The sequence below is a fragment of the Pteronotus mesoamericanus genome, unplaced genomic scaffold (genome assembly GCF_021234165.1).
Source record: "Pteronotus mesoamericanus isolate MK-2021 breed Mesoamerican mustached bat unplaced genomic scaffold, CSHL_Meso_final contig_169, whole genome shotgun sequence".
NCBI lineage: Eukaryota > Metazoa > Chordata > Mammalia > Chiroptera > Mormoopidae > Pteronotus > Pteronotus mesoamericanus.
This window is the reverse complement of record NW_026555068.1, coordinates 20871839-20929149: the sequence shown is the minus strand read 5'-3', so window position 1 is coordinate 20929149 and position 57311 is coordinate 20871839. Positions and strand designations below refer to the sequence as shown.

At 40.6% G+C, this 57311-nt stretch overlaps 4 protein-coding genes across 10 annotated transcripts; 2 read left to right on the top strand and 2 right to left on the bottom strand.

Annotated features, from left to right (window-relative positions):
- Positions 1 to 1889: 1889 nt before the first annotated feature.
- Positions 1890 to 15141, bottom strand: LRP2BP (LRP2 binding protein). Of its 3 annotated transcripts, none has more exons than XM_054565810.1 (8): positions 15021 to 15141; positions 13965 to 14077; positions 11435 to 11548; positions 7242 to 7384; positions 7056 to 7161; positions 5819 to 6042; positions 4418 to 4592; positions 1890 to 1955 (listed from the first exon to the last, which is right to left on the bottom strand). In XM_054565810.1, exons 1-8 carry the CDS (start codon positions 15124 to 15126, stop codon positions 1890 to 1892), a joined length of 1047 nt encoding a protein of 348 aa, XP_054421785.1. In that variant the 5' UTR covers positions 15127 to 15141. The 3 variants fall into 3 exon arrangements, with proteins under 3 accessions (XP_054421785.1, XP_054421784.1, XP_054421783.1); XM_054565809.1 differs by having other exon boundaries at positions 13965 to 14080; positions 15018 to 15126; XM_054565808.1 differs by having other exon boundaries at positions 11438 to 11548; positions 15021 to 15126.
- Positions 15142 to 20423: 5282 nt separating this feature from the next.
- On the top strand, positions 20424 to 24981 carry ANKRD37 (ankyrin repeat domain 37). Of its 4 annotated transcripts, XM_054566161.1 has the most exons (6): positions 20424 to 20597; positions 20798 to 20950; positions 21989 to 22080; positions 22735 to 22795; positions 23027 to 23113; positions 24963 to 24981. In XM_054566161.1, the coding sequence occupies exons 1-6, from the start codon at positions 20571 to 20573 to the stop codon at positions 24963 to 24965; spliced, it is 423 nt and encodes a 140-aa protein (XP_054422136.1). In that variant the 5' UTR covers positions 20424 to 20570; the 3' UTR covers positions 24966 to 24981. The 4 variants fall into 4 exon arrangements, with proteins under 4 accessions (XP_054422136.1, XP_054422135.1, XP_054422134.1 ...); XM_054566160.1 differs by lacking the exon at positions 24963 to 24981 and having other exon boundaries at positions 23027 to 23257; XM_054566159.1 differs by lacking the exon at positions 24963 to 24981 and having other exon boundaries at positions 22592 to 22795; positions 23027 to 23257.
- Positions 23326 to 40958, bottom strand: UFSP2 (UFM1 specific peptidase 2). Its single transcript, XM_054566157.1, has 12 exons — positions 40881 to 40958; positions 38168 to 38246; positions 37505 to 37688; positions 37357 to 37423; positions 35915 to 36072; positions 35313 to 35505; positions 33111 to 33257; positions 28166 to 28330; positions 27818 to 27942; positions 26397 to 26473; positions 25659 to 25783; positions 23326 to 23490 (listed from the first exon to the last, which is right to left on the bottom strand). Exons 1-12 carry the CDS (start codon positions 40956 to 40958, stop codon positions 23404 to 23406), a joined length of 1485 nt encoding a protein of 494 aa, XP_054422132.1. The 3' UTR covers positions 23326 to 23403.
- A 2377-nt stretch (positions 40959 to 43335) lies between these two features.
- CFAP96 (cilia and flagella associated protein 96) lies at positions 43336 to 56085 on the top strand. Of its 2 annotated transcripts, XM_054566155.1 has the most exons (7): positions 43336 to 43509; positions 45561 to 45780; positions 48651 to 48788; positions 48893 to 48968; positions 50833 to 51012; positions 54452 to 54621; positions 55913 to 56085. In XM_054566155.1, exons 1-7 carry the CDS (start codon positions 43410 to 43412, stop codon positions 55959 to 55961), a joined length of 933 nt encoding a protein of 310 aa, XP_054422130.1. In that variant the 5' UTR covers positions 43336 to 43409; the 3' UTR covers positions 55962 to 56085. The 2 variants fall into 2 exon arrangements, with proteins under 2 accessions (XP_054422130.1, XP_054422131.1); XM_054566156.1 differs by lacking the exon at positions 54452 to 54621.
- Positions 56086 to 57311: the final 1226 nt, after the last annotated feature.

The window sequence follows — 57311 nt, the reverse complement described above, 5'->3', positions numbered from 1 at the left end:
ACCTATGTTACGGATTTCTCACACCTGCAATTGATCGATTGATGATTGATTGATTGCCCATGAATGACAGTTTTGGTTTTTTTTGTCACTGACTAGAAAGCAAGCAGACAGGCAGGGTAAAAAGATCAGTTGAAAAGTACGTGGAGCAGTGTGGGGTACAGCCCCTCTGACCTGTGTTTTGATGGCAGGTAAAAAAAAAAAAAGCGTTCTTTATCTTGGGATGAAGAAAGATAGCAAATCTATTAAATGGGCTCTTAAAGCCGAAATACATTGCTTCACTGCATTCCTATTTGGACATTCATAAAGAAAGGCATAAGGAGTTGGATTGAGTGTAGAGAAGAGAACACTGGCTGTGAACGTGCACCTTCCAATGGCTGAAGGAGCATTATATGAACAGTAGTTAGAGGACAAGAGCAAAGCAAGTGGGCTTGCATTGTAGGAAGAGATGAAGAGTTGTATATTATGAAATCTAGTAATGGCTTGAGATACTGAAACGTGTTCCTGAAGGAGAAGAGAGTCTTCAGTAGAGATTTTCAAAGAAAAGAACTGATTTTCAAGGATGGTTTAAGTTGATAATTTTTAAGAGATTTAAGGGCGAAGCATAGGACCCATTGAGGGAATGCCACAGAAAATCCATTTGAAATTTCTGCCTTTTATATAAAAACAAAATGACGTTCAAATAATACAGACAAACCAGAACATAAAGTAGGCAACATCATTTTCTGCCCTGCGATACTTGGTGACTGTCCCTTACAGAGCAACGCACTTCCCCTGCTAAGACGAGATCTCGTTTAAACCCACCTTCCGAAAGGACGGTGGTGGTTTTTTAAAAAAAGCAACAGTGGCTTAGTAAGTTTACAAAGACGATATTAAGGTATCTTTAAGACATATCATTTCCCTAGTTTTGCTTCACAGATGGCTATTATTGTAATCTTCTGCCTATGAATTCTAATGTTCTGCCAACTTTTGCCTTCCTTGGAGTCATTAGGATAAAGAAAGACTTTTGCTAATTTAATTTTTAACCATATTTAGTCATATTTAGTTACAGTTCTATATCGATGATTTCACTGAGATTTTTTTTTCCCACATTTTATCTTGCTTTGAAGTACATCTAGGTTTTTTAAAATGTAGAAAATGAAGCACAAAGAAAACATCTTGCTTTAATTAATGGTCTTCTCAGGAATATAACAGTTCTTTTATTAAATTAAGATTTTTAAGGGAAGAGATGGAGGGCCAAGATTGTAAGCAATTTCTTAAACCCACTGTTTTTAAAGTTTATCATAAATCAGCCAGTTTAATTATTTGTAAGAAGCTCTTATGTGAATACAAGAGGTCCCAGGAGACCTAGTGCTCTCTTAGCTTTAACAACTTCAGAAGCATAAATGCTATACAAATTTAAAAAATTATTTGAAAGTTCCTTTAAATTTCTTTTTCTTATTTTTTTTGTGAATTTTAAATTAAAAATTTAAATAACAAGTTAAAATGAAAAACTTACTTCATTTAGAAAATATTTTATAAGTGGTAGCATTTATACTTTTGAAGTTATTAAGCCGAAGGCTGCACTAGGTCTTTTGGGACACTGTATTTAAAGGAAGGGAAAAGAGAGTTCCTTCATGGAATGGTTTGCAATATTTGTTGTGGTCTAGGCTGGTCCATAGGCTGAGAGCTGGATTTTTGGGGACTTCTCCGGCAATTTGATCCTGTAGCTGTATTTGAAGTTGCAAAATTACAGAATACAAATTCAAGAGTGAAGGTAATATGTCATCAGTAAAAAAAACCCCAAGAAAATGTAACTTGAGATGTAGAAAATAACCAAACATAGCTATTATAAAAATACACACATTTTAAAGGTGTTAGGATAGATGATCTGTGCTGAAACACACGCTGGTCTAAATTCTTTGACGAATAAGTAAAGAGTGAAGTTCGTCTGCCAATGCAGGATTCAGACGACAAGCCTTAAAAATCAAAGACAAAGAGTCAATTATTTAAATATATTTTGAATCGTTGGATCTTTCTTCCTTTTTAGTAATTTTTGGTTTGTGTTTAAGAATAGTAAATACAGTGAATATCAAGGAAGTTTCTTAATTAAGATACACATCTATATTCTGATTTTTTAATTAGGGAAGTTCAAATTAGCCTCTGCAAAAAAGACCATAGGAAAAATATCCATGCTGTTTTCATTTGAAAGAAAGTTTTATCAGTGGCAAAAATAAAGGAAATTTATGCATTGATGATAGCATATCTAGGATATGAATTATCAAAATATGTAATATGGGAAGCATTAACTTTTGGCCTCAAACTTGTCATCTCATGTGAATAGCAGCATCTAATAATCTTGTTTTGAAGTGTATCATTTTATTATGACTAAAGAAAATAGTTACACATAATAGTTCATAACTCCATAGAATGTCAAGCATCACACCCAAACCTCTCTCCACACAGAAATCGTCCCTTCACTACCCATGACAGATGGTCACTAGATACTTGCTTGGTTGCTTCCAGTGGCAAGAAGTCACCATGTTATAGGAAAAACTTGTATTCCTGAAAAGTTGTATTAGCAGATTCTTCTTTATATTAAGCAAAAAGTCCCCTCCAGGCCCTCCAGCGCCGTTGAAGGGTCCTAGGAAAGTGTGTGATGCTGCTTTCCTAGAGACCCTGGGAGGCCCGGCCGGAGGGCGGTCCCCCGGCCGGAGGGCGGGTGGCGGGCTGAGACCAGCCCCAGGCACGGTCTCCGACTGCAGGCCCCTGTCTCCGCTCCGTCCACGGCCCGCCCTCTTCCCATAATGCGCTCCCAGTGGCTATAATTCTACCCCCAGCCCCGCAGTCCCTTTGCTATAGCGCAGCCCTTCAGTCCAGTGAAGACCGCTGTCGGGACCCCCTCGAGCTCGGTTTCTCTTACCGTGCCGATGTGACAGGATTCCCGACCCGTCCCTGGCTTACGGCATGTGAGTTTTCTCCATTTTAAAAGTCTCTCCCATACAGTGCCATGGCCAAAGCCGCGTAAGGGGGCCGTTATCTCCCACCATATGGAAGATTGTTCAAAGACTGCAAATTGTTTGTTTTGTTGTTTTACTGAGGATAAACATATACATCAATCCAGGATGTTTTTGACCCAGAGTTTTCTCTGCTTCTATTTATTTAGAAAAGATACTAAAGATAGCATACAATCTGAAATTGACTTGGTTTGGAAATTGGTATAATACGTAGAACATTTGGGTTTTGAAAAAGTTGAAGACAACTATTATTCATATTAATAGAATGGTGCAGTGGTAAGAGGCTGCATTTGTGCACTGTATTGCTATGTAGTGTAGGTGCCTCCCAAGATTCCCAAAGCCCTGGGGCCCCCAGGAGCTTCAGTAAGTGCGCTCCTGTCTCACTGCCTGAGATTGACACTGAATCGTCCAGGAATGAGGCCTGGGCTTTGGAAATTTTGGAAGATATCTGGTGATTTTCAGATAGGCAACTTTGGAGACCACTGCGGTCCTATCAGATGCAGGCAAGGGAGTTCAGGAATTTTTCCTTGACTTGTTCTCCTGCTCGAGCTGAACAGTCTGTGTTCGCCACGAGCTGCTGTATAAATTTTATGGCGCTGTCATTCTAATTGGGACTTCTTGGATGTCATGGACTTAAGGTGCGCACAGTTTTGAAGTGTTTTTCTTTTCTAAAAAATACTCACTTGCAGTTACTCTTCATAATGACGCTCTTTCCCACCCCTCCCCACTTTTAACAGTTGATTTTTATTTTATTCTTATTATTTACTAATGAGAGGAAGGGAGGGAGGGAGAGAGAGTGAGAAACATCGATTTTGTTGTTCCACTTACCTGTGCATTCATGGGTTCATTCTTGTACGTGCCCTGACCGGGGATCGAGCCTGCAACCTTGGTGCGGCAGGACGATGTTCTTACTATCCAAGCTACCCAGCCAGGGCCAACCGTTGTTTAATTTTTAGATGTGAAATTTGTTTGGGATTTTAATAAATTAATCACGTGGATTAAAACATGAAAAGGTTCATTTTAACTGGATACCTCAAACTCAGGAATAGTCTTCCTCCGTGTGGTAGACGTCACGCATACGAAACCTTTTAAACACTATATTTCATGAAGGTACTACAATGAGGATGCAGGTTCACACCTCCTCTGGGTGAAAGAAGGTGTGAACATCTGGCTTTAAGGTCTGGGCCCAGGCCTTAAGCTGCAGGTAGTAGCAGCGCGAGAGAGGATAACACAGGGCCTTTAATCATTCCAGTAAGACTGACCGAACTGTCTGGGAACAGTGCCTGTCTGACCACCTCTCCATAGACAATGGTTATCTGACATTATCGAGGAGGAAGAAGCACGAATCCGTAAAGACGGTCGCGTCTCAATGGAAAGCCCAGAGATGTCTGAGTCGGTGGCTGTCTGCTGTCGGGCCCACTTACCTTAGAATAATAGTGCTTCGCGGCCGCCTCGTCCTTCGTGATGCCCAGGCCCAGCTGGAGGCAGCGCGCGTGGTAGAAGGACGCCATGGCCATGCCCCTGCTGATGAACTCGGGGAGGCAGTCTGTGACCTTGGCTATCAAGGGGATGTCGTGCGCCTCGTCGTAGTCGGCGATCCTGGTGTGGTGGGGGATTGTGAGACGAAAAGGACGCTGGTTATGGTTTACTTTTCGCAAGTCACATGTGCAGAAGTTGTCCTGCGCCCTGGGCAAGGCCCTCATTTCTGCCTGTGGGAGGGCGAGCGGCGCGGCGCGGCGCGGAGGGGCGGGGATGGCAGAGCTATTGCCCAGGCAGAGCAGCCGCTTCACAGCGCCTGTGAGTGCACTCGCTGGGCTTCAGCCCGCTGAAGGGAAAAGGAGGTGGCCTTCTCGTAATATTATTTTAAACTTAGTATCACTGCAGGTTGTAACAATGGGGAAAAATGTATTTTCTGTTTCTTTGGACCGTTTACTGAAACATCGGCCTTAGATTTGGACTTTGGTCACATAAGACCAGAAAACACATTTAGAAACTTGCACATCTGTCTTTGTTTAAAAATGGGCGGTAAAAAGAACTCAGTCTGTAGAACCCATGAACAAATATGGAGAATGGCATGAAGATGAGATATAATCACACCCATCTTAACCCTCATGTTACGGGAAGTAGGAATGTGGACAACAATGGAACGTGTCAAATGTTATAAGAACTTTTTAAAGACTTAGTTTCAATCACATGGTCATTTGGGGGTTTGGGACATGGAGGCCACAGCTTTATGTGGCCTGCTGCCTAGTGGCTGTGACGTCGGGAGGAGGGGGCAGAGGAAGCTGCTCTGTCCTCTTATAAGATATACGTGTTGGAGTCTTTTAACCATTATTCTCGTTTTACAGCCCGTATCAAGCTACACTGCAATTATGTAAAAGAACCTGTGGCTAAGGATGTAGGAAGAAATAAATTTAATATTAATATACATCTCTGAAGTGCCAGGCTATGTTAAGTACTCTATATACACTATTTTTATAATCCTGCAGTGGTAGTTCTTAAAAATAAAGCAACTCACTAATGTCTCCAAAAGTTAAAAAACGTGCTTAAGCTTACTCAGCTCATATACAGACAAAACTAATAGCCCTGCAATCCTTAAGACTAATGTCAGAATTGTGCCGTCTGATATGGTAGCCCCTGCTACATGTGGCTACTTAAATGAATTAAAATCCAATGAAATGTGAAAGTTCTGTCCATAGTGGTACTGGCCATGCTTCAAGCACCCCAAAGCCCTCAGGTACCATATTGTAGCAGCTTCTATGAACACATCTGGCACAGAACGTCCAGCAAGAGCCTCTGGAAGTACTTTCCTTCAGCCTGTTTACCTTTTGGAAAATGCAGCACACTTTGTAAAGAACTTCATGTTGTAGTAATACTCCACCAGGTTCCCCTGAGCATAGACGTTGCCACGCTCTGCCGCTTCCTGCAAGCAGTGCAGGGCGGCGTCAGTATCCTGGCGGATGCCCTGTCCGTAGAAGTACATGAGCCCCAGTGCACCCTGGGACTCCAGACTGCCATTGCCGCATGCTTCCGAATGCCAATAAAATGCCTTAAAAAAAAGAGAGAAAAAGAAGCACAGTTTCATTTTGTTTCAAGGTGAGATTACAAAGGAGTGCCCGAAAGAAAAAAGTCTAATGGTAAGGTAGGCTCTAGGAAATAGTTGGGGTCCCTTGAAGGTATTTCAGGCCAGCATCAATTTCTGTGCCTTAAAGGGAGAGTGAAAGGTGAGCCCACCTGTTTTCTACCCGACGTGGCCCCTTAGACTTCAGCGGCCTTGGGTTTCAGGGTTTTCAGACTTTCCACAGGAAGGATCAGCCAGGTGCGAAATAGGGACAAGGCGGCTGCACGGCTTTGAGCCACACCTGCTACCAGGCACAGCGGGGAGGAGAGAGCTGTGAAGCTCAGAGAAGTCAACTCCAGGCAGATCTCAGAGAGGGAGCTCTCAAGGTCAAAGGCAAGGATAAAAGCCTCGTGGAGGCCCAGGCGTATTTGCTTCATGCTCAGCTACCCGAATGGGAGCCAGCTCAGAAAATTATTTCCAAGCGGCTGCGCAGTTGCCCAAGGAGGCAGCCGCTTGGAAATTAGCAAACTTGTTAGGTGCCTCTTACAAGTTTGCCCGTACGCCGCTGACAAGTAGGACTCAACCCTCCACTTCCCTTCCCCTGTACGGTTCCTTTCAACTAGCTCTTGGCATATTTTACTCATTAGTGTCACTGTGACTTCCTCCGTCAAACGTAGTACTGTACTCACACAGGATTTGGGCTTTACTCAGGACTGTCCCTCTTCGAGCTTTTATGGAATAATATTTTGTGTGTGTGGCTTTTTTTTGCATATGAAATGCTCTCACGTTTGTGGTCTCTTTTGGTAGAAGCAGGGAAGGTAGCATTCATAGATGATTAAAGGATGAAATGAGCTTTGAGGTCTTAAAATTTAAACTTTCTTTCCATTTTAAAGAAATAAAGTGAGTCAAACTCCTTATTCCTCGCCACCCTCCTTCAAAAGAAACAGTGAAACAAAAAATCTAAATATAATGCTAACATTAAAAAAATAGATGACTGTTACCTTTTCTAACTCTTTGGGCTCTTTTGTTGAATAATACAATCCCAGCATGCTTTGAGCCTTCACACTAGCTTTTGGATTTCCATTGTCCGCAGCGAAAAGCCACAGTCTAGAAGAGAAAAGACTAGGCAAGTTGTTGCTTATTTCAGCATTTGATTAAAACGAGAACTTGTTCTCAGGTAAGATTACCTTTCGGCTTCCTCATTTGATCTTTTAACACCTTTTCCTTCGTAATAAGCTCTTCCAAGGTTGTAAGCAGCTGCAAATTTTAAGTGTCTTGCTTTGGGACATGGAGAATCAACTATTTTCTTCATATGTTCCACTCCTTTTTCCTTCCACAAGGAAAAGAACAAACAAAAAAGCCCTAGTTTTAGTTTTACCCAAATAGATTTCTTTCTCCCCCTGATGGCGTAAAGCATTCACCCTGCGACCTGATCCACTCCCCGCCTTGTGCCCACGCGGTGTGCTGTCCAGGGCGGGCAGTCCCCGGGTGCTGGCATGCGAGGCCCTTCCCTCGGGTTCCGCTTCCAGAGGTGCACCCCAACATCCCAGTCGGGCTTCCTTTTTCCTCTCCTCCCTCCCAGCTCCTGGGCCTTGTTCTGAATCAGCACAGTTCTTGGAATTGATCAAAGTGCCAAAATAGCTGTGACTTCTTTCACATTTATAATTCTCACGGTGTATCCGTGAGCCCCAAACATGCTATCTTCTCTCTTCAAGCATGCTTTTCACTAAATGTGCTCAGTAACAATGGACATGCAACGTGCTAATCTTCGCGTGACATCTGCACGGCCACACAGAGTACCCAGGAGGCATTCCAACCAGCCCCACCGAAAAGCCCTCAGACACAGGCCTGGGAACACTTAGCAATCGAATACATGCTGCAGTCCCCCCTTGCTGCTTTCTCGGACCGCTGTTGCTGGCTCACGTTAACAGATGAGAAAATAAAGGTGTTTGACTTTTCGTGAGCCCCAGGCTCTATGGGTTTATTTTTGGGAATGCATGTGGTAGGTATCTACCAGTTTTCCGCCCACCTGGCTGTGAGAACTTAATGGTAGCCAAGTGGAGTGGCGTGGGAACCCACCCACGGACAGCCTGACGTGGTTGCTCTGTTTTGCTGCTCAGCTGTTCAAGTGTCAGACAAAAGGACGGAGTCCCAGAGCGAGTCTTCAGGCTAATGTGAGGGGAATGGCCAGTGACCAGGAGACAGATAGAACAAGAAATGCAATGAGTTGGCATGACCTTAAAAGCAGGAGTTTGCACCTCGGGCAGGAAGCGATGGGGGAGGGGGTGGAAATGACGCCCGCTTCACCTGAGCGCGGCGGCACGTGGGGGTGTTGGCGGGAGAGCTCCCCACTAACGAGGGCTGCTTGTGGCATGGCCATGTTTCTGAAAAGGCAAGGAGATGAGGGCAGTGGTCTGAGGAGGGGCGGAGGACATGGGGGACTCTTTGCCAGCTGAAAGGCAGGGGTGGGAGAGGGGGAGGAAACGCAAAGCAATAGGGAGACAAGGCTGCGTGAGAAGACATGCGGCCAGAGAGGTGCACGTCGTGTGCGGTGGCCAACACGCAGCTGTGAAGCTTGGTGGGACCAAGAGAAGTCAAGGTTCGACACAGAATTCGGCGTCAAGTTCAGATGAGCACAGTGGTTTGGCCTCAGGACGCCCAGTGCTGCCCCACTGAGGGCAGCAACCAGGTAGAGAGCAAGCTTGGGGCTTGCGTGCGGCTTTGGAATGGCAGTTACCGGTTTGGGAACTAAAGATTCGACCATGCAAATGGCCAACTAGCTGGCTGTCCACAGGAACGGTCCCAATGACACCCCTTTCCTTTGATCTTTGACATGGAAGGTTTTTGTAGAAGTTTTTACAGATGGACAGGACATGACCCTATGTGAATTTGGAAGAGATGGCTTTGGTGGCTGTATGAGTAAATCGGGGACAAGAGCAGAAGTTAGAGGACTTGTTTTTGTTACAGCCCAGCCAAGGGTACGGTGTGTCTGAAGTGAAACAGGGAATGAGCAGAAAGGCTGGAGACAGACGTGAGTAACATCCGAGGGACAGTGAGCGTCGGTCAGTGCGAGCACCGAGCCCCGGGAAGCATTTTGTCTCTGCCCACGAGGGCGCAGCTTGAACCGGCTACTCCTTGGTTTTAAGGAAACACGTCCTAGTTCTGTTCTTTAGTTTTTAAGGCTTTTATCATGAATAAATATTGGGTTTTATGAAACCTTCAAAACATACTGAAACCATCGTCTCGTTTCTTTTATTCAGGCTATTAAAGTGGTATATTTTATTCATAGATTTCCTTAGGTTGGATTATTACACTTCAGGGCTAAATCTTACTTGGCCACTGGATTTTATTCTTTTACTGGGTTATTGGTTTTGTTTGTAACGAGGCCAAATATTTTATTATCCTAACAGCTGCCACCGTAGCCTTTCTTAGAGAGATGTGATCTTTCTCTAGGAAAGACCTTTGAAAAGCCCCTTGAGGTGATGCCAATAATGGTGTTGCCAGCGACCGGCCACATGTAAGCGCTGTCGTGGGTCGACCATGGGTCGGACGCTGCTCTAAACTCCTGGGGGATGTGGCAGTGAAGAAGCGAGACAAACCCGCTAATTTTAGGGAGTGTATATTGCATTAGGGAGCAGTAACAAGTAACCGAGATAATCGTTCATCTGGGAAGAAAATAAAGGGGGCTACTTGGATAACATGGTTGCGGGAAACCTGTCAGAGGACAATTTAACAGGGACCTGACTGAAAGGAGGGCAAATGAAGAGGCGACTAAACTACGCTGTAGGGGGAAATGGGATAAATTTCTTTTTCTTCAGTGAAGGAGAGGGGAAAGGGGAAAGAGGAAAAGGGGAAGGGTCGGGGCGGGGAGAGGACCGAGCAGGCGGTGGTGAATCCCACGAGGCAGTGCGGCGGGTGAGAAGTCCTCAACGGAGGGCGCCCGCACGGGCGGGCGAGCAAGTTCAAGCTGTTCACCGCCTGCGATCTGCTCGGGCCCCTCTGAGGCCCCTCCATGTTAGCAGAAGCCATGCTACCCGCAACATCCTTGCTTTATGAGATCCTCCAAGACAGCAGGCTGTGCCCCGTGCCAGGGCCGAGAGAGAAAGGTACAGCCACGGAGATGAAGGTTACAGAGTGAACAGGCGGCAGGAAGGAGAAAAGCGGAGGCGGCTGTGAGACCATAAACCGCCCGAATATTCTAATTGTAAAGCTCTTTCATTATTTAAATCTTGGGGAATAAGTGGAATTGTCACACAACTTATTTTGGGAGGGAAAGTGTTTATTATAGTTTTCTTTGTGCTCAAACATATATGCCTAGTATACATTCAATTTTGGTATCTCAACCAAGGAGCCTTAAAATTTCATGTCAGGAATATTATTGTGTGGATGCTACATAGTTTATTAAACTCAAATACTATATACTGAGTATTATCTATCATGTCCAGAAATTAAAATTAAATTTAATATTTTGTCAATTCATTTTTAGCACATTTCCTTTATGTAGTTTCATGCTGTGATATTTGGCACATATAGGCTCTGTATTATATTTTTCATATGAAAGAGAGGTTCATTACTGTGGAATTACAATTTCTTCATTACGTTTCAATGTATTTCTATGCTGCTTTGAACATTTTTGTTGATCCATTAAAATTTTTTATTTCATTTCCTTAAGTACATTTTTACCCTCTTTTAACAGGGGAATTTAAGCAAATCACAATGGTCTGATGGCTGCATTAATTATTGAGTTTTTCTTAAAATTTTTCAAGCATACAGGAAAGTAGAAAGAATATACAATACAAATTTGCCTATCATATAAATTCTCAGTAATAATATTTTGCTGTATTTGCCTCATCTATTTTGTTACCAACTTGTTTCAAGTCATCTGAAGATACGTAAATATCAGTACAATTCACACCTAAATATTTTAATATGCTTTACAAGAGAAGTTCTTCTGTACAAATACCATGGGTGCCATTTCTAATAAAGTTGTGTATATATAATTTTTTTTGCACGAGGCAATACATGGAAGGATATACTTTAAAATAATAACAATGTTCATATTTGTTAGAATTTGGAGTGATTCTATTTTTTGCTTATTTTCCAGCTTTTCTTCATGTTCGTGTAGCTTTGGAATAACTTTGAAAAATACAGGAAAGCATATTAAGAAATTATTGACATCTAATGGTAGCAAAGAGAAAGGGCAAAAAGGTTTTATTTCTCACACAAAACTGAAAATGACTACTGCTATCCTCTGAATGCTAAAAGATTAGAGATTATTGAACAATAAGGATAGGAATATTAAAATATAAATAATTTTAATTGTATCAAATAATCCACTAACAATGGAATCTTAAACACGGTGAACAAAAGAGTAACTTACAGCATCTTCAGCTGTGCCCAGCCCGTCATAATACATCACTCCTAGCTGGTAAGTTGCTTGATGATCCTGTTCCTTGATTTCTTCAAACTGTTGTAATGCTTCTTCATACCATCCCTACGAGCTCCCAGGAAATACTGAGTTATTTTTATTATCTTAAAATAATCCCATTTAATTCCCACCTAAATCTCGCTAGTAGCACCAGATGAGGCAACAAAAGACAGCAACACATTTATGGAATTTGCAAGTAAGTCACTGACAACAATCAACACACAATAAAGCCAATTAAATGGACCTAAACTCCTGGCTCTTGCCAGTCCTCTCTTGAAATGACAGCCTCGCTGTCTGCTCCATGCAGCCTGCCATGCAACCTGCCCCTCCTGAAGCCTGGGAGAGTTCAGAGCTGCGGCCAAAGCCGCAGAGAAAATGTGAACATCAGAATATTCACTGTTATTAAAGCCTATTATTAAGGCTCCTGCCATGGATTTAAGGCTCCTCAGCAGTTAGACAATCTAGTAACAAATAAGCTGAGGAGTAAGGGACTAATATGGGCTGTTTTATCTTAATCCACCATGGAAATGTCTCACACTAAAGAATGAATCATTTGTAATGGTAGAGAGAGAGTCTACTACTGAATTGGAAGGTCATGATTAGGAAGAGCAGGCCAGAGAAGAACAACTACTTTGGGAAAACACAAAAATAGTTGAAATTCTCTTTTCTTAAACTATAATTAATCAAATTGATAAAAATTAAATCCTGCAGCAACATCCTAACAAATATTTATTTTAAAGAACACATAACAATGAATAAATGACTGGGTTGTTAAGGTTCATTTTCCTTTCTGGCCAATGCTTGGCTTAGATTGGAGAGAGCTGGAAAAGTTAGAAAATACACAGGAAAAGTAAGAAAGTCCTTTTAGTTTTCATAAATTTAAATACCATGCACTTGCTGGAAGATCTCAAATATACATCTCCAACCCCAACTTCTCATGTGAGAACATGTACGTTTCTATTTTGCAATCTGTCTACTCGGATGACTAACGGGCATTTCAGACGTAACGTGTCCAAAAACTGAACTCTGAAGCATCACCGCAGAACTCACTCTTCCCCACTTCTCTATTTTTCAGTCCGTCCATCGTGCCATTGTCTGTGTCTCCAAAATAAACCCAGGACCCAGCTGCACTGCTGTGACCCTGGTCAAGCCCCACCGTCTTCTCTTGCCGTTCACCACAGACTCAAAATGCTGCGACGGCTTCTTACTACACTTCAGACAAAGCTCACCGAGAGGCAGCCTCTGCCTTGCTTATCACCACATGGGGCCCTCTGAAGTCCTAGGGCTCACCAAGCTCTTTCTCATGTTCTCCCCTCTGCCTGGAATGTGCTTCCACTGGGCTGTTTGCATCGTCTGTTTGCTTTTCTGCAAACTTGAGTTTCAACAGCACGTCCTTCCACCCTATCCCTGTTATTCCCCATCATAGCATGCAGTTAATTCCTTTCATAGAACTTCTTATTTTAAATTACACGTTTTAATCTATTTTCTGCCCTTAGTTGACTGTGAACTTTATGAAATGGGGACTGTTCTGATTCCCTCTTCACTACATAGTTAGTGCCTAGTACAATAATAGCAAATGCATATAAAGCACTTGTTTGTTAGGTGCCAGGCCCTGTTTTCAATGAATACATCCCCTCCTTCAGCTCTATGAGACACACATTATTACTTCTCTTTTACAGAGGAGAAAACTGAGGCACCAAGAGGCTAAGTATTTGTGCCCACGGATAAGCAGCTAAAAAGCAATAGAACTACATGGGAACCTACGCCCAAAGCTGAGCTGTGATTCTCTTAACCATTAAGCGATGCTACCCTCATAGCAACAGGTGCAGGATGAGTCCTCAACAAACACTTGTTGCCAGAATTAAAGAAGGGACCATCCAGAGATTAAAAGAGTACATGGGACACAGGTGAATAGCTGCCCAAATATTCAACAGATGGTGAGGTATCAGGCAGCGGGTCCCTTTTCACATCTTCCCTTGGGTTCGATGAAGAACTGGAACTATGTTACTGATGCTGGAGTGAGAGTTTGCACAGTTCCTCCTTGACCTACCTGCAGGGCACTTCAGCATGATGCGCACAAAGGCCAGTTCCCACCTTACTCTACAGAGGAACACACAAGCTACCTTTAAGTATGAGATAAGAATCAGGGTCTTCAACTAGTAACATGAAAATATTTTATAGATGATATTAAATATTTTGGGCAAAAACATAACAATTAGATTTTTAATTTATAACGTAAGAATGGGTTCTGTACCCAAATGTCTCCTATAAACCACTTTCACTAGAATGACTTCCATGGAGAAAGGTCAGGTGTCTCCTTAAGATGATACCAATGTATCACACTTGAAGCTATGACCGTAATCTATGGCATTTGACAGAATTTCCCTGACATTGCAATGTAAGGAACTGCATGAGAAATTTTGCTATGAGGATCTCACACCAGCATTATATGAAGGGAAAACAAATAAACAAAGAATGGTACCTCTTCAAAGTAGAGTTGGCCTCGTAGGAAGTAGGCCAAGGCATCGCCTCGTCTTATTCTTTCCTTCAAGAGCTGCAATGCCTTATCCACCAAATTAGCATGGTTGTAATGATCTGAGAAAGGTAAGGGGTTCCATCTTTAACCATGCAATATGAATCTCTTCACTTCAAGTCATCAGTTACTCAATATATAGAATTCACCTGACACTGTGTATACTAGTCTCCTTCCTGGTTCTCATTCCTGGCCTCCTCAGCTGACGGAGGAAGTATTATCATAGGACCTAAGGCCATGCCTTGTCTAATCCAGAAATATTTGTTGACTGGTTTTCAAAGTAACCCAGTTTACTGCTAGGCAGGAACTCTAGCACTGTGGCCTAAGTGCAATTCTTTAGGCAAAGCTATCCCTTTGGGTGAGTGAGATTTTATATATGTGAAGGGAAAACAAATAAACAAAGAATGGTATATACACGTATATATAAAGTTGAGAGAGAGAGAGAGAGAGAGACTGATTTTTTATTCCCCTTATTTATGCATTCACTGGTTGATTCTTGAATGTGACCTGATAAGGGATTGAACCTGTAACCTTGGCATATTGGGATGATACTCCAACCAATGGAGCCACCTGGCCAGGGCTGAAATTCTTAATTTGAGGCTTAATTAGAACTACTCTAACCGAAAGAGCTAAGCATCCGCAATTTAACTTTTTTAAAAGACTAGAGAAAACAATGTCAGCTTTAGAGGTCAAACTCAAGTCAAGTACAGCATTGTTCTCCCCTAAGAGAAGGACACCGGGCTCCCCTCACCCAGAACGGGGCCCACAACCCCCAGGTGCCAAATCGGTGTCAGGCTCTATGCAACTTCTCCACTGATGATTTGCTGCCAGATGAGTTAAATTGCGATTTCACGCATTCCTACAGGGAAGCTAGAAAGGACTAAAGCAGAAGAACTAGACTGTAAAGTTAGCCACTTCCTCGACAGCAATAAGACTCATATGCCTTTCCCCTCTTTTTCTGGTGTGCAGATTAACTTTTAGTGAAAATATCGTCAGAATGTGTACCAGTCTTCTCCTTCCTCCACTGGGAGAATCTTTGGCTCTTCGCAGCATACTGGGATAGAGAGGTATGAAAGGGGTCCTTGGGCAACTCTTCACTGGTCAACTTCATCCTGTTTCCACAATGTGTGTTCTGTAAACAAACATGAAAAATAAGACAGACATATCTTCCTGCGAAAAGAGACCCCATCCCCCCTCGGACCATTGTGAAAAGCAACCTCCCATGTTGTCTAGGGACAGGGCGCCCGACTGCCAGCTCTGGGCTGTGACTATCCTTCTTGGGAAGCCAGGGCCCTTTAGAGCTATGAGAAGAAGCACAACTGTCTTCATGTCTATTTCCACAGTGTGGGATTAATGATGAGAGCGCTTTGCAAATCCTCTGGGTCCTGTCACCCACCACAGCTGCTGCCACTGGCGGGATTTGGGCACAGTGCCCACAGACATAGTTCTTGTGCACCGGCACCTTCTTGTTGCCCTCTACCTGAGTCCCATCGGACTAATCATCCATTTCACATCAAAGCATTTTTCTCTTTTACCTGGGAATACACTTTATTTTAGCTGTGTTGTTCAGTTTCATCTTCCTGTCTGTATTGGATTGCCATGTTATAAGGTGGATCACGGCTGACTGAAAAATCAGAGCCTTCATATAAAATGTAGAGGCCACCTCATTGGGGATGAAGGAGCCCAGGTTGGCCTAGGCTGAGGGTAGTGAGAGAGCAAACTCAGCTGTTGCTATGCCTTTTCGTTTACTCCTCTGCATTCTACCGTTGCAGCTGGCTTCACCAATCAGGAACAAGCCCCCAGTGAGGGTTCCTGATTGGTGGGGAAGAGATCAGCCCTTAGTGTCATTGGAAAGCTCCATTTATACAATTATGTGACACTATTTTAGATAATAAACTGCTTTATTAAAGAGAATGAAGCACCTAAAAGGGAGATAGGGGGAAAAAATCACTGAAGTATCTTTCATTTTGGAAGAGTCAATTTCCTCACCTGTAGTTCGGATTGTAAGTATTGTGAACTAGAGGGTTTCAAAATGTCTGTTTCTTGATATGTAAAATTCTTTGATTATATGATTTCACAAATATTCTGATTGCATTAGTGAATATAAAAGTTTCCAATGAGCTTTAGGGTGAAACAATATCAGGTATTTAAGAGAAACAATCCAAAAGCTGGTTATGGAAGTTTTTACAACATCTCACTGAAGTCACGCGGTGTGCTACTGTACCCCAAAATAACACACTTGGCATGTTCCAGAAGGCCATGGGAAATGAAACGAATCGGATAGCAATACCATACCTCCCTTAAACCCAGGCTGTCCTCCCTGGGAACAGTACTGCACATTGTGCTGGCTGTTGTGGTTCACAAGAAGAGACGGAGAGAGTCTAGAAAATATAAACAACAATCGGTCGAGCTCTTACTAAATGCCAGGCACTGTTCTTTGTTGTAAGCGCTTCATGGGCACTAACTCATACAAAACCTTATGAAACGGGGGCTGTGATGAGGCTCACTTCACGTCTGGGGACACCGAGGCCCACGAAGAAGTAACCTGCCTCAGGGCACAGGGCTGGGGCTGCAGGGACACCCCCGGCACCAGTGCATGTCATCCTCCTCCTCTCCTGTCCTCCGACACGCACAACTCACATGAGTTTTTAAAATGGCAGAACTCCTGCAAGAGGGTATGCCAAAACTTAGTACTTACTAATTTCAGAAAGGGAGAACTAAGAGGAGATTGTAAAAAGAGTCTGTGGTTATTTTGGCCAAATCTTGGGATTAGATATAAAATCATCATTTTAACACTTGACCATTGTTTGCATTACATGCAGTAAATTTAGAAAATTATATACTAGACATGGTAGACACCGATGATACAAAATCGGAAAGGAATCTAAAATTTCCTTCCGTGGTCGATGCAAGGGGCAGTATGTGCCGCAGAGGAGCTGAAATACATTGGTTACTCAGAATACAAAATTAAGTAGAGACTGGTTGTGAGACATTTGTGAGATTTTGTTCCTTGTTTGATTAAAACTAGCTTCACACTGGTGTAGGTATCTTCTGCCGTTATATTTGGAAAGAGAGCTTGCCTAAAAGTGAAACTAAATATCTGAACAAACAGAAACTTCTTTAGTAGCGATGGCCGACGGAAAGAAACATAATACATCATGATTTAATTTTAAGTTACCTCAAGTCTTTTTTAGAATAAATGTTATGTTTTAGGATAACTGGAGATTTACAGAAAAGCTGCAAATATAGTGCAGTTTCCCCTTTTGTTAATGTTACATTATTATCGTACGTTAATCACAGCCCAGAAACCAAAATGGGTACATTGCCTTGAACTGAACCCTACACTTTATTTGGATTTCGCTGGTTTTTCCACCAATGTCCTTTTTTTGTTCCAGGATCCCATCCAAGTTCCCACACTCATTCAGTCATCTTGTCTCCTAGGGTCGTCTGGTCTGTGACTGTTTCTTAGATTTTCCTTGTTTTTTACAACATTGACTGTTTTCAAGAGTACTGACCAGATATCTTGCAGAATGTTCCCCCGATCTGGATTTATTTGCTATTTTACTCATAGTTAGACCTGGTTATGGGCTTTAGGAAAGAAGAGCAAGAGGTGAAGCGATCTTTTCACCCCATGGTATCAGGGGTGCATGCTATTAAAATGACTTATTATGGATGACGTTAACAATGATCTGGCCAAGGTTGTGTTTGACAGGTTTCTCCATCATAAAATTACCCACCCCTCCCTCCATAGTGACTCTTTGGAAGCCAGTCATTGCGTGTAACCCACACGCAAGAGAACAGGGTTAGGGGAGGATTCATCTCCACTTCCTGGAGCAGGGGGTGTCTACAGGAAGTGTCTGGAATTCTTTTGTAGGAAGAGTTGTCTTTTCTCTCTCATTTCTTTATTTACTCAATCATGCATATCCATATGTTCTTGTGGATTTCTATTTTATTGAATTATAATCCAACGGTCCATTACTGGGTTGTTCAAGTTGCTTTGGCCCTTGGGAGCTCCTTCAGGTTGACCTCTGTGTTCGTTTGACCTTCCTGGACTTTCTAGAAAACATTTGGCCTTCAAGACTCAGTCCACACCTCTTTCATTCACTTGGTCACTTAGTCATCATACACACACACACACACACACACACACACACTGTCACTCTAAATGACATCCTCCCCCTGGAAAAATATTTACCAGCAAATTAAATGTAAGGGGAACTATTGCTGCTTAGAAGAGTGCCTGTTGAAGAATATTCATCTTAAACCATCTCCCTCTTTAGAAAACTGATCCCACTGGCAACATGTTCACTAAAAACTCCAGTTCCTTGCCAATAAGATAGTGTCCTCCAAATGTCATGACTCTGTGGATGTTTGTGCTCCTCCAGCTTTGTTCAGTTTTTAGAAAGCTTTTAGGCCCATTACTAAAGATAAACCAGACACCCAGGGAAGACAAAGATTTCTTCTGAAACAATGAGAGCAATAGACAAATACACGGTGATTGATGGGGGAAAACCTTTAAAAACTACTCACAAAATTCCCTTTCCTTGTGCAATTTACATAGGTAACAGGAAGTTAACAATAATGATCATACTTAATACATGTTCAGTAGAATCTTGTTTTAAAGGAAATGGATGCAATATGGAGGTACATTCATTACACAAATATCCCATTATACACATTAATGGCAGTACATATGTTTAGAACTCTTAAGAACATCTCTGGTAATACCTTGCATTAGTTAATTCCTGAAAATGAACATCGGTACAACCCTTTAAAAAATAATGCTAACTTAATAGATAAACATGAGAGAAGGCAAATTGGCAATACGGACGCAGGTTCTCACCCGACAGCAGTATCTCTGCGATACCATTCTCTAAATATCGTAAAAAAGTACTGAGTAGCTTCAGTATTAAAAACACAAAACAAAAGCATGGTTCTATATAGGTGTTTAAACATAAATATATATCCACATTTATCTTCAAGTGTGCATATAAATAAAAATGTCTAAAACTATCCCTTGGGTCAGTATCTCTCTATAGTAACAAATTTATTATTGCAAAAATGTATGGCTCTTATTACAAAATAATATACTGTAACCAAAATTATAACTGAAAGGTCACTTACTTTTAGAGGACAATGAGCTTGTCCTGTAGAATCATAATAATAAACCTTTCTATTTTTCAGCCCTGCTCTCAAGGGGAGCAGTTGGTAGAAGGGACACACTCAAGGCTTTTTGAGGGAAAAGAAATATATGGCTGGAGCTTTAGTGTTTAGCTAGATAAATCTGAAAATAAAAGCGCTTAGGAAAGGATAGTCGAAAGATTATACATGTGTTCAATGGCTACAATCGGAAGTCAGGAAATCTGTTTCTTAAGTTTTACAACAAGGAATGATCCAGCTCCACAGCATAAAGAGCTCCAGGAAAGCCATTCATTTTCCCGACCAGCCTTTTTCCCTGAGCAGCTCCGAGGTGCGTCAGCGCTGCCCGTGGGGAAGGGCCCATTGCCATAAACATCCAGGGCCTGGTCCCTTTGTTTATCCGTGAAGTGTCCCCGAGTGTTAGGACAAACACGTTTCCGCCTCCCTTCTGCCCCGCACCCCCTCAACCCCGCAGTCTCAGCAAGCTCAAGTTTAATAGCTTGGACTGCCAACATTTCCCAGGGGACAAGCCCAGCGGCGCGCTTTAACCTGACTCCCAGGAGGGGACACGTTACAATGGTGGGTTTATATCACAGGATTTCCCAGTATGGGCAAAAGGGTCAGGTTCGATAAATCATTTAATTTTGGGGACGGGGTGGGGCAGTCCTGTGGTAAGCCTACCCCCTCAGCTCACATGACACCCCGCCCCCTTTCCCCTCCCATCCTCGGTGGGGGAGCAGAGCCTGGGACGATTTTGAACTTGAAGGCAGAAGGCACTCTCATTCCTTCCTCCCCAATTGAGGGGGGCGGGGGATGCGGCGCCAGCACCAAGCAAAGCCGCTTCCAAAGGTGGTGCCGCAGGGCTGCTTAAAGCTCCCTCGTTTCCTGGTTACGTGCGGGCTCACAGAAACCAAAACCTCCGCCCGCGACTCCCACTTCCCCACAGGGACCAAAGGGCTGGGAACGCCAGCGAGACGTGCCAAACTCAGCGCGCCATAGGGACGCCCCGGAGACGCCACTGCGCAGACGTCCGCCCTTCACGGCGCACGCGTACTGTGGCTCCGTTGGATGGCCTCGGGTCCCGCCCCTAGGCGGGCGGGCCTAGCGCCTCCAGATGACCAATCGGCTGGCGGGCTCGCGCCGCTTCCTCCCCCTCCTCTTTCTATCCAGCTGTGCTGGGCGCTGGGTTGCACGTGTCATTGTTTGTGTACGTGCGGAAGCCGCAGGGCTGCGAAGGGTTGCGCTGCGAAGGGTTAGGCTGCTGGGGCGCGGCGGCGAGGGGGGGCCCGCTAGCCCCGGCGGTCTTTAAATTCTCCCGCACTTGGGCGGCTTGTGCACTCTTACCTGCCAGTCCGTAGCGAGTGCCGCAACGCTCTTGCACGCTCTAGGACTCCTGTCCTCTGCTTTAGGCGGAAAATGCTGTTGCTTGATGGCAACCCAGAGGTGAGACTAGGGCCCCTTTTGTGCAGCAAGCTTAAGCTTCCAGAAGTCTGTCCTCTCGGGAGCGCTAGCAAAGGTGACAGTGGACTAGCCACTGGGCGCTGGGGAGTACAGCCTCTTCAGAGATGGAAGGTTTTCAGCCCCAGGAGGGCGTGGGACTGGACGGAGGCAAGAAGGGTGCTGGAACTGTTCTCTTCTCGCAGGTGGATAGTGTGAAGCATCTGTTGGAGGCTGGGGCCTCGGTCAACGCACCTCCGGATCCCTGCGAGCAGTCGCCTGTCCACTTAGCCGCAGGTGGCGGCCGTGCTTGCTTTCTTCTCTGGCAGCTGCAGACCGGCGCGGACCTTAACCAGCAGGTAACTAGGTAACAGTTACTGTGTGCAACGCTCCTCTCCACCCCAAATCCACACAAGCATTTCTCAGACGCCAAAATATTCAGTTGTTAGAGCAACGTCCAACAGAAGTATGTGAGATGCGTATGTAATTAAAGTTTTTACTACGGAACCAGGAAACATGAAACGAAATTAATTTTATAATGTAAGCCAGTTTATCCAAAAAATTATCATTTCAATATGTAGTCAGTATAAAACATTCCAGATAGATATTTTACTTCTTTTTTTTGTACGTTTTTTCAGTCTGGTGTGTATTTTATATTTACAGCACATTTCAGTTCAGACTAGCCACATTTCAAGTGCTGACTAGCCATATATGTCCTACTGGACAGCATGCACAGGTCTGCAACTTAAAAAGGAACAGTTACTACGTTATCAAATTAAAAGTCTAAGTATAGGAACTAAAATATTTGTGAGGAATGCTCACAACCATTATTGTTTCCTACAGAACTTTTTAATGGTAGTCTACCTCTTCCGTTGAATATTAAGTTATGGTGAATTTTAAATTGTAATTTTTTTCTTTCATAGAACTCTATTTTGCTTTTATTTACTTCAATGTATGGAGCTGTGACTGCACACGTTTTTATTAATGAAAGTTTTGTATTTATTAACATAGCAAGTGAACTTTATAAGGAAAAAAAAGACTCGAATTAAAAAATTCAGTCCTGCCCTGGCCAGTGTAGTTCAGTTGCGTGGAGCATCGCCCGTAAACTGAAAGGTCGCAGGTTCCATTTCCAGTCGGAGCACTTGTCTCTGGTTGAGGTGTGTACAGGAAGCAACCCATCGGTGTTTCTCTCTCACGTCAGTGTCTCCCTCCCTCCCTTCTCCTCTCTCTAAAATCAATAAGCATGTCCTCTGGTGAGGATTAAAAAAAATGCAGCTCGGTACAGTGCAGGTCTAAGGAGCTTCCTCAAATCGCTTCCTCAAACAATAGACCTCGCCCACCAACTTCCATAACGAAATGTTTTGGAGTGAGACTAAAACATGTGCCTTACATTTAAGGATGTTTTCGGAGAGGCTCCAATCCACAAAGCAGCAAAAGCTGGAAGCCTGGAATGCCTTAGCCTGCTTGTAGCCGGTGATGCCCAAATTGAGTAAGTCTTAAACTCAGTGGCTTTAAATTGGACTAATCAGACTCCTGAAGATAAGTTACACGTGTTTTTAAGAAGGATGCTTGCCTAATTGATAATTTAGTGTTATTTAAATGTTAACTCAGACTGTTAATATCAGATATTATTTAAGGTAAGTAAATAAAACGGATCCTGAGCAATGAGGTGCAACTGTTCATCTATTATGGCAGTTATTACACCTTAGTTTCCATTTAGGAACATCCATTCTATAGTAGTTCTCACTGACTTTCTTGGGTACTTATTTATTGTATCGTATACGTTTATTCAGAACTGAAATGCCTACGCTGTGCTGGACTTTGCTAGCCACTGAGGATACCATAGTGTGCAAAATGCAATTTCTCTATGCTTCCTCTACCTCTTCTGTTCTAGCCTGCAATCAATGTGTGTGTGAGCCCTAAGCTCTTTTGTTAGGAAGATACAGAAAAGCTAAACGATTGTCAATTTTCATTTAACTTGATTTTTATTTTAAATTCAGTTTATGTAATAAGAATGGGCAAACAGCTGAAGATCTTGCTTGGTCATATGGATTTCCAGAATGTGCTAAGTTTCTTACATCAGTTAAATGTATGCAGACAAAAAAATCAAGTGAACCATCCAATAGAGATTACTGTGTTCCAGTGCTCAGACAGAAACGAAGTTTTGGAAGTGCAGAAAATACAAGTGGGAAAAGGAAGCGTTGGTAAGTACCTCAGTTTCTTCTTTCTTCCTTCCTCAAGGATCTCTTATTTAGCACAGAGTTTATTGTTTTATTTAAATATTGGCAGTCTTGTTTCTAATATATCTTTTTTATTTTCATTAATACATTTTAAGACTGGTTATAGTAACTACTAGTAAATTCTAGAAACCAAAAATTGTCCTGCATGGTGGAAGGTTGGGGAGATAAGCTTTTAATGTTAGTGTTTTTTAACAGATGTCTTGTTGGGTACGAAGAGGTGTGAGGATAAGACCTCGTGCAGACCTACCGCTCAGCTACAAGCCATGGCCTCTGGCTCGCCAGGTGTGTCTAAGCTCCTTTTGAGGAGGAGGAAACTTTCTTCTCAGAGAAGATAACATTTATGAATGCATGTATTTACATGCCTGTAGTATTTTAGTTGGGCATGCTTTGTCTTTTAAGTTATTAAAGGAATGTCTAAAGAATAAATTCATTCTTGGTGTAGTATTTACACCTTTGGAAAAAATCAAGGTTAAACCATCAGACTACATCTAGGATTTAATTTGAAATTAAATTAATTTTTTTATTAACACATTTATGATAAACTCTGCTGCAGTCTTTGAGTCCAAGATGTTTTAAATAATATTTGGTCGCTGAGGAAGACATAAGTTGTAGTAAGCATCCTTGTTCCAGAAGTCTGGGCCCTTCCATCCACACCAGCCCTAGATTTGGGAAAAGGGAAAGGAAAACATTTTACAAAGTCACAGGACTAAAGGAGCAGAGTTGTCGCATTTTACCATCCTGCTCAGTCAGTAGGATCTTAGAATAACACTCTTAAATACCTATACAATCCAAGATTTGAATGCTTACAAAGCATAGAAAAGTTATTTATTTGGGTCCACTTCAGATAGAATTTAAAAAAATTTTTAATCCTATGGTATTTAACCAGAAATCATAAAAAAGGAAAGCTTCCTTATGGGGTAACTGCGCCCCCAAGCCCTGCGTGTCCCTGGTCCTGAGATGCACAGCTCTGCCGATGGGGTGGGCCGCGGCCAGTTAAGGGACAGCTTAATTGGCAGGCTGTTCTTCCTGGTAAAACATGAAAGGCCGAGTCTGTTCCTTGCAGAGGCATGTTTGCCCCGTGGAAACAGGGCCGTGGGAAACCTGAGCCGGTCCCTGGAGCGGCTTCTCCGCCCTTCCTTTTCCTCAGGCTGTGGTCGACCCCCTTCCCGTTTTTCACAGTGTTCACCCTTGTCCCTGGCAGAGAAGATCCTCTTCAAATAAAATCTCATTGTGAATGTAACAGTTTATCAGATGTCTTCTGGGGTCACTGATTTATTTTCTTAAGGACCCCGCTCACCACTGGTCTGTGTTGTCTGATTCTGGAGTGAAACGCTTTGTCTGCTAAATGCTGAGCGCGAGGGACAGTGGAGGCCCCTCGGGGGCTGCAGTGTGGCCAGGGGCCTGGAGCGAAGCCCCGCCTTCCCACAGGCCAGTGTGTTAGCTCTGCCTTTCAGTGTGGGGGCTGGAGGGCTAAACAGAGGTGCTCCTGAGTTTTGGTATTTTTCTCATTGCAGAAGTAAGAGACACATTGTAGAAATTCAAATGAGATGAAAGTAAAAAAGTGAAGAAAAAACCTTTCCTAGTCTGTTTTACTGCCCCCATTCCCAGCTGTTAAATTTGTTTTGGGTTTGTTTCTATGCATAAATAAGCTTCTTTTTATTATCTACTATTTTTAGCAAAACTTTCTCTAATAAATTTAATGTCCTAAAATCTCTTTTTTAATGATGAATACTAAAAAAAGGCTTGTACCATCTCTGTTTAATCTTTTTGTGGTCCTTTCACACATGCAAGCCTTCTCCAGCGAACCAGATGCAATTTCTTTTGTAAGGGATGTGGGTAGAGAGGGCGCCCAACCCAGAAGCTGATAGGAGTGGACAGGGGGCCGCACTGCCCGCCCCCCAGGGGGCTGGCCTGGGACACCCAGCAGGAAGGTCCACTGAAAGGTGCGAGGCTGAGGGCTGACCTCCTCTGGGGCCCCCGCTGGAGCCCGAATGTTTGCGTCCCTTCAGGTCATAGGTTGAAACCTAGTCCCCAGTGTGATGATACCTGGAGGTGGGGGCTTTGGGGAGGAGATTATGGGGGTGGAGCCCTCAGGAACGGTCCGCATCCCTCCTATCCCGTGAACACGCAGTGAGGAAGACAGCGCCCGTGAACCAGGAAGCTGGCCTCACCAGGTGGCAGGTCTGCCGGTGCCCTGATCTTGGACTTCCCAGCGCCCCAAACTGTGAGAAATGTGTCCTGTTTATAAGTCTCCCAGTCTACGGCATTGTCAGAGCAGCCCGGACGGACTGAAACAGCGCCATGGACTCTTGTGTCAGGTAGGAATTAATAGTTCCTGCTGATGGCCAGGCCTTGGTTTCATGGGTTTTTGTATGTGCTCATAGAGCAAATCCATTATTGTATTGAAATCCTCTATAGAATGAGATTAAAGTAGTCCATCCTCCATAATGTCCAGCATATTGCTTAGTTATTTTTGGTTAATTCTAAAGTAATAAAGGTTATATACTCCACTCTCCTACTTCAAGGCATTGATAAACCTCAATACACTTGTTTATGCAGAGCTGTAAACTCTCCAAAGAAATACATATATGAGCTTTGTGCTCCATTATTAAGTTTCATAACTGAGAAGATCTTTCTAAATCTAAATGGGGTCTTTGGCACTTTACTTGATTTCCCTCTTACCCTCTCCCTCCAGGGAGACTGTGCCCATCACAGCCTCAGTCCTTGCCCTCATTTGTACTCTGTCCTCTGTTAACAGCCAGTTTGCTACCCTCTGGGTCTGGTTTCTTTGTATTATAGCTATATTCGTGTTAAACAGATACTTAACCTTTTCCAAAATAACCTGCAGATCTTCACCGCCTGTATAATGTGGATCTAAAATCAGAAATTTTGTCTGCCCTGTATTCTCATTCCAAGCAACTCCCAGTATTGTGTGGGCCAAAACGCCTCCCCCTAGAGAAGACAAAGCACAAAATGTCAGAGAGCTTATGCTAACCCCAACTTCCTATTCAATTTCAATTTTAAAAGATGATTTTGCCTATTAATTGCTCTAACAGCATTAAAATTGACTAGCGTACACTGTAAAAGACCACAATGTCAAATACACTCCAAAAAGATAACATTACATCTTTAAGACAAAAGATACAGTCCTATCTCTAATCACGTAAGGTATGTGTTCCTTTGCCACATCCATGGAATTACCTAACCCGGATTTAGAACGGGCCACAGAGGGTCCAGCTCCTCCCACCAGAGCAGTGGTCACTGCCGCGTCGCCCTTGGCAGACAGGCTAGCACAGCCGGCCACGGCAGTGATGGCGCCATGACTTGGGCGCTCAGCCGAGTGACCGTCACCCCTTTTCCACACTGCGTTCAGCTCTTCTATGAACGCAGTTACCGTTTCTCTTCTTAGCCTTTTCTTCCTGTTATAATCGTTATAACTCTCCTTCTGCCTTGCACATTTAAAAATGAATACCCAGAGGGCAGTCTGTATGGTGTACAAGCTAATTTTAAAAACATACTCCCCATCCTTCCAAAGGAGCGCAAATGCCTGAAACCCCGAACCTACCGATCATGACCGGAGTGCCTTCGCGCTGGAAGTGCTGGGCCAGCGCCCGCCCCTGCGAGGCCATTTCAGAGCCTTGGCTGCAAGGAAACCGTCTTCTGTTAGCCGAATTATTCCAAACATAAGGTCATATAAGTGAGCTTAGGAACCAATGTTTTCTACATTTCTTTATGGCTCAAAGAAAATAGGAATTTAAATACAGTTAAGTGGTAGGGAATTGACTGAGAGCAAGTTAAAGCAATAGAACCTTTCTAAATATTTAAGGTCACTGGAACTGCATAAAGAATGTCTTGGATTTTTAACCAGAGGTTGAAAGCGGTCGCCTTGATATCCAGGGAGTTCTTGTGGGCAGATTTAATTTCAGAAGACTTAGTTTCAAGTCCTGGGTTCTTGGCTTCTGGCTGTCAGACTCTGAGTCTGTATTTGCTCACCTTAAATGGGGACCCGGTGACACCTGCCCTGTCTACAGGACAGGGGAGTCCAGCGCGAACAGACAATGTCTGTGAAGCCAAGGTGAAAAGTACACAATGTTTTCAACCGCAACATTATTTTTAGGGAATATGTCAGTGTTCTGTACAATCTGTACTGTTGAGAAGACAAAGATGGACAGATGGAGATTTTTTTAGAATGGAGGCGCCAGGTGGTGTTAAACCTTAGCTCCTGCTTGGTGAGGAATGTATAACGTTTTAATGTGCTAAAACTCCCGTTTAATCACCATATGCCTCACTGCTTAATCTAGTGTTTGTTTTTAGCACTGATTCCACAGCCAGTCTAGACTGCAGTAGTGAAACCAGATGTATTAAAGTACGTGGCCAAATAAGGATGATGTCACTGTGTTTATCAAGGGTGTCATAATAGAAAATGTATTTAAAACAAGCTCATCAACGGAGGAAGCTAGTTATCATCTTAGAAATCAATCTTATTTAATTTAGATTTTGTTCTTATTGTAATGTGGGCATTATGGTTATGCTATATTGGAAAAAAATGAAATGAATGTATTATTTGGACACAGTATTAGTTTATTAACATCTTCAGAAGAAACAGTACAAAAAGGTCAATCATAGGTCAACACTTGATTTCTTTCAAGGCTTTTTAAAGACTGGAGCATTAAAAAACTTGATTTTTCTTTAGACTCAATGTTTTGATTTCCAAAGTTTTCCAAGTTTTTCTCTTCTTGGCTAAAATTGTGCCTCAGCCATGTAAGTATGTATTATAGTTTACTCATTAACTCCAAAGCCTTCTAAAAATTAACTAAAAAAATTTAGAATTAGAAAGTGAGATTTATAAAGCAATGAGGCAATGTGGAAGAAGAGAAAGGAGTGAAAGCAAATGTGGGGGAAAGAGGATTTTTCTATTATTTCAATCAAACGAGAAACGGGGGCGGGGCGGTGAAATGGTTCCTCCCATCCCCCCAGTGTCCTCACCTGACAAACAGGATCTTTGAAGTCACGCCCATCAGGTGGTTCAGCGCCAGCTGCACCTCGATGGAGCCGATCCACTGCCGCGACCCCACAAAGGTGGCTGGTTTGTCCCCAGCATCCACCAGGGCCTTTTTGTATTTAAAGAACAAAAAAAGAAAAAAGAAAAAAAATCCATACAGAAGCCAGCTGTTAAACATGACATTTAGGGCATTTTCCCTGATTACCAGGATATTTTTTTTCCCTTCAAAACAGAAATAAGTCCATACCACAAGGTAATAATAATTATTAATGGTATATTAAGGGCTACTGAAACGTATGTGTTATTGTAACTTAAAGCGGCCTGCTCCGTACCTGCTGAATTTCTCTGTGGGTGGGAATGGGTTTCTCTGTGTACCCCTGGTGCTTAAACCAAGAGCAGATGGTCTGCAGAGACCGGTACGCGCAGCCCCAGCCGTTGTCGTCCACGCGGTCCTGCATGTAGTGATGGTAGCCGTAGACGCCCTGGACCGCATAAACCTATGTCAGGGGAATGCAGTCGAGTGTTAACTGAAGGTCGACGCACACATTATGTACATAATCCTGAGTCAAGTTTACTGTACTTAGAGCTGGGCTGTTACTTTAGTTCCTTATAAAAGTGCCTTCACAGAACTACAGTTGAACGTTACAGCCTCTTGGCTTTTTATTAAATGCCTGAAGTCATCACCAAAGGCTGTAAGGTTTGGCTTCCTCTCCATCTTTGTCTCCAACCACGTTCTCCGGTCGCTTGCTCTGCTCTCAGTCCAGCAGGCCAGGGGCGCTCTGACGTCAGAGCCTCTGGTTCTCTGCCTGGAACTCTCTTCCCCGATCATTTTAGAGCTCACGCCTTTGCTCCTCTTGGGTCTCTGTTCAAATGTGAAAGGCCTTTCCTGATCATCCAGCCCAAAAATGGCATGTTCCCTCCCTCACCACCCACACCCTGCTCTGGCTGCCACCCTCTATCCTGCTTGATTTATTTTTTAAAACACCGGTACTTGACACATTACTACTTTTTAAAAAGCTGCCTACCCAAACTAATATTTGAGTTCAGTAGGGGCATGCACTGTGTCCTCTTCATTTCTGAGCCCAAGATTCTTCAATGAACTTGGCAAACAGTTAACAAATGCTTGTTGAAGAATTGATGAATGAAGGAAGGAATAAAGGAATGAACAAACAAACGAAGGGTCCATGTAATAGGATACATGAAGAATGTTTCTGAAATTTTGTAAGCCTGCCGGTGATTATAGGCCAGGAATGCTATTTAAAGATTCTTAAAGAAGGGCCAATATCTTATCAATGTTTGTCATGTAATGCTAAGTAGACACATTTTTTTGATAAACTCGCATTTAAAAAAAAATTAGGTTAGAAGAGTGATAGACAAATATAGAATCCTCACTCATCAATTAGGAGATACATATTCAAGCACACGTAGGAGATTTATAACTAGACCATTGTGGAAGGCTGAAAAATGGTCCCCAAAAGGTATTTACGTCCTAATCCCTGGAACCTGTGGATGCTGCCTTAGTCTTTGAAGATGTGATTAAAGTTAAGCCTCTTAAGATGGGGAGATTTTCCAGGTGGGCCCTAAAGGCAATTATAAATATCTTTATAAGAGAGAGAGAAGGAAATTCAGCAGGGGAGAAGGCACCGTGACCACTGAGGCAGATAGAGTGATGTGGCCATAAGCCAAGGAATGCTGGCAGCCACCAGACGCTGGAAGAGTCGAGAGGCCTCTCCCCAAGAGCTGTTGGAGGGAGCAAGGCTCTGCTGTCACCTTGATTTCAGCCCAATGACACTGATTTCTGACTTCTTATCTACAGAACTGAGAGAGAATACATTTTTATAGTTTTAAGCCATTAAATGTGTGGTTGTTATAGCATCTATAGGAAATAAATGTAAGTATCAATACGTTTTAGAGTCTGTATCATGTAGAAATTGTTTCTGACCAGTAGGCAAGTGTCAGGAATCAGTAAAAATAACTATCTATGTAACTAAAGTAAATTCTGATACAATTGGATGTTCAAAAACACTTGTAAATAACACATGGGTTTAAAAATCAATAAAGATACTTAGAAATGAATAAAACTAAAATACGTCGAGTTAAAACCTGTGAAAGCAGTGTTTAGGTTGAGATTTAGAACCTTGAATTAGAAAAACAGAAGACTAACAATAAGCCAAGTGTCCAACTCAAGAAGAAGAAAAACAACACTAAAAGAAAGTAAAGGAAGAAGGAAGTAAAGAGCAAAAATTAATGAACTAGATTAGAATACAAAATTACAATAATAGGTCAACAGAGCCAAAAGTTTTTTTTTAAAGACATAAAAATGAAATGAAGAATGAAAAAGAAAATAGCACTACAGCAAAGACTAAAACTTAGGTAAATATAACTTACAAAAAAGAAAAAGTCCTATAACCATTAACAAAATTAAACCTGTTACTAAAAATCTTCCCATAGAAAATGCTAAGCCCAGATTGTTTTACAGGTGAGTTTTACCAAATGATCAAGGTAAGATCATGCTAATCCTAATAACCTCCTCTAGAAAATTAAAAAAAGAAGGGACTCTCCCCAGCTCTTTCAATTTGCTGATATATTGATACAAAAAAAAGATATTAAGAACAGTATGAGAAAAAAAGTAATAAGGGGGCAGCCTACAAAAAACCAGAATTCTCTTCTGGAGGGCGGGCTCCTCGTAGCACAGGCTTCCCCTGCTAGGAGAGTGTTCTGGGGGCCCATGGTATCTGGGGACCAGCTGGCGTTGTTGTGAGAGGCTGCATTTGGCTTCAGTGACCTTTTTTTGAAGACTCAGTGCATTTGCCCATTTATGATGGGTGGTTTATTAGCGCGCCTGCCCATACCACGCTGAGTATTCAGCAGTTTTTGACCAAAAATGACATGACCCCTGGACCCCGTCTATTCACCTAATCTTGCCCCAAGTGACTTTTTTTTTTTTGTTTTCCCAAAAAGTCCTCAAAGGGAAATGTTTTTCCGATGTGTATGAGGTAAAACAAAAAATGGCAGAAGCATTAAAAGGCACCAAAATTGATAAATTCAAAAGCTGTTTTGAGCAGCAGAAAAAAAAATCTCAATAGGTATATTGCATCAAATGCAGAGTAATTTGAAAATGCCTTAACTTGGAACAACGTCAGTTTTTATAAATAAAGTAATCCGTTTTTTTGGGGGGGTCCCTCCTTGTATAAGCCGGTATCATTCATGAACAAAGATGCAAACATCTTAACAAAATATTAGCAAACTAAATCCAGCAGAGAATAAAAAATAATAACTGTAAACAAAGAGGTTCATACCATGAATGCAAATCTATTATTGTTTGGGGATTTGTACTGCAGTAGGTAGGGGTAAATGGCATGCTGTCTGCAGTTTTCTTTGAAATGACTCAAGGGGAGAAAAAAGGAGAAATAAAGTAAATTAGGTAAAATGTTGAAAACGATTGAACAAATGTAACCAGAAACATATATAGGACTGATTATAGCAGGGTTGTCTTACGTAGCAAAAAACCTGGGGAAAAATCATACAAAGGTATATTATACAGCAATAAAGATTACTGAATAAGACAATGCCATGAATAAACCTTAGATACATAGCACTGAGTGAAAAAGCAAGTTGTAGAAGACTACAGACATAATGACACTTTTTAGAATAACTCAAGCAAAATGAAAGGACAGTGTCGAAATATGTACATATATGGTAAAACTATTAAAAGAAAGGAAGTGAATGATGACATAAAACTCAGTATAATAGTCCTCTGCGGGGGATGGGAGGCGCAGGAGTGGATAAAGAAGGAACACACAGACCGGTCATGTTCCGGTCCTTAAATTGAGTAGGGAGCTCTCTGGTATTCATTTCCTTACTATGCTTTACAATATACATATATGTTATAGGTACATATCAAGTGTTATATAATATTTAAAACTATACAAATGCTTCTTGTATCTCCCTAATAGAAATAATAAACCCATTTCATTGTAAAAAAATCAGTCAGCATTTATTCAGTACCTGCTGCGTGTCTGGCACTTTATAAGGAAATATTAAGTATTAAATCAGTAGATGATAACAGCATCTACCCTAGAGATGTTCCAAATATCATCTGGGAGAGAAAACATTTATGTAATAATCTACTAGAGAACCATCAGGAGTTACACTAAGACTCTAAGTTTTTTATCTCCTGTGATTCTGTGACTGACAGAGCAAGATTTTTAACTAGGAATAAGTTTCTCAAGCAAAAATAAGTGGAATCATGTAGCATCACTGAAATATTGACTAAAGATGCATTTGTGTGCAAGTGACAGCGAGTGTCCAGCCAAGTCCTCCTGGGGGAGCCGGTCTGCCCGGGGCTGTTGCAGATGGCCCTGCGGTCCCAAGTGCACTCTGACAGCCAGGAATGGGGGACCCCTGACCCCTCTAGGGTAGACTCTGTGTCACTTACTCATTTTTACTTAAGGTTTCCTTACAAAGCACCTGGAGGCTCAGCCGGTACTGAGCAAATGCCCTGCTGAGATGGCCAATCGAGTTTGTGGTCTTGGGAATTCGAAGGTGCGGAGCGAGCAGGGCGTGAAGCACCATGGACAGCTACGAGGAGAGGAGGAAGAGGTCAGACACACGCAGAAACAAAGAGGAGGTGAAAGCCATGAGGCTGAGAAAAGACAAGAGTAATGGGAGGGAACAGGCCAGTTAGGAGCCAAAGCAGACAGAGTAGCAGGAAGGCCACCAAGGAGTCAACATCGGCCTGAGCCCGAGGCAGATGCTTTGTTCTAAGAGGCCAGCTGTACAAACACTCTGATTCTTGGATGTCACGAGACCTTTTCCGGCTGGCCCACCACGTGCGTCCCTAATAGAGCCCTTCCCCCACGCTCCTTATGCAGCAACTTGAGTGAAGATTACCCTTTCAACCAGGTACACACAGCACAGAAAACACACTGTAGTGCCTTTAATAGACTTCTACTACAGTGTGGTTTGGGTAGACTGTGTCCTTAATTAGCATGATTTCTCAGCTACAGAATGAAAGTAAAAGGAGACAGCCTTTAAAGAAAGTAGGGAATGGAATTTTAATATGAGAAATGTGGTACATATTATCTATTCTTAACCTTTTTAGAGCACTGTGAACTACTGCTATCTTAAGCAATTGATTATTAAAAGAAATGACGGTGAATTATGTTTTACGGGTGACATACATTGTGAATCAATCCTTACGAATTCTACTGGTACAAACAAGAAATTAATGATATTAATGATTAACTGACTCCCATAAATAATAATTAAACTCACCATACCAGTCTCTACATTAGGTGGATTGAGATGAATGTGTGGGTTTCTAATGTAACCATCTTTGTATGGTTCATCTGGAAAGTGATAGGCATTAGACCTTTTGAAATAAGGCCTGTCATGTGGCAGGTTGAAGAGATCATGTAATTCCTAAATGAAATCAGAATCAATAGGAAAGAACAGGAAAAAAGTTAAATGATTTAAATTTCTAGTCAGTAAATAAACTCAAACTAAAGATATAAAACACAGAAAATTAACTATATATTGGTTATAAAAGTTATCAAACACACATGGTTTAATTCACTAAAGTCAATGAAGGTAAGCATAAACTAAAACCAAACGATTTATTTTGGCTTATCTATGTATATGGGTAGAAACTGGAAGGGAATGTGGAAAAATGAAAATAATTTGTTAACTGTGAGAGAACTGAGATAAAATTAATTATTATAACACAGTCTGTTACAGTACATCCAGGATAAAGACTGGTTTTGAAATAGTCTTGTAAATGCTATAATTAAAGTATTTTAAAATATCATGCTCATCTTGGCTGGGTAGCTTCGTTGGTTAGAGCATCATCCCCATATGCAAGCTTGCAGGATTGATCCCTGGCCAGGGCACATACAAGAATCAACCAATGAATTCATAAATATGTGGAACAACAAATCGATTTTTCTTTCTCTCTCTTCCTTCTCTTTCTAAAATCAGTAAATTTTTAAAAATCATGCTTAGAGTACCTAGCAAGTATAAGGGGGGGAGATTAAATTTCAGAGTAGAAATTGGTGTTATATGGTATTTGTCTTTCACTGACTGGCTTATTTCACTTAACATAATAGTCTCTAGTTCCATCTATGCTGTTGCAAAAGGTAGGAGTACCGTATGATCTCACCTATTAAGAGGAATCTAATGAACAAAATAGAACCACAGGCACCGAAACATGGAACAGACTGACAGTGGCCAGAAGGGAGAGGGGAGGGGGATAACGGTGGAAAGAAGGGGAAGGGACTGGTCAGAGAACATGTATGAGTGACCTGTGGCCATGGACAGCAGAGTGGGAACCGACTGCAAGAGTGGGGCGTGGGACGGGCACAGGAGGGCAAAGGGGGAGAAACTGGGAATAAAAAAGCTACGAAATGAAGCTGTACACGTGGCTGTATGTTTAAGAAATTCTGAGAGCTTCTTCTCCCTTGCTTTTTCTTAGCAATCAGAACTTCGTAAACACACATTCTTTTTTTGGCTATTTGTGAATTCACATAATTGACCACTAAAGCTGTGGCCAGTTAGCATTTCTGTTCCCAATAAAAATAAGCCATCTTTTTTTTGGCGGGGTTGGGTGGCGGGGGGCGGAGGAATGGGTGTTATGAAACCAACCAATATGGCACTGAAATAAAAATACACATGTTGAACCTGCAAAAGTATTCCCAATTGTATAAAAATATGTAAGAGTTACTTTGGAAAGTTTGAAATTTTCTTTTTCATCTGTCCTGTGTACTCTAGCAGTTTGGACAAGATCATCAGCTCCTGGAGCTGTTGCCTCCATGTATCAGTTTGTCTAGCACAGAGCCCTACAAGGGCGACAGTGTTGTATCTCTTCTCAGGTTCGGAGGTTGGGAAGCTGCTCCCACGGTAGACCTTGATGGGAGCTGGGCAAGGCCACACGTCAAAACTATGTGCTCTAAAACCAGTCATGGTGCCAGTAAGTCTCCTTTCTTTGAGTGCTGATTATGTTTTCTTTAAATGCCACTAATAAAACCCAAATACGCCTGGGAAATAGAGGAGGGATGGACTGTTACTATAAATCCTAATTAGAATTAGCATGAATCCTAATTTCCCTTCCCTAACTGTAATCTTGTCTTTTTCACAAATCTGCTAGTAATGAAAGGAAAATATTATTAACACTCATCAGCTTCTCTAGGTTTGTAGGCACCTTTTCAGTTCTTTATTTTATTATGGGAAAACAATAAATTTCATGGAACACATGAACCACGCTGAGCATATAAAATTAAAATGTTGCATATGGGTTTACATATTTTTTTTAACTCATAATACTTAAAAAAGAAGTTCCATGAGAACAGGAATTAAATAATATATAAAACTAATAGCCTATTTCCACATTGTAAAAATGATTTCCATTTATGAGAAATATGCAAGTAAATATGAAGTGAATGACAGCCATGCTTTTTCTCAGACCAGATGAACTGGCCTTACCCTTCTGTAGGCCTGCAGCTGCCCGTCTGGAATTCCTGATGGATAGGAAATTGTCACAAGACTTTTTTCCCCCGGTAATAAAAAGTGCAGCGGTTCAGGGACCACAATCGATGTTCCTTTCATGTATTTCAAAATGCACTTTTCCATATCAGTTAGTTGATTATGAATTGCAGCAACTAGAAGTTTACGAACTCTGCGGGGAGAATATACAAGCGCATTAACAGAAGTTATAGTAGTGATGAAAAATGATAAATGAAAATGTGCGCAGTTAATATATCCCTAATGTAGTATTAAAAAAAAAACAAACCTTGATTGGACCAGGCTTACTAAAGGAAGTCTAAATTATGAAAAGTTAAATAAACTCTATGTTTCCTCTGTGCAGATAAAGGGAAAACCCTATATCTAGGTTTTGCAGACTACCCTCCTTCCAAGCGAACGTTTAATTACTAGATGACCTAGCTTAGTAAGAGTCAGGGAGTAAATCATACTAGAAGCCACAACCACTGCCCTGGATGTGCTGTAATGATTCTTACACGTGGACTCTGGCTCGTGGGGGGCGGAGAGCTCATTGAAATGTGGCAGTAGTGCGGTAAAATACGTACTTCCCCCAGGCTTCTTCAGGAGCAACGGACAGAACTGCATCCACCGGTAATGTCATAGTGACGTAGTGGTGTCCTCCGCTTTCTCTTTCAATGACGGGGGTTACGGCCGCCAGAGAGGTTGACATTTCCAGCATAAGGTCTATATTTACTATTTGATTCTGTAAAGATAAACAGCAATACTTGAGGTCTAGCACACTGAACACTAAATATAAAAGGGTAAGTAAAAAGACTTTTTAAGGGCCAAAGCTGTATGACAGTAAATTGTTTAAAGGCCCAAATCTTATCATAACAAAAATTCTTCTCTGCTTCAGAATACTCTGAGGAGCGGTGCGCAGTGCGTGGGGCGTGACAAAGAAAGCAGACGGGCTCTGTGGTAATAAACGTTAAAGCTGGTTCGCCAGGATTCATTGTAGTGTTCTCTCGACTTTTACAGAGACTTACATTTTTTTTTTTTTAAATCAAATGAACGAGATACAATAACCACACACTAAGGGGACTTTTAAACTATATATCAATACCCTGGCTTTAAAGACATAAAGAACTATAAACAAGTATTGGATTTTATTAGTGGAGTTGATTTTGACAGCGGCGTGGAACGAGAGTTCTGAAAATGCTTTTTGTACATGGAACAAATGCAGCAAGGTACTGAGGATCCTGGAAGCAGGGTTTCTCTCTGGGAAAGGTTAGAAACTGTGTCTCACACATAACATGAGCCACACCTCATGCCTTCCCCGACATCCCTTGTCTCTCAAGCAAGAAACTGGTTATCCCATATCCAGTTAGTTTCCAAGTGTAATGCATTGTAGCCCCTCAGTATCTCTTGTATCCTTTCTCTCCCCTCTGTTACCATAGCTGCTAGTTTAGTTCAGCTTCTCCTGAGGTGTCACCTACCCACCTCCAATCTCATGTCCCCCGTGTCCCCTCCCAGCCTGGAAATACACTACGGTCAAATTAATTTTGTAGAACTTCCTGCCTTGAAGAAGTAGCTCCATTTTTTATGTCCAATATCTGGCATAGTTTGCAGCACATGGCAGGCAGGTACTCAATAGTATTGGTTCAAAAATCAACAGAACCAAGAACAGCGTGAAGAAAAGTAAATAATTTATTATTAGCTGTGTCACATAGCATAGTATGTCACTGCATGTTTCAGAATGATTCCTTTTTATTTCATTTTAAGTAATTTATAAATGTACTCAAGCTGTTTTTGTGGGAATAAAGAAAGCATTCAAAAAATTGTTAAGGTAAGTGTTATAATGGGACAAAAGTGTAGATATGAAAAAAAAAGAGATACAACTTCTGGAAAGTCATTTATCTTTCTGGTCCTCAATAATCTGATCTGTAAAAACTAAGGGGTGGACTGAATATTTCTAATTTCTACGATCTCAACTCCAAATTCAAGGATTTAAAACTTTTACCACTAAGAAGACAGGTGATTTGCTTACCATGTCTGATAACTTTTTGTCTTTCTTTCTCATGAATTTTCGTTTTATATCTTCTTCCTGTTCACATCTAAATTTTTAATACACAAAGATGTTTATAATACGAAATTACATTTTGAAAACATTTACAGCAATCTTCAAGCATACTCACTGAATAAAACGCAAGATGGTCTTACAAGCCGAATCGTCAGTCAGTTCCCCTGGTACAGTGTTTCTGTCGCTGTTAGGCCACATGTACAGTGAGCTGTGGCGAATTCTGAACACCAGTGCATCCGAAGAAAGCCTGGTTGACAGGTCACTCAACACGTGTTTTAGTGCTTTCTTGATAAAAATTTCTCAATGAAAGGAATGTAAATAGAAGTTAATTAGCCAAATTTTAAACTTTTCAACACGAATGCTTCTAAATACCCAAAAGTAGAAGTAGAATTGGACTTCCACATAGCCATTCCCCACATTCAATATGTATAAAAAAGTTTTCCCTTTCTTTTTTAACCATTGAGATAAAATTCATAGACCGTACAATTCATTCTTTCAATGAGTACAATTCAGTTGCCTTTAGTGTATTCACAAGCTTTTACAATCATTACTCTCTAATTCCAGAACAGTTCCGTCACCCCAAAAGAAACTGTACCTATCAGTGGTCATTCCCTATTCCCTGACACTTACCGATAGCAATTGCTGATCTACTCTTTGTCTACAGATTTGTCTAATCGGGACATATCTTGCACTCAGTTTCATTTGCAAATTGGTAAGAATCTCGGTACAGTTCATTGTCAATTTTATAATAAAAAGAAGAGTTTTCCAACGGACCTACCATTAGCAGTAGCTAGCTGAAAAGCTAGATCAAGCCCTCCCCTTATTCTGAAGAGTATATCCATAGTCTCTGAAGTCACCTAAGACAAGTAAAACAAAAATTCCAGTGTGAAACAAAACAAACTTATCCTCATACACATTAGAATCTGAGTTTAGGCTAAGGCATTGATTGACTTTGACTTTTCAAATTATTTCATGAGTTAATTCTTCGTTTTATGAAGAAACACAAACCAAAACACCCTAAATTCTAAATCAGGGTTCTCAACTTTTGTTCCACACTGAAATCTCCCAAGGAACTTAGAATACTGCTACCTGGGCTGCACCCTTAGAGACTGGATTAATTGTTGTCTGTGGAGGGTCTATGCATAAGCATGTTGAAAAGCTCCCCCACACCAGTGATTCTAGTGTGGAAAAGCTGAGGACCACTGCTCTAAGGCCGTATTTCTAAATTACAGTCTTAACAATGGGCTTAACAATGACAGGAAAACATCAATGGCAATGAACTAGTTTAAGAGTGGGACAAAAACACTGAACCTAATATAATAGTATTTGGTGGTCAAGATGATGAGGGAAAACTAACACATGACCAATGGTAGGAGTATGAACTGTAGACTACTTCATAAGGCAATGCGGCAACCAGAACCAAAAGCCTTGTATTCACATCCTTGGAGTAGTAAGTGTGAATTTAGAAATTTAAGGAAATTTGCAAAACAAAGATTCAGGTAGAAGGATGCTAACCTAAATGTCAACAATAGGATATGGGTTAAGTAATCATGAATATTATACAGCCACAAAAAATCATGCTTTTGAAGAGTATTTCACAGCATAGGAAAATGCAACTTATAAAGGGAGAAAAGCACTTGTAAAATGGAATCTATTAGCAGTTCTTAACTTGGGTACATGTACTGAGCTTCAGGTATTTGATGAGATATGACAAATGATGTATATACCATTTTGTTTGGTGGAGGGGAGGAGAAAGAGAATCTCTGGAAAGAGGTTTCAAAGAATTCATCAGAGTCAGAAAATATTTCCCAAACAGGTTGAAGACTCACACTAAATAGTAAGAGCCTTATTTGGAAATAAACGAGTAAGTACTAACATTGACTGAGCTCTTAAAATGTAAAAGGCATGGTGCTAGCGATTGGATGTATATTAACTCTGATCCTCAGAATATTATTGAGTAGGTACTGTTACCATTTTTCTCATTTACAAATCTTTTGTCACATTTTTTAAAAGGGTAACTGCTTTTATTTATTTCATAAACTGTAACCTGTTGGAAGGTCATACACTTTGCCCCATTCTACTTCTGGGAATTTTTTCTAAGGAAATAATCAAGAAAGTTCAAGACAAATTTAGCTTCAATGTTGTCCACTTACCATCCTCTTGTTCATCATAGCAGCTCCTCTCCCACAAAAAACCCCACCAAAATAGCTATCAATAAGTTGGCAAAATAAAGAACAATACTACCATACAAAATGCTACGCACCCATTTGAGTGGAAACTATTTAATGGCAATGAAAGATACCGAAGAAGACAAAAGCTAAAAAGACAGCCAAGAACAAATTTAACTTGGTGACTTAGGCTAGGCTTTTGCACAGTTTAACTAATTACTCGTCTTCTCTACTCTCCAGTAAAACTGGAAAAATGCACGACTTCATAGGATGGTTGTGCAGATTTCATAAGAGATCCCATGTAAAAGCACTAGGCTCCCCCGAGGCCTGCCTAGAAAGAAGAAAGAGTATTTCAGCTGAGGTCTGAAGAGTGCGCAGGGACCGGCGTGACAATTCCAAAGGACGGGTGGGGGTGGGGGTGGGGGTGGGCGGACGAGCGCAGTCCGGGCATTCAGAGTGCAAATGGCCCTGCAAGAGACTAGGCAGGTGGAGAGATGCTGGTGGCGAGGACAAGGATGGTAAGAGCACAGAGACTGAGGATTTACAGCCGCTTAGAAGTGAACGCCGCAGGACCCGGTTATTGAGCAGATGTGCAGGGGCTGACACGAGGAGGATGTCAAGGGCGACACCCAGGTTTTTGGGTGCCCAAGAGGGTGGGTGGGGCACAGTGAACTGAGGTAGGACCCCTGGAAGAAGAGCAGGGGTGGAATGGGGGGAGGTGGGAACGATGAGTCAGTTTTGAACTTGCTGAGCCTGAAATGCACGTGAGCGATCCCAGCAGAGGTACAGTCAGCGGATGTGTGGGTCTGCAGCGCAAAATAAAGGCCTCAGCTGCAGGCACAAATTTGGGAGAAGGTACAGGGTGTAGCGAAAAGTGTCCCTGAAGAACACCACCGCGTGTAGGGTAGGGATTGGAGGACCTGGCGGAGCAACTACCAGGGAGGGAAACCGGAAGTGTGGCATCAGTGGAACTGAGCGAACAGGCTATTCGAAGAAAGTTATTCATCTTTCCCAGGTCCGATACTTCTTCAAAACCTTCAAAAACGCCGAATGCTCTCTCGTCCTTAAAATGCATTTACAGGGAGGCAGCTCAGGCGGCGCGCGGCCAAATGCGGAGGAGCTGGGGATCAACGCGGTGCGGGCAGCGTCCCTCCGGCCCTAGCGGCGGGGCCGAGGGCAGGGCGGCCCAGGCAGCGGGGTTCGCGGCTGCCATCGCGGGCCCCGCCGGGACCAGCTCCTTTCAAGGGCTCTGGAGCCGTCGTCGTGGCGGCTCCCGAGGTCCGCAGGGAAACGCTGGGGTCGGCGGCGAGCAGAGGTACTCACCATGCCTGCGACGTGGCGATGACAGCGGCGCTGACGTCCGCTCACCAGCTCAGCGGGCGGGTCTGGACTGGTCGTCATCGGGGGCGGGGCCTGGGACGGCGGACTACAACTCCCAGCATGCCCTGCGGCGACGTGACGGGACGTACCACGCCACAGCGCTTCGCGGACGAAGGACGGGGCGGGGAGCAGCAGTCTTGTAATTAACAGAACAAATTGTATTACAATTTATAGGTGAACATTATTGGTTGAATCATTCGTATCCCAACTGACGCATAAGTCTTTCTGCGTGTTCCTTATGGCGAATGCGAAGTCTCCACGCGTCCCTCTTAGCGTCCTTGGAATGGATTCTCCCGTCCCCGAGGCAATTTGTCACAATAAACACCAGCTGGGCACCAAACGTGCAGTGGCTCTTCGCGGCGAGTCCCCGATCGGGAAGCGCTTGCACGAGGCTTGATCGCAGCCCCTGTGGCTCCTAAAGCTGAGTTAACCCGGACCGGAGCGGAGACGACCTGGTCTCGGTCGTCGGATTGAGTGCCCTTCTGAGGTGACTTGGCCCTCGCGGCCGCCAGGTGTTGCCCTTTAGACACCTACCGACTCCGAGCCTCAGTTTCCCTAGTGGGAAATCTTTTTCCTTATCAGGTTAGCCAGAAGTTTTCTGCCCCTCGTGCACCCTCCCCTCGACCCCCAGCGTTTTATCCACGCCTTTCGAAGGGAGCTTGCCATGTCCCAGTCGTGTTCTACTTAATTATGAACTTGTCTGCCAGAGTGTAAGCTCTCTGACGGCAGCACCTGTGATTTTTAAAATCGTATTTTTCTTGGCGAGCCTTACCCAGAGGAGGGACTTGCAAAGAATCTACTGAAAACATGAATGAATGAGTTTGTAAATGTTCGACGAAGAAGGGTCAAGCAGTGGGAAGACTTCCCTCGCTCGGTTGCGCCAGGTGGGGCGCCGACGCTGGGAATACTGTGATAACCAAATTCATACCCTGTTTCCTGCCTTTGTGAAGCCAACAATTTGGAGGTGCGGGGATAGAGCAGAGTTGTTAATTTAAGGATCTGTACACGGTGGATATAAGATGATAACCTATAATCATGAGGACACAGAGAAGTACCCGCGGCTGTGATAGATGGAATTGAAGTGATGAACAAACTAAATAATACGAAGGCTCAGTGTTAACTGGGGGAACGAAAGGGCTTGGCACAGTTAAGTGCCTGCCTATAGTGACACAGCGTGTGCCACCGTCCTGTGACTGGGGAGGAATCAACCTGAGAACTTAAGACAAATGCAGCCCACGGGCCAGGGAGCAGGGTCCCCATGCGACAGATGAGGGCAGTAGCGGCGTTGGGAGCCCCTGTAAAGGCACAGGGAGCTTTGTGGTTGGGCAGTGGGGATGGAGCTTTGAAACACCGCGCAAACCAAAGAAGTACACTCCAAGGGACTGACCCCTAGTTTAAAAAAAAGAAAACGCACCTGGTTAGGGAAAGAGGTAGGATGAGGGGAAGGGCTTATATTATCTTCGCTTTAGTTTAGCAGGAGTCTTCACTTGCCCCTTTGATATTACACAGTAGCAACGATTCACGCTCAGATGAGCCTCAATTCCTGATACAGAAGTCTAGTGTCATTGACACAACTTGCTCTGTATTCAAGGCCTAAGTCAATGATTGATTTTTTTCCCCAAATGGATGCCCAGTGGCTAAATCAAGTTGGTGCTTTAAAAATATGAGGAAATGGAGGCAAGTATTGTTAGCTCTTTGGTCCTCCCCCCCCTTTTTCTTAACAAGTCTAATAAAAAAAAAGATATCTAAGTAAATAGTTGCATGTTAAATGTGATATTTCAAAAGATAATCACAGTTACAGTCTACCCTTTAACAAATACTTTGAATTCATTGTGGACTTTTGTTGGTATTGTTGTTCTTTGTTTTTATCTTGTCTAGACAGTTGTCCTCTCCCCCATTAACCTGGAAAAAACTCAAGAACTGTAGAGTCATACCTCTTTGTGTTGTGCATCCTGAAAAGCTAAGTTGTAATTTTCAATATGAGGGACAATGCAGTATGTTAAAATCTTTTGATCTAAGCTGAAAATGGCTGCCTTAGTTAATTAGGACTTTGAATTCTAACTTGAACTCAAAGAAAGGGCATTGTTTGCACAGCATTTGTACCTCAGTGTACAGTAATAAGGTTATCGTGTACAACAGCTGAATGGCAATGGGACAATACTGTCACACACTTAGTAATCCGTGGATATTTCACCTGGAGAATCAAGAGGGGGGTTCACGGTGATAATTTTTAATCTCACAATTCCCCCTCAGCCCCAAAGTAGATTCTTTTCCCACGTAGTTTGGGACTATTATTTTATAGAGAGTATTAACTTTCAGAAAGTAATTTAGACTGAAATTTATTAGTCACCATTTTTCTAAACGTTCCCTCCTGTGTTTCTCCTTGCGAGGTAGACTGGGGCTGTAATAGAAGCAGCCCTAAGGAGCCTTTTGAAGTTACCATTATAGAGAACACCTGCCCAGGAAGCAACCATGCCTGCAGAGGGAGGGAAAACCGACATGGAGAGGATTGGCCTCTTCAGTGAGATGGAATATGTCACTGTTGGCGATAAATACGTGTCACAATTTAATCGTAAGTATAGTTTTCCTTACAGCCTGATAGTAGACATTTCCTGTATGAACATTTCGATTTAATATGTAAGTTAAGTGGTATATTTAATGGTCCCTATTTTAAAGGATTCATACTAAAGTTGAATACACTTGTGAAATTTCAATGGCGTTCAGAAAATGTCATTTCGTAAGAGCAGGAGGCTCATTTCATTGCGCTACCCTACCTTTATAATTTTTCTCATAGGTAATTTTATTTCTTTCCAAGGATTCATGGTAGTTTTCTCCCACAATATATTTTTAGCTTTTTTATTCCTAAGTGGGACATTCTGCTATGCAAATAGCACTTACATTTGCACCTGAAAAGTCCATCTGTCATCCCTTCTTGAAAAATGAAATGCCAAATGAACAGCAGAGGGATTTTTAGAAGAGTTATAAATACTAAGAGCTGAAGTAAATAAACCTTTTAAAAGTCTCAGTTAAATGTTTGGCTATTTGATGACTTCTATGTAACAATAAGAAAGAATCTATCAATATGAAATACCTCCAAGATACGTTATTAAATAAAAAATTAAGTTGCAGAATAGTGTATATAGCATACTGAGCATTAAAAATAGACAAGAATATATATGAAAATATTTATTGGAACATGCTTAACCGTTCTTTGGGAAACTAATACCACGATTGTCTGTGGGAGAGGAACTGAATGGCCAACTGTGGAAGATTGTAAAAATATTTATACTGTTGCATTTGAACCATGCGAAGGTATTACTTTTCAAAAATTTAAGTTAGAAAAATCAGTTACACAATTTCATATTTAAATAACCAGTTGACTTAGGATTGTTTGCACTTCAAAAAATTCTTTACATTACCAAAGAACTTCCCAAATTGATCCAAATGATAAAAGAAATTCTAAATACTCATAAAAACAGCCTTTAAAATTTTTTTTAGAGCTTCTAGTATTGGCTTGTCCAAAAAGCCTGTTTAGTTTTTTCTGTAAAATAAAAAACACATTTTTCATTTTCACCAGTAACTTTATTGATTTGGATATTTTGAGCATGTTGGCTATCTCCTGCTATTGGCTTCTAGTGGGTAGAGGCCAAAGGTGCTGCTAAATACCTTCCCATGCATAAGACAACCCCACAGCAAAGAATTATTTGGCTAAAATGTCAACAGTACTAAGAAACTTACCAAACCACTTTTGACATGTACAGTCAGTCATAGCACCTTCTCCATACACTGCACAAATCCTTTGTGTTTAAGTTGCATTTTTACCTTCCTTGAAATAATAAAGCCTAATATGCTGAAAATGTTGCTCATTTTCTCCCATTTTTGATATTAAAATGGCTGCACAAAAATTCACTAATTTTGATTTTTTTTAAATGCACACTGATATGACAGCTGTCACAATATAGCCTAATAAAATTGTGTCGAATGAAGTTGAAGACAACTAAGCACGGCTAGAGCCATTGTAGGGGAGAAACTAGATGGACTTTTTGGCCAATCCACTATTTCATTGTATAAATATGCTACGATTTATTTATCTGTTCTCCTGATGATGGACATTTAAACGATTTATTGTTTTTGATGATAATGAATGACGTTGCCATGAACATTCTTGTTCATGTCTTTTAGTGGATAATGGCTCTCACACCTATATGCCCAGGAGGGCAATTGCTTTGGTCTGAGTGTGGAATACCCTCCCCTTCAAAAACACACACACACACACACACACACACACACACACACACACACACACACACACACACAGTGTTTCCCAGTATGTAGATGGCAAAGCATTGGATTAGGTATCCTCTAAGGTCCCTTCCAGCTCTGAAATTCACAGTCTATAACCAGGACCTTACTCTAATTATTAAAATATTTGAATGCAACCGTCTTAGGTCTCATTGTCAACCTAGCCTTTCACACAGAGCTTTCAGTGAACATTTTGAAACAGGTTTTAGGTCTCAAAACTTATTGGCTCATGTCGTATTTTGAAACTTTTATAAGTTATTTTTCAAGTTCTTTCATTACTGGTAAGCTCAAAATTATAATATTCCTAATTTATTTTTAAAGGACCCTTTAATGAAGCGGCAAGCAAAAATAAACAAATGCTACCTGGGGGATCCAAAGAAATGTCCAGTCTCCAGGCAGGTTATTTTGATCCCTACTTTGGAAGGGTTTTTGAAGGTGAAGGCTATGTCAGTCTGAATCAAGTGAGGAGACGGAATATGATGGAAGAAGCCAAAAAAAATGTAGGCAAAGCCTTCCTCCCTAGTAGTGGAGATAAAAAACCGTAAGTGTTTTTGGGAAAAGTCTTAAATGTATCTGCAACTTTCTCTCTTGTAGCCTAAATTAAGTGCTTATTTTTCCACAGGTCTTACGTATGATTCATTTGTTAGCGTATGATCCTTTGGTTATTTTGTCTTAGGTGGGGACAGGTATATTGAAAGATTTAGGCTGACAGGTAATTTTGATTACATTGATTCTCCTTATCACAATAATGTTGGATTATCTATGTCGCTGTTCTCTATTAGTTCATATAATAGAGGCCAACTAAATAATGAATGTAAATCTGATCAAAAACCTGGCAATAATCAGGATGGAGAAAAACCGCCTCGGGGTCCTCATATCTGTGCCCTAGACTGTTTTGTCTGCTTAAAAAAACTTTCACAAGGTATTAATGAAAAAGTGAAATTAGGAAAAGCCTTCTTTTTTGATAAAGGAGATAATTTAGCCAAGATACATTATTTAAAAATCATTGTGAACATGCATGCATTTTAGTTGTGACAGTTGTCAATGTGAAGATTCATTTTTTTAGCAGAAATCCTACCTCATCCATCATTGCGATGTTAATGGTTATGATACAATATCTCCCCACTCCGCCAAGATTTATTTTTTTCTTAACTTTAAATCATTAAACACATAAAATCATATAGCCTAGGCTATATCATATTATATAGCTGAGTTTTATAATATGTTAATTTACACTCAATAATGTTACTCTCTCAGTTGATAATTTATGGTAGATGAGCATTGGTTGAAGGCTAATTCTGTGTTTATTTGTGGTATTTTCTTGAGATTAGTAAAGTTTTAATCTTCGAAGTCAAAATGACTAAGTTTTTATTAAGGCTGGGGAATTTCTTTTTTTCTGTTATTATAGTTTAATCTTTTTCTACCTTTTGACACTTTGGGTAGGTTGTTTGAATTATTTATTTTTATTATTATTATTTTTTCCTTAGGCTTCTTCATTTTCTCCCTAGATAATGCATTTTTTGGGTTACTACATTTCTTTTACATGTAGCTTAGGTATTTTACCTTTTAAATGTCTTTTTCTTATTTTCCAGTATCTCCCATGAACTTTGGCCTCTTGTGGTAATAACTGGGAATTGCTGCCTTGATACATTACATTATAACAGCGATTTTCAACCTTTTTCATCTTGTGGCACACATAAACTAATTCTAAAATCCTGTGGCACACCAAAAAATATATATTTTTTGCCAATCTGACAAAAAATAGGTATAGTTTTGATTCATTCACATCAAACGGTTATTGTTGTGTTGGCTGTTGTAATTTTTTTTATCTGACAATCTAAGGAAAAAGAGGTTAATGCCCCCGATGAAATAGTCGGGTAGGTATTGCATATTTTAACAATTCTGGTGGCACAGTGGTTGAAAATTGCTGGATTATAATGTGCTTATGTTCATTTGTCAGCCAAGAAATAATAACAATTTTGTAGTTAGACTAATTTTCCTTTCTTTTTAAATCTCACAAATATGTAAAAAAAAAATCTGTAATTTAGTGGGATACAGAAAGTATTTCCAAAAAGAGAGATTGATGGTAGAAATAAGAAGCCTTCTATACTGGCACTTATTCAACACCAGATTATGGAACCATAGACATTTAATAAATTTTAAATGTACTGATATTTATTGCTTGCATTAAATTACATTCTCTTTAGATTATGCGTGTGCATAATTGACCTTTTATCTGTGATATCATTGCTCTATCTCCTTGTTATATTTTATTTTATGACATATATTCATAAATAGCAATGAATGAAAACGATTATCATCTCCTGATGGAACCTTATTTAAAATTATGTGAAGGATAAAATACCTATTTGTAGGCCAGAGATAATAAGTAATCAATGTTGATGTCTTCCTAGTTTTTAAAAATTTTAATTCAAGTGTATAAACAGTGCCAAGTTTTGACAATAATAAAGTTTCATTTGTCTTGGATACCATTTTCTGATTATTAAAATTTACTTCACTGATAACTTGGAAATTAGAGACTATGATTGTTACTAACATCAGTTATCCTTTTTATGATGAAAATCTAGAGATAGTATTTGTTAAAATAAAGCATTGGGTGGTAAGTGGTTTGATGATTAAATATATATACTGTGGGTCCAGAAAATTTAACATCAAAATTAAGAAATATTTGGTTAATTTTTTTCTATAGTAATAAGTATAAACCAAAAAGGAGGAAATCAGGAAAATTCCATGAGATTCATTTTGCCAACAGCAGTAGAAAATTTATATGTTTTGAAAATATAGTTTCTAATGAGTGGATGGTTAGAAGTAATTAATCATTTATTAGCTAATTTGCCATAAATACCTTGAAATTTATCTAAAAAACACGAAAGGGTCTATTTATTGTTATAGTTAACTGAATTAATGGGAGCAATTTTAACTTCCTAGAGATTATGAAGTTTTGTTTATGTGAGCATTAAAAATAAGCATAAAAGATTAAAAGCTCATCTCAAAATTTGTCTTTGAAACATGGAGAAAATTGAATTAAAATTGAAATGATTTTTTTCTTACCAAAATTAAGCAAGTCAATTACATTGCATATATTATGCCCTTTTAAAAATTATTTTATATTTTTTAAAAGATTTTATTTTTAGAGAGAGGGGAAGGAAGAGGAGAGAGACATCAATGTGTGGTTGCCTCTCCTGTGCCCCCTACTGGGGGCCTGGCCCAAAACCCAGGCATGTGCCCTGACTGGGAATCAAATCTGCGACCCTTTCTTTCGCAGGCTGGCACTCAGCCCACTGAGCCACACCAGCCAGGGCATAATTATTTTTAATAAATTGTGGTAAAATATATATAATGCAAAATTGGCTATTTTAACTTGTCCTTTTTTTTTTTTTTAACGGAAAGATGTGGAGTAGGAAGCTACTATGGAACAATAGGTGGTCCAGTTCCATTCTTCAGTGCACAGTCAAAACCGAGAGAAAGATATGAGGCACCTGGGAAGAATTTATATACAAGCCCAGGAAAGAAAGGAACTGGATACGGGTAGGATATGTTTAATACTTTCATATCATTTGTTTTGAACTTCAAACAATAAAATTTAAAATTTCTGAACCCTGAAGTCACCATTACTTATTTTCTTTCCTTAGCTATGCAAATATTACGATAGGTAAACAGTTTTCACACTCTGCTGATTTCTACGATGCGCCAAAACTAAATTATAAGGTAAAAGAATATTTTAATTTTTTTCAACTTTTCTCATGTAGTTGACTTAGAGAATTCACTTGTGACCATATTTTGTTTTGATCAGATGATGCTTTGCTTTGTTTTACATAGTTGTATTACTTAGGGCAATGGCAACCCAATGTTCATAAACTGTGATAATCTTAATTTTTTGATATCAGATCTTGCTATAGATCCTCTCCGTTCTTCCAGGATGAGTTTCCATCTGCTGCGATAGTTTACTACATCTGTCTTACATCTCTCTAAACCAGCTGTTAACTCGACCTGATCGACTACATTCTATTTTGAGTAGAACAGTCATATCCTAACCCTTGGCCAGCCTGCCCCCCTCCGCCCCACGCCCTAATATCTTGAGCCTAACAAAGTAGTGGGAGTGCTTTGGGGCTGATCAAGCCATTATAATGAGTGAACAGAATGGAGGAAGGATGGAGAAAAGTGAGAAAGTGGAAATAGGGAATGGGCGAATATCTACAGAGAGAGGGACAGCATGGAGAAGACCGCTCACTTCATCCTACTCACTTCATTTCACAGCCGGATTAAAAACTGAAGTGTACTGGTATAGGCCTTTTACACTCTTTGCAGTACTAGTAATTTTTAGTAGGACATCAGGCATTGCCAATTTCACATTATAGATTGCTAAGTATTTTTGTATTCTTACAAACATTCTTGAGCTTTGTCCTGGGATGCAGTTAAGTTTGTAAATAGTTTGATTTTTTTCAGGTCGTCTTTCAAAATCCTTGTGGTGGGTGGACACAGCGCTAAACCTAGGGCTAGCGCTTCCTCACTGCTGGAGCGAGGCCTTTCTGTGTGCCCTACTCAGTGGCCTGGGGATCGTGCTTCCAGCACAGCCGAGGGGCCAGTGCCCATCCCAGCTCTGTGTGCGGGCTGGGCGCTATTACTTCTGATCTTTTTCGGTGATTCTTTTGGCTTTGAGCAGTTTCCTCACAGACAGGCACTGATCGAACTCAGTCGCACACTCTAGGGCAGGGGTTGGCGAAGCAGATAGATACAACATTCAGGTCCTGAAAACACTGCCCCTGATGCCCTGCATCAGAGTCCCCCGGGGGCCTGACTGTCACCCCTGCAGGCTAATGGGCCGTGTGGCACACCGGCAGGGTCAGAAATCTCCGAGGAGCGAGTTTGCTACCTGGGAATTTAAATAATTTATGAAGTGATTCATGACAACTAAAATTTGATAAACTCTCCCCAGAAGAAGGAACGGAAGAGGTGAGAAGCACTGAAAGCAGGCAGGAGTGAGGGCTAGAACTAAAGACATATTTTTTTTTTCCCTACCTCATATCACCTGGATAGTTAACAGAGATTTGTATAGATTTGTCTAGGTGATAAGTAGATCTCTATACTGCAAATAAATTTATACCCAAAATTGACAGTCATAGTCGTGCTTGTTCCTAAGTAAGTATATCTTTCATATCATGAAAACAGACTATAACAAAGGAATGTTTAAAGAATTGTGAACCTGGCAGCCTATATGTGACAACCTATGTGCTTATATTAAAATTTAAAAGAGCCCTGGGTTGGTGGCTCAGTCGGCTGGAGTGTCGTTCTGTTGCGGGTTCCATCCCTGGTCAGGGCACACGCTTAGGTTGCAGGTTCGGTCTCTGGTCGGGGTGTGTATGAGAGGCAACCAACCATGTTTCTCTCTTTCCCTCTCCCTCTCCCCCACCACCTTCTTCCCTCTCTAAAATAAATGAATGTATCCTCAGGTGAGGACTAAAAAGTAAGTAAGTAAGTAAGTAAATAAATAAATAAAATGTATAAGATTCGACTACATTATTATTGATTCTAGTAATTTATGCTATATAATTACAAACTCTTTAATTTACAGAAAGAGATTGAAGAGCACCATCGTCTACTTAAAGGGACACCTTTCAAGTTAAATCTTTACCCAAGAGAGTACTTTGATGCCAATCCTTATTTTTTGGAGAAACCTTTACCACCAATTAAAAAAGCAGAGAAGAAAGCAGAATCTACAAGCCCTTTTAAGCCATCTTCTCCTGGCAAAAAGGTAAGTTACATATTTTAGAATGAAAAAATATTAAGTACTTGAAAGTATGTGCCTCTTGCTTCAAATTATTTTGCTACCTATGTAAATAAACAGTTTTTCATATTCAAGCCAAGAATTGTGAAACCAGTTTTTCATTATTATGAAAAATTTATATTTTCAAAATTATGAAAAGTCCCGAAGTGTGGCTAGTGTATGGAAATAAGGAAGCTCTTATTAAGTAATTATTAATCAGTTCAAATATAATTGAATTTACAGTGGATTTTTCTAAGTGCCTCTCTAGATGTTAGGTATAGTTTTTCTCAAAACCTTAATGAGCCGGACCATCTTTTAGCTTTTGAAATGATTAAAATGAGCTCTCTCACTTTGCTGAAGTTTACAAGTTTGAGTAAAAATGAAAAAGCTTCTTATAGTTTATAAACCTTAGTTTATATATACTTTTTTCTTCTATAATTGCCTGTTTATTTTCCCTGCAGATATTCTATTAGGATATTTGTATTTTTCCGTATTGATTTGTAAGGTCTTTTCATGTTAAGGATGTTCTTCTTTGGTCATCTGTGTTGAAAATAATTTTTTTAGTCTGTTGAATCTTTGACTTTGATTATGGAATTTTGTGCTATTCAGAAATCCAGTCATCTGATGGAGTCAAATTTATCTCTTGCATGGAGTTTTATGATGCATAACCTTACCACCATTAGAAAAATAGACTTTTTGATTTCTTCTGTTAGCCTTAGTCTTTTGAATTTAAATCTTCATCTGAAATATACAGGGGTGGGCAAAGATTGCTTTACCATCATTCATATGGAAAATAATACAATAATTAATAAATAAAAATACAAAAGAATAAACTGTATTTCACATACTCGCAGCTGTAAACCCACTTTTGCCCATTGCAGTAGTTGATGCGAAGAGTGAGGTGAGGCCCCAGCTTTTATCTTTTTCAGAATGCGGGTCTCAGGGCAGGAGGGAACTTGGGTGGGGGGGTGCGTTCCGGGTCTCAGTCGTGCGTGTGCTTTCAAGGGTGTAAATACATGTCAAAACTCAGAGTTATAAACGTTAAGTGGGTGCAGTGTATTGTATGTGAATTAGATTTCAGTAAAACTGACATTTTTTAAAAGCCAGTTGTTCCCAATGTTATTGATAGGACAATTTTTAACAGCACGGCTTTGGAATGCTACTCCTCAGGTCAAAATTCCCTTTTATTTTTTGAGGATTTTTTTCCTAAATTTCCATTCTTTTTGATATGTTTATTCATAACAGTATCAAGTTGCTTTTAATGATTACTACTATATTTCAATATTGGGTGGTCTTCTCTCTTCTCGTTTTTCATTAAAAATGTTATGTTGGCTGTTCTATACATATTCTCTATAACTTTGGGATTATTTTGTAAAGTTCTGGAGGAAAAATACCTTTGGTCGTTTGCTATAAAGTTAAATCTTTAGATTTTAAGATTTATTTGGATATTCATAATTGGAATCTTCCGATCTAGAAACAAACAACATAAAAACCTGCATTTCCTTTGTAGAGTATTATAGTATACTTCACATGGGCTTGCATATCTTATATTTATTCTCACTTATTTTGAGGCTGGGCCAATAGTTGTTTGTTTCCCCATCATATTTCTCCTCATGTTATTTGTTCTTATAAAACATTTGATTTAAAAAAAAATAACTGGCTGCTTCATTAAACTTTCTTATATTCTAATGGTATTCTGTTGATTCTTTTTGGATTTTCAGTTATATGGTTATGTTATCTGCAAACAACTTTGCTCCATCCTTCCCAATATTTACATCTCTCACGTCATACTCATGTCCAGTTGCTTAGGCCAGCACCAGTGGCCGTCCTTGCCTTTGTCTTGAGTTCAATAAGGATACCCCTCGTGTTTCATTTTATAGATGCCAAAAATAGGAATAAATCAGGAATGTATGTAGAATTGTATTGACTGTTTGGTGTAATCTGTTTATGCTTTTCCCCCTCCTTTTGACTTGTTTTTAGATGAGTAACAATAGATTTCTTGAAGTGAGTCTTCCTTGGCTGTGTTGTATTAACCTTTAAGTGTAACACTGTTTTATTTGTTCATATTTTATTAAGTATCTTTCCATCAGTGATTTTAAGTGTGACTGATCTGTACTTTTTTGTATGCCTTGTTCTGTTTTGGTATAAGTAGATGCTAGCATCTTAAAATAACCAGGGAGATTTCCTTCTTTATGTTCTATACCAGTTTAAATAGCACCAGAAATACCTGTTCTTGAAAGCTTGAAGGAATTACCATAGGAAATGTTCTGGGCTTATTTTCTTGCATGTTGCCTATCTGTTTTCTATAGATTTTCTATCTTCATTTGAGTCCATTTCAACATTTATATTTTCTTTGAAAATCATTTATTTCATTCAGGTTTTCAAGTTCCTTAACATAGAGGTTTACCAAATGGTATTTTAGTATTCTGTATATATATATGGGTTTCCTCCACCCCTTTCATGTTCTTAATTATAATATAGATTTATCTATTTAATTTATTTTCAAATGCATCATCTGTTAGGTTGGTATATTTATCACATATATTATTTTTAAATTTATCTACTTTTACATTGTTTGAATCTATTTTACATTTCTTAAGTTTTCTTACTATTTTTTGCTCTTCAAAATGTTTTTAATCTAGAAAATTTGAAAAATTACAGCTATATCTTTCAAATAAATTAAATTTTCATATATATGTATTTGGCTTAGATATTGTAAGAGAAAGGGTGGGTTATTATGATTCTATAGTGTTTTCTTAATAACTGTATATAATATAAAGGTTAAAGTCATGGTAAATCAGTTTATAAAGTCAAAGCAAATATTTATCTGTTTTGTATGTAGGTCAAAAATATTTTGATAGGTTTCCCTTAATAGATTATTAATAAATACAGAATATATTTTCTTCTCACCTTCTATTTCTATGTGCTGTTCCTTTTTTAAAAATTATCTTTCTCCTCATTGACTGAAGTTTAGTAAACGCACGCTCTGCCGGGCGTCCTGTGGGGCGAAGCTCACCCTTGGCCCCTTCTCCCACCCTTTGGTTCTAAGCCCGAGCCCCTTTCTCTGTCTAACTGTGTGTGGCCAGGCCTCCGTCCCGCAGGGGAGGGCTCACCCCCTGACTAGATGACAGCCTGACCTGATAAACTCTCACTAGAATTTTAATACTTGGCAATAGTTTAGACTATTATTTTCCTGTGAGCATTTGCATTTCCATGGAGAACTTTTAGAATTACAGTGTCTTTACCCCATTAAATTGATGGTAGGGAGACTCTTTGCTGGTACTCAAATTAAACAGAATAGACACCTTTCTTTCAGGGTAAAACCAACTCTAAAGACAGTATATGAATATGTATAAACTTCTTCAAAATCTTATTTTTAAGAACCATTTGACAAACCCCCATAAAATTGTCTCATTTTTATTTGTAGGCTGGTGGCATGAAGGCAGGAACATTTGACCCTTACCCTTCACATTCTGCTGACCCTTATATGGCTAAGTTGGCCAAGCAGGCTTCCAGCAAAGATGCTAAGATTTTCCACCCACCAGGTGGACCAAAAAGCAGACCAGTTCAAAGTATAATGACCTTGAATGTCAAAAGGTAGTAATATGTTACATTTAGTTCCTATATCAAGAAAAATTGTTTTCAACTTTTAGATTTCTTCAAATTAGTATTTTTTATTTGTACATACTTTTAAAAACAACACATTTGGGTGATTTTAGCAATCTTTCCACATACCTGCTCTCCCTTGTAGAAGCTCTTTCTCATCTTCTGAAATTTGTAATTGAAAAAGCCTAATTGATGTGCACCAAAACTATTCTGTCCGTAATTTTTGAAGCAAATCTGTGGCATCTTATGGAGCCATTTGAGACTCCTTAGACCTTTCAAGTTCAGTGAGGTGTGCATGTTGACATTGCTTCTCAAAGGGAGACCTTTAATGACACTTAAGCCTTCTGTTCTTAACTTTGAAATGACCTTGTGTGTAAACTGGAAATGTTCTTCTTCATTAAAATGCTATTAACATCACTTTATAATACTTCAAGGAAAAGTATGTTATTGAAGTATCTTAAAACTTCAATTTTAACCAGGTTTTGAGCTCTCTGAAAACTGAGAAGTTCTCGGGAACTCAGAATATAAATTAGAAAAGGACAAGCCATCATTTTGTGTCTGTGTGTGCAGATCATGAATAAGTGAAAGAAGTCATTTCTATCATTGAAAAAGTTGTAATGCCAATTAAACTTATTTACCTATTTTTAACTTCAATGTAATCATACCATGGATTAGGTAAAGGATGCCAAATTCATATTCTTTTATAAAAACACTAGCCTATCACTTGTAGACAGTGATTATAATACCAATATTATTATTATATCACAAAGTAAGACTGCCCTTCAGTATTTATGTAGTTTAACTGTTGTCTACAGAAATAATATTCTGGGGGCAGTTTTCCATGAGATCTTTTCTATCCAGAGATGAGAAAGTTCTGTGATGCCCAAGTATACATGTTTGGACAGAAAAGAGTAACTGATTTTTTTTTTTTTGAAAACTCAGAAGTTTATCTTCTGTTTTATAATATTGAGTTTATTGAAATCTCTTTCTTTTTACATTATCACAAATGCTATCCTAAATCAAATTTAAGTCTCTTTTACTCTAATTTTAAAACAGTAAACCTCTATATGGTAGTATTTAAAACTGGTCCTATAAACAAATTTTTCATTCTTAAATTATATCTTTTAAATATATTTGATTTATATAAAGTGAAGCTCTTTAACTTGGTGAGAAAGTTTGGTTTTCGATTGTTCATTTCTTATTGAAAAGTGTTTTTACAAGAATCTAGAGATATATTAGCTGTTCCTATAAAATTAAATGGGAATTTATTTTCTAATTTTAGGGCACTAAATATGAAGAACTACAAGACTGCTTCAGTACAGTCCTATTAGCCTCTGGAGGACAAGTAGCTTTCTAGATCCTGACTACCAGTAATTCATGATCAGGTGCTAATTATTTGAAAAACATATAAGATGCTGTGGAACAGATAGCTCAAGCATTTACAACAAATTTAATCCCCACCCCCAAAACTCTTTAGTACTATTAATGAATAAATAGTATTTGCTAGTAATTTATTATGTGATTGCTGATCTGTGTTTAGAGCTGTGTTTCTGAGAATATAATGTTTAGAAACTATAAAAGCTGCTGGGTTGTAGAGCCGGGTGGTCGTGAGGGCTGGAGGGGTGGAGGGTCCAGAGCAAATCCTTAACTTGCTGTTCCTCTTGGGGCTGAAAATCGGCTAGCTGGCCACCCAGGTGTCGTGGCTTGTATGGTAAGTCAAAGGTCTCCGTTTCCGAGGAACCCTGTACCCTGCCTTTTGTTTATGGCCTCTGTAAAGCATCCGGTCAGCTGGGGCAGCCCCAGGAGAAGTTGGGCAAAGGGAGAACAGGGGACATACTTCTACTTCACTCTCTTACAGGAAGTTGCGGAGTGACAGGGCGGGTGAACAAGGGGGCGAACCCGAGCCCCTCCGTAGCTGTCCCAAGCTGCCGGGCACGGAGCGTCCCTAGGTCTTACCCTCTGGTTCCCAAGTTCTCTCTTCTTCACTCGCCCTACCACTTTTAAAACTGTCCGTTGTTAAAAGATACAATTTAAAGGCATTACTATAATTCATAAGGAGGTCTGTATCAATGGTCCTCATTCCTTTGTGGGTGGTGGTGGTGGTTTGCATTAAAAAGAGAAATTTATAGTATCTATTAATATAATGTACAGGGGAAGTTATTTTTGATTTGTGATGCTGTCTTATGACCTGTCCTTCTGCCATCCTAGGCTTCTCAGAGCTGGAAATCAGAATGTATGGGGGCTGTAATACTCTTTTTTTGGACCCATTTCTTTTCCCAGTGGAGTGGGGAATTATTCCAATCCAGATATACATCTGGCTTTTAAAGGGATTGCAGGCGGTCCAGTGAATTTTTACTATTGTCAAATATATATTTTTATTTTATGCCTCATAACTGTTTACTTTCTTCTACAAGTATTTAAAATTCTTATTTCCTATCCAAAGGATAGTGTGGAATGAACAGCTTAAAGACTTTATCAAGGTTATAATGTAATTCAAAGGGGAAGACATTTGTCTTAGGAATAGGAGTGGTTTCACCAGGTGCACGTAACTGCATAAAATCCATGTAGTCATACGTTGATAAATGTTACCCAACAAGCCTTACGTAAACATTCCCTTGAGATAAGAGGCTTAGAATTTCAGATTTTATTAAGGTGCAAATAGCTCCTTTTTACCACTGCCT

What these genes read in the sequence shown, in the direction of transcription:
- UFSP2 (XM_054566157.1), bottom strand. Translation starts at nt 40,958, where the DNA reads ATGACGACCAGTCCAGACCCGCCCGCTGAGCTGGTGAGCGGACGTCAG. An exon ending in TCAGCTAGCTACTGCTAATG is followed by an intron (nt 37,689 to 38,167) that starts GTAGGTCCGTTG and finishes CCTTTCATTGAG; the next exon opens with AAATTTTTATCAAGAAAGCA. An exon ending in CTAATGTAGAGACTGGTATG is followed by an intron (nt 28,331 to 33,110) that starts GTGAGTTTAATT and finishes CCCCTGACATAG; the next exon opens with GTTTATGCGGTCCAGGGCGT.
- LRP2BP (XM_054565809.1), bottom strand. Translation starts at nt 15,126, where the DNA reads ATGAAGTTGACCAGTGAAGAGTTGCCCAAGGACCCCTTTCATACCTCT. An exon ending in GCCAACTCTACTTTGAAGAG is followed by an intron (nt 11,549 to 13,964) that starts GTACCATTCTTT and finishes GGGAGCTCGTAG; the next exon opens with GGATGGTATGAAGAAGCATT. An exon ending in CGAAGCACTATTATTCTAAG is followed by an intron (nt 1,956 to 4,417) that starts GTAAGTGGGCCC and finishes TTGATTTTTAAG; the next exon opens with GCTTGTCGTCTGAATCCTGC.
- CFAP96 (XM_054566155.1), top strand. Translation starts at nt 43,410, where the DNA reads ATGCCTGCAGAGGGAGGGAAAACCGACATGGAGAGGATTGGCCTCTTC. An exon ending in AAGAAAGGAACTGGATACGG is followed by an intron (nt 48,789 to 48,892) that starts GTAGGATATGTT and finishes TTCTTTCCTTAG; the next exon opens with CTATGCAAATATTACGATAG. An exon ending in ATGACCTTGAATGTCAAAAG is followed by an intron (nt 54,622 to 55,912) that starts GTAGTAATATGT and finishes TTCTAATTTTAG; the next exon opens with GGCACTAAATATGAAGAACT.
- ANKRD37 (XM_054566158.1), top strand. Translation starts at nt 20,571, where the DNA reads ATGCTGTTGCTTGATGGCAACCCAGAG. An exon ending in TGCTTGATGGCAACCCAGAG is followed by an intron (nt 20,598 to 20,797) that starts GTGAGACTAGGG and finishes CTCTTCTCGCAG; the next exon opens with GTGGATAGTGTGAAGCATCT. An exon ending in GCGCGGACCTTAACCAGCAG is followed by an intron (nt 20,951 to 21,988) that starts GTAACTAGGTAA and finishes CTTACATTTAAG; the next exon opens with GATGTTTTCGGAGAGGCTCC.